This window comes from Magnolia sinica, chromosome 13 (assembly GCF_029962835.1).
Source record: "Magnolia sinica isolate HGM2019 chromosome 13, MsV1, whole genome shotgun sequence".
Classification (NCBI taxonomy): domain Eukaryota; kingdom Viridiplantae; phylum Streptophyta; class Magnoliopsida; order Magnoliales; family Magnoliaceae; genus Magnolia; species Magnolia sinica.
Window position 1 is genome coordinate 13,433,802 of NC_080585.1, and position 72,089 is coordinate 13,505,890.

The 72,089-nt window shown below is 39.7% G+C and overlaps 3 protein-coding genes and 1 long non-coding RNA gene across 6 annotated transcripts; 1 reads left to right on the forward strand and 3 right to left on the reverse strand.

Moving 5' to 3' along the window:
* Positions 1-9,253: 9,253 nt before the first annotated feature.
* On the reverse strand, positions 9,254-29,319 carry LOC131222880 (AP-4 complex subunit sigma). 2 transcript variants are annotated; one of them, XM_058218115.1, is made up of 4 exons: positions 29,072-29,315; positions 18,938-19,024; positions 10,038-10,106; positions 9,254-9,612 (listed from the first exon to the last, which is right to left on the reverse strand). In XM_058218115.1, the coding sequence occupies exons 1-4, from the start codon at positions 29,210-29,212 to the stop codon at positions 9,478-9,480; spliced, it is 432 nt and encodes a 143-aa protein (XP_058074098.1). In that variant the 5' UTR covers positions 29,213-29,315; the 3' UTR covers positions 9,254-9,477. The 2 variants fall into 2 exon arrangements, with proteins under 2 accessions (XP_058074098.1, XP_058074099.1); XM_058218116.1 differs by lacking the exon at positions 10,038-10,106 and having other exon boundaries at positions 29,072-29,319.
* LOC131222881 (uncharacterized) lies at positions 10,888-15,927 on the reverse strand. The gene is made up of 2 exons (XR_009160217.1): positions 12,652-15,927; positions 10,888-12,616 (listed from the first exon to the last, which is right to left on the reverse strand). It is a non-coding gene; the product is annotated as an uncharacterized LOC131222881 (long non-coding RNA).
* An 8,840-nt stretch (positions 29,320-38,159) lies between the features above and the next one.
* On the forward strand, positions 38,160-43,612 carry LOC131222882 (serine/threonine-protein kinase Aurora-2). The gene is made up of 10 exons (XM_058218117.1): positions 38,160-38,312; positions 38,910-39,029; positions 40,843-40,989; positions 41,106-41,201; positions 41,588-41,683; positions 41,766-41,862; positions 41,968-42,085; positions 42,907-42,979; positions 43,063-43,174; positions 43,400-43,612. The coding sequence occupies exons 1-9, from the start codon at positions 38,274-38,276 to the stop codon at positions 43,162-43,164; spliced, it is 888 nt and encodes a 295-aa protein (XP_058074100.1). The 5' UTR covers positions 38,160-38,273; the 3' UTR covers positions 43,165-43,174; positions 43,400-43,612.
* An 834-nt stretch (positions 43,613-44,446) lies between these two features.
* Positions 44,447-57,266, reverse strand: LOC131222883 (ATP-dependent 6-phosphofructokinase 3-like). Of its 2 annotated transcripts, XM_058218118.1 has the most exons (14): positions 56,915-57,260; positions 54,925-54,971; positions 54,710-54,749; positions 54,538-54,600; positions 54,322-54,459; positions 48,627-48,785; positions 48,450-48,503; positions 48,160-48,228; positions 47,901-48,030; positions 47,146-47,186; positions 46,757-46,981; positions 46,107-46,152; positions 45,859-46,013; positions 44,447-44,848 (listed from the first exon to the last, which is right to left on the reverse strand). In XM_058218118.1, the coding sequence occupies exons 1-14, from the start codon at positions 57,014-57,016 to the stop codon at positions 44,636-44,638; spliced, it is 1,482 nt and encodes a 493-aa protein (XP_058074101.1). In that variant the 5' UTR covers positions 57,017-57,260; the 3' UTR covers positions 44,447-44,635. The 2 variants fall into 2 exon arrangements, with proteins under 2 accessions (XP_058074101.1, XP_058074102.1); XM_058218119.1 differs by lacking the exons at positions 44,447-44,848; positions 46,107-46,152 and having other exon boundaries at positions 45,867-46,013; positions 56,915-57,266.
* Positions 57,267-72,089: the final 14,823 nt, after the last annotated feature.

The window sequence follows — 72,089 nt, forward strand, 5'->3', positions numbered from 1 at the left end:
GAATTGAACGTTGCTCCCTTTCGGAGGAGGATGTGATGTTCGGAAATGACTCCTGCCTAGGGCATCTACCAATTCTGGAATGTTACTTCCGTTAGGGGGAGTGAGTTGGAGTCGAAACTGGCCCCCTTCATGGCCATCCGCCAGTTCTTGTCTGTAGTTCCCATGAAGGGGAACTTATGTTGTAACCTGATTGTTGTGTTGTGCTGAGTAGAGGTGTGTGGGAGGGTTCCTCCCGATTGCTGGTTGCTGTTGATCTTGTGCTGACTCTTCTGAGAGAGGGAGCACGGGATTTGCTGGGGGTATGAGAGAAAAGGTAAAAGGGGTTTGAGGGAGTGAACTATTCTATACATTAGGCTAGGTTGCCTGTGTAATCGATGTGGCACTTGGCACTAGGCGAAGCAATAGCTCTTGTATTGTTCGAAGTAGTAGCTCTTGCGTGGTTGTGTTGACTTGATGATCTGTTGGAGCTATTAGTAAAGGTGCGGGTGTAGGTGTCGATGTTTCGGGAGCTGGCTGGGCCGCCGGCTCTTCTTCATGAGTAGCTTGAGAGGCCATGGCTGCGCGGGCTCGAGTGGTCATGGTTTGAATCTGTGTCTACGAAAGTGCAAGTTAAAGATTTTTTTTTATATATGAATGCAGTTATGATATCCCTTGGGATTAAAGTAACACACTTTTTCGACTCGGGTCTCAACTAGTGCAGTCTAGCATATCCCCAGCGGAGTCGCCATTCTATAGACACTGAAAAATCGGCGCCTATGCTGGTATGGATGTTATGGTTTTGGTGGTGGGATTAGCCTAAGTATGGATGTTGGAGTCGCCACTAGCCAATAAAACTCAGAATCCCGCAGTCGGCTAGAACCCGTGAAACATGAAAGGTTGGAGAAATTCGAAGACTCTCCTACCTTAGATTGACTCCTGGTCTGCAATCTAGGATTCCAGGTAAGGGACCTCAGTTACAAAGAGGGAAGGTATTAGGCACCCTCTCTGCCCGTACGAACGTACGGTCTCTACTTAGTGTGGTAAGATAATCTCAAGGGATGATGATAATGTTGTGGTCATGATGGGGACTAGTCACATGTGGATTTTTGATGTAGCAAGATCCAAGATTTCGGCAGGCCACAGAGCATACGTCCGACAATGTGTCTAGAAGGCGGATATGATGATACTTATGTAAAAAGGTAAAGAAAAAGTGGACTAGATCACTAGGAATTTCTGATGTGACAGGATCCGATGAACGGCAAGTCACAGAGCATATGTTCACTAGAGATCTAGAGAAGAAGGAGGGTTGAGAAGGGAGTAGATGTCATGATGAATGCTTGTAGGACGATGGATCCTTAGCTTGATTTTTAAATAGGCTAAAACATAGACTGAACCATGACTAATCTGAGCTTATGGGTTGGAAAGGTTAAGAAGAAGGCTAAGGGGTGGCTGAAAAAATCAGGATTTTGAAAGCTTGGGAGCTCCTTCCCTTTCCCTCACTCTCTTCCTCACTCTCTTTCTTTCCCACTCTCCTCCTCTCTCACTCTCTTTCTCTTGGTTGTTGGGTGGGGAAATGAGAAGAGGAGAGGGCTATTTATAGCCTTCTCCAATGGCATTGCTGCAATTACTGGATTTGAGAGGGTTAAAAGCTGAGGTAGCAAGTGGTGGTTGGTGGAGAGGAGAGAGATGCCACATGGTATACTCTCATTGGCTTGTGGGGCTGGTAAATTGGTAAATAGTGAAGGTAGAGGGGGTAATTTTGAAGGAAAGTTGACTTTTGGACGCTGGGACAGCTGTCCACACGCGGGCCACAAGTGACAGCAGTCGGAGTGCCGCAGGAGGTAGTCAGACTACCGCCCGGGCCTGGTTCGGGCCGGATTCGCACATGTGGGCTTCGTGTGGCGCTCTGGTTCGTCCGGTGGTCTCCGTTTTGAGTTTCTGAGATTCAAAGTGGTGGATTTGGGTATGGATAGAGGGTTCTGGCCAGGGTATAGGCGAGGTTGTGTGTATACTGAACGGCTTGGATCACAGTTTCGGGTTGCGACTAGGGAGTTTTAGAGATTCTGGACTAGGGTTTGTGGTTAAGGTTTGAGTTAGGATTGGGATTAGGGTTAGGTCTAGGATCATGGTCCCTGTGTTATCTTAGCTTTCTCAAGATACTAGCCTGGGTGGGGTGTCTACAAACACCTTTGGATCTGCCTCGTTTTTTTGCTCATGTAAGTTATCACATCTGCAATGGGAAAGATGTGGTAATTACCTAGGTAAATAATGATTACCCATTCACATGGTAATTACACTTGAGCTGGAAAATTAAATAGACCCTTAGCGTACTAAGTTACTTAGTACGCAATCCGCTTCTGATTGCGACAGAGGAGAAAGAAGTAGGTGGAGACGTGGAGTGCAAGTCACAGTTCGAAAGCGGATCGGCTGGTGGTGTATTGACGTCAGCAAGGTCCGTGGGTCAAATTATGAGGTATGTGTTATATCCAAACCGTCCATTCATTTGGAGAGCTCGTATTAAGGCTTGAGCCGAAAAATAAGACAGATATTAAGATCAATTGGACTACACTGCAAAAAACAGAAGGGGATTGAACGTGTACCACTGAAACCCTTTTGGAGATCACAAAAATTTTGGATCAATATGAAATTTGTTTTTCTTATTCATCCATGTATTTTTAACCTTATCAAAAGATTAGATGGAAAATAAGCGTTATGGTGGAGCCCTCATAACTTTGATCTCATTCGAGCCATTCGTGCAACTCGCAGCTCGAGGCGTGTAAGCGCTTGTCTTCGCGTACCACAGGGAATTGGATTGCCTCATTAATCTTTATCGTATTGACTAAACTCTGTTTGAGTCCACCTTGAATGCATGTAGTTTATCCGCACTATCCATTCGTTTTTCCATATCATTTTAGGGGTTGAACCCAAAATTGATGCATATCCACCGCGCAAGTGGACCATACCACAAGAAAAAATAAAAGTATTGATTTCCACCGTTGAAAACTTTGTAAGGCCACTGTTATGTTTATTTGTTGTCTAAGGGAAAAAATAAACATCAGCTTGCTCTAAAACTTCTTTGGCCCCAATAAATTTTCAACGATAGATGTTCAATTCACACTGTTTCCGGTGGTGTTCTCCACTTGAGGATTGGATACACTCCATTTTTGTGATAAAGCCCTAAAATTATCTGTTAAAAGACATGGACGGATCGGATTGGTCCAAATTGGCCACTGATCTGAACTGGATCCGATGTATGTTTGGATCTAAGTGGGCCTACTCGATCCGACCTGATCCTGGCCTTAGGTTCGGATCGGGTCGGATCCGTCGGATAAACCTAAGTTTATGTGCATACAGACGTGGCATGGCATCCATGCCATTCGTTAGAAGGGCCACACAAGAAATGTGCGGTTGCCCAAAAATAAGCTGCTCCACTTATCATGTGAGCTGCATGCGTAAATTCGTGTGGATTGCTACTTAACATTCTTCAATCATCCATCCTTTATGCAAAAATGTCCAACCTGAAAATTAGAGGAGCTCGAGGCTTGGTCTAGGCCCAATAACCCCACCATGAGAACTAGGATCTCATACAAGCTAGATTGCAAGTGCAAGCTTAATGTGGACCATCAATTATCTTTCTTTAACCGTCCATTTTATATCAACATGTGGTACCTGAAGAAAATACTGGCCTGAATTTTGGGCTACGGCCCATTCACCATTATACCATCCTGATGAACAGCCTGGATCTCTAGCAAAATGCCACGTCAGAAATGTGGTGCTGGTTTTGGGTGTTTGTTGGTGAAATGATACAATAGATCATTGACCTACCGAAATAGACTAGACATCCAATCAGAGAGGGGCAGGTTGTCATGACCTTCTGTATCATCTCTGTTTTTATTTATTTATTTAAGGTAGTTTGGATACTTCCAAGGTTATCAGCTTTTACGCATCTCAAATTATGATTGCCACGTCTGCAATGGTTCTACGCATTGGTCCACTTATATAGAAAATTAAATCACCTCAATAAGAAGATGATGAGAAGCATATTTACCCAGTGGCCAAGATTTTGACGGCCATTCTTCTACATCTTCTTCTTCTTCTTTAAATGTAAGCATAGGCCCTGTATCTAAGTAGCCAATACCAAGGGCCATTTGGATGCAAGCAAAGGAATGTCCGACACAAGTTATCTCGGACACGTGGTCTTGAATAGGATATCTAAGTCATAATGTCTTAGGCTAACTATTTTGTTCCCGGAAATAAATTGAAATAAGGAATAAAGACGAAACGCTGCATGTGTAAGATATTAATATAATTGATAGGACATGTAACTAGGGGTGTACACGAACCGAGCTAGCTAGTTAGCTTGACTCGACTCGAAAAAGCTCGATTTGACTCGGTTCGAACCGAGTCGAGCTGATTTTTTTTAGCTCGAAAATGAGTTCGAGCCGAGTTCGAGCTGGCCCCCAGCTCGACTCAACTCGGATCAAACCCAACTCGAATTACTTTGATATTGATGTTGCTCACCAAGTGTTTGTTGAAATGACTCGAAGAAGTGTGGCTGGTGGCAAGGAAGGTATGTATATGAAACCAACACCCTTTTTTTTTTTTCTTGATTTTTATGTTATTTAGAAGGTGTTTGATAAAATACCTGTAAACCCATTGCTGCTATCTCAAATACAATGAGATTTTGAAGGTGCAGTCTGGGTGTTTGTGAAAATGCCTCAGTGGCGAACTCGGCTTGATCTTGGCTCGAATTCGGCCCGAGCTAGTCCGAGCTGCTGACCAGTTAGGCTCAAGGACCAAGCCGAGCCGAGTTTGAGCTGAGGTCAGCTAGTGGCCGAGCCAAGTTGAGCTGAGGCCAGCTTGACTTGGTTTGACTCGATGTACACCCCTCCATGTACCAAATGTAAGAAACTTAAGATTGATGATGACACATGTGAGATGCTTAAACATGAAAGTCAAACGTATTGCACATGTGGGGTGCTTAAACATGGACGGTCACAAATATGACACATGTTGGGCACTTAAACATAAATCTCACCTCCATGTAGGGCGGTTGAACTAAATGGACACACATGTGGCACATTTGACTCGTGCAGTGTATGTGCGTGGAACATTTATTCTCACGTGAACCTAACTAAAGATAAGCTTTTCTTATCTTTAATTCACATTTTTAGTAAAATATGTATATTATCCTGCCTAGCACAAAAATTGACCTTATTTTCGTTATTCATGTGCATAAATGAATTTGACAAATCATGGACTATCTACCCATTTTGAACGGCTCATGTTTGACACAATCTACCTACCCCAGTCAATTATTTCGAACTAATTGTCCTTATTTTCCTTATTCCTGTGCATAAATAGGTTTAGTTTAACAAACTATCGACACTCATACCTACCTTAGACAGGTTGTGTTGCATATACCTTTGCTGGCACAACATTTAGTACATCCATCTTTTGGCATACCATGGATGGTCCAAAACATCAGCGGACAGATGATCCTATAGCTGTCATTGGAGGACTTGTGCCCATTTTATATCAACTATTTATGTAGCCGTGCAGTCCTACCAACAATGAGGAGAAAGAGGGGTCCTTACTCTTGCCCGGGTGGTAGACTCTCAGGAGTTTCAACTCCCGGTCAAGGGTTTGAGTACCCATAGGTGGTGAAATTTCACCAGCGTGTGTGTGGGGTGTGTGTACGTGTGTAAAAATATAAAAAAAATATAAAAAAACAACGAGGAGAAAGAGAGCTGCCACCACATTTGAATCAAGCCCATTGGTGACCTCCTGAATTGGACCCACATGGTATATTTGATTTGCTTTTCAGACTCCAAAAGTCGCCAACAAGATTGAAATCTAGGGTAAGGGCTGAGGTACACCTAATCCACTAAGATGGAGAGGCCTTTCGTTTACAAAACATGTTAACTTAAAAAAAAATAAATGAATGAAAATGGAAAAATACGAGATGGCATGCATGTTGGCAATTGACCATCGGAAACTGCTCAACAGTAGTGTTTTAGCGTTCAAAGTTGTCAATGTGCAACGTTCAATCAAAGTTCTTCTCGATTATGCACTTGAGGAGGACAGTGTAAAGACCTATGTTTGCCAATTAGGAAAAAAAAAAAACAACTTGAAAGGGGAAAAAGAAAAGACTCGATTTGATCATCACTTTGTTGACTCAGCTCTACTTTTTTTACTTCAGAAAACTCAACTCACTATGGCTCTAAATATTCATAATTTTTAAAGATCAAATGTCACCCAGCCTTGATATTAAGGAGGGGGGAAAAAAAAAAAAAAAACTCACCATAGTCACTCAAAAAGACTTTCGAGTCAACTGGATTTTCAAGTTTTAAAACTATGGTGTAGATTGATGTATGATAGAGACAAGGCCTGTTATAGGAGATGATGTTGTGGACGGTGCATGTTTGCATTAATGCATGAGGCGAAATCTGACAGCTGTGGGACCTGAAAGAGGATGCGGAGATTCTGGATCTGTTTCTATGTTGAGAGATGAGAGGACATGCTAGAACCATGGAGGTGTGGAGCTGTGATACAATGGGCAATGGAGGTGGTGTGGATGGGGTCTAGATGTAAAGTTGATTGTGGTATGCAGGGTGGGGTATAACATAAGATTTATGAGCTAACGAATGTGTTGAGATGGATTTGAGGTGAGCTTGGTCTTGACACTAGAGGAAGAATTAATGGGCTGCCCAAAGAGTAGGCCCCATTTGATGACTATGTTCTGCCGAGATTTACACTGATTATGATCATTGATCCAACAGCCGAAAATGCAATCAGCATTTGGTGTCTGTAGATTCACTCTTCAGCGGAGATTGCACAGCAATCAGACATCAAAATTGGACAACTAAATTTTATGAGTGGGAAAAGTTTGATATGAACACGAGGACAGACAAAGCCCTTCCATCTCACGCCTTATTAAAAAGGCATGGAGGTGAGAACAGAGACGTCTAGACTTCATGGCCTTTCAAGGATCCATCTATTGATGAAAATAAAGAGAATGGGATCTCTAAGCAGTGAAAGTCATAGGCTCAAGGAGCTGGTGGAAACTAAACGTTAATGGAAGCTCTTTCTGCAACCCAAGGCAGCCAGGCATTGGTTGGGTGGTTCGGGACAAAAATGGGGATGTTAAGTTGGTTTTCTCAGGTTCAATTGGCGAAGGAGATCACATCAAACTGTTAGCTATTTGTATGGGTATTAAGCTGGTGAGGGAAGCTTTCATGGATCATATCATTGCGTTGGGGGATTTGTGACCACATGGGCTTCCATGTCGTACATGACCTCTTGAAGAGAATATCTATTGTAAATGAGATTTAAGGCCGCGGCTTCTGCTGGGCAAACTTTTTTTAGAGTGGTTTTTAATAACTGACAGCTATCCATTACCTTCTTGTACAGTTGGTCTTTCTTTTCTTTTCTAATTTCTTATAATATCGTTCGTGTTCTGTCAAAAAAGAAGAAGAATCGGATCACTACGTTGTTCTAGCTGAAGACCCCATTTGTTATCATAGCTGGATGCACAAAGATGATTAATTTTGTTGAGTTTGTTATCATAGTTGGATGCACAAAGATGATTAATTTTGTCAAGTTTGTGATCATAGTTGGATGCACGAAGATGATTAAGCTTTTAGTTTTCACAATTTCCTACGTTGTTGATGACAGGAAAAATCACCCTAGGCAAACACTTATAACACTGGGATTCAAAGGACATATTGCTTGGGCTGTTAGTCATGGAAGAGAGAAGGCACGATACTGGCACTTGAATCTGTTGTCCAATTCAAAGAGAGGGAAAAGGCAATTCCCAAATCCATGTAGAAAATTCCCTAACTGAGGAATATGTCAAAATTCATCAGTTTGGGTGCAAAATGATCAAAGGCAAGCATCTGCCTCATCATGCTAATCTACTCTCTCCGTCACCCTTATATCATAACACCACTCCCCCAAACCACCTCAATCACCCTTACATCACTCCTCCATTCCTCCATATGTCCATGCTACCTCATCACCCCTTATATCCCAACCTACTACACACTGCCTTTGCCATACCTCTTAGCTAAAAGCACATCCAAAATCTCAATAGTCTCTATATCTCATCCTTTAATCTCCTCTGAAAATTTTTTAAAAAGAAAATTTTAAAAAAAAAAAAAAAAAAGAGGAAAAAAATCCATCAATCTCCACCTTTTACACTCATACAAAAAACCACCTACTACAAATCCTCTCCTTTAAACCCTCTCTTGTCTACTGTGTAAGCAAGCAGCAGCAGGTTTCCTAACAAGAAAAGCATGTCGGTGAATTTCAAGGCTAGAATACTAGTGGGTGATTTCTAACAGACGATAGGTAATATGTTTGCCATCTCACATCCTCCCCCCCTTTTATTCTTTTATTTGTTTTTTACCTGTGGGTGATTTCTAACAGACAATATGCAATATGTTTGCCATCTCACATCCTATTTCCCCCCTTTTATTTTTTTATTTGTTTTTTAAGTCCACATCCTCACCAGTCGTGGGACTGGTTTTTGTTTTCTGTTGCTTTTTCTAGGTCTGTCTTGTTTTGTTAGTTTCTGTTTTTCTCCTTTCTTATTTTCTTTTCTTCTTGTTTTCCTTTTTGTTTGTGTTCCTTGTAGTTTTTTTCCAGCAATAAATTATCATCTTTCAAAAAAAATTGGAGATTGATCTGCGTAGATGAATGGGTTCTTAACATCTTCCTAATTCGTGACAAGGACTTCACCTGGGATCATTGTTCTGTCGACCACTTTTGGAGTCTGACAAGCAAATTGGGTATACAAAGTTGATCCAGATCAAAAGGTGGCCTTGATTCAAATGCAGTGGCCACTCCTATCTTTACCTTGCTTCAAATATGGTGGCAACTCCCACCTTGGTCTCATTGCTAGTAGGATTGGAGCTATATTTGGTTGCAAAATCTCCAACCATTCATGCGTAATCAAGTCCTCTAATAATTAGTGCTAGGATCATCCAATCGCTGTGATTTTTTGGGTACAGCCGACCAAAGATTGGGCACAATAGATGAACAGCTAGATCTCAAATGTGTACAATGTATACAGATGTATTGCTTGAAAACTTACAAGTGATGGCACTGGACAATTTCCCAAATACATGTGGAGCATTAACAATTTTATAGAAAGAACCCCAAGAAAGGAAGCATGACAACCACTGATCCTGTACTAACAAGATGCGAATAGGAGATACTCTCACATAAACATCAACATAGCAATTATTCCATCAAAACTCAAGAAAAGAAATACATGAAAAAATCCACATGGAATATGATGAGATTTTATTTTATTTTTGCATACCCATGTGTTGCAGTATATAATAAACCTACAATTGCATCACATAAGACAAGCGACATGGTATACCATGAGAATATTGCAGACCAATCTAGCTGACATTGATTATCTTTACTAATTAATACAAAAGCCTTAAAACCAACTGTACCTTGACTTGAAGAAACAAGTTATTGAGTTTATGAGGCCTTGTCCATGAGCTGTATTGGTGACAAAATGTTTGATTTGCTTGTCTCGACAATGCATCCATTCATGACCATCTCCTCCAGCATGAAGTGTGCCTTCTCAAGGTGGAACATGATATCAAGTTCACACTGAAGAAAAAGAAAAAGGAAAACTAAAAAATAAGAATTGCTCAAATTCTTTATTTAGGATGCATTTCGTTGCACCAAATATAATGAGATTTGGTGTGACCAAACACACCCTTGACAAACAAGGAAAGAAAATACAAGCTGATTCTGTTCTAACTAAGATGGTTTAGGCCCGTTTGGAAGCAGCTCCTCAAAAAACGGTTTCTGAAAATGGGTGTTCCAAGCCTGCTTTTCAGTCAACTTAGAAAGAACCACTCAGGCATTTCGCACATATTTTGTTGATCAGTAGGGCAGAAGGGGTTCCCAAAGTGCATTCAAACACACAACAGCAACTGCTTTTTGGACAAAACAGCATTTAGGCCTCAAACACCGTTTTGGAGGGTGCGTTCAGACGGGCCCTTCATCAGACATGTTTTTGATAGACATACCACATTTCCGAAATGGCGGTCCATGGTCTCGACCAACAGATGTATGAATTCTAGAATAGCTAGCTCATTCTGCCAAATAAAAGGGGAAAAAAAAAAGAAGGAATGGAACATTCATGCAGTTAGACAGGGTGCTACCCAACAAGAAATGGTTCTTATATCATGATTACTCATTACTATTTTCAAAAGGGAAACGACATATAAACCATATGCTCTTGATGGATGCATCCTTTTTTTATGGTATCAGACCAGTAGAAAAGAGGCTGCATATACCCAAAAGTGTAAGGTGTAGATAGCAGTTCCCTCTCCAAAATCACATTGTTAGCATTAAGAAAAACCTGCTTTTCTACTTTTGGTATCAGTGAGGCAGAGAGTAGTGCTAAAAGTGTACAATTCTGATACCCTATTAGAAAAATGGGTGTATATACCAAAAACATAGGGTGTAAACAGCAGTTCCCTTTCCAAAATGCCAAGGTTAGCATTAAGATAAAACTGTTTTTCTACTTCCGGTGTTAGACTAATACTAAAAGCATGATGTTCTAATGTCCAAGTAGAAAAACAGGTTAATGTATCAAAACCATAGGGTATGGACAGCAGTTCCTTTCTAACTCCTAAGTTAGCACTTAGCACTAAGAACGAAAAAATTCTCCTAGTCGAGCAAAGGGCATGCTAGCGCAACAGCCTACAGACAAACTGTCATATAAAACAACTGCATTATGGGCAAAAAAGGACAGAGAAGGCTTGCAGTTATAAATTTACACATCCTTTGCAGTCGATGAAAAAACTTATGAAAAATATGTGATTGTTTTTTTTTTGTTTTTTTTTATTTTTTTATTTTTTATTTTTTTTATAAATGTTTGAAGACTAAAGGTTTTTCTCGATGTCCTTCCAAACTTATTGTAACACAACTCATCCAAGTTGTTTATGTTGATTCTTCTGACTTTTTGAAAGAAATCTTTGGCTGTGATGGGTTGTGTAATGCAGGCCCAGGGGCATTTTCACACCAAGCTCAAGTGGGGTGGCCTGTGTGAAGTGGGGGCACACTCAGGATGTGCGGCCTGTGTGAGGCGAGACCCGTGTGAAGTGGGGCCCATGAGGGGGGTTCAGCCCCATGTGAAGTAGGGCCCATGAGGAGGGTTCGGCCAAGGGACCGAACACGTGTGAAGTGGGGCCTGGGCTTATGAGATAAAGGGATTGATTCGCCATGCTCTATCAGTTCGAGCTTTTAGAGCAAGTGGTTAGTTGTCCTGCATCAAAGTGGTATCAGAGCAGGAGGTTTGTTTTTGGGAGGCCTCTCAAGGTTTTGTGAGGTCACGAAAGTTTCTGAAGAAGCTTACAAAGTGGGTGCGGGACTTGCTAGTTTCTTTCATTATAACTTTTGAGATGGTCATTCTGTTTCAAATGCCCAAAATCCAAGTCTTCCAAATCAGTGCTGCAGACCCTTGCTATCGACAGCCCAAACCCTTGATCAATCAACAGTTTTCCATTATTACCCCCTTCTTCATAGTCAATGTTCTTCATGATCAGTTCTGGATGTGAACGATAAGAAACCATCAAGTTCTGTACCCAAAATTACTGGTTCCACTAGATGCCCCCACTGTGTACCAGATTAGTATCCATCTAAAGTTACTTCTGTATTTACCAAATCAAACAAGGTGAACAATAGGTCCAGCTGAGATTGAGACATTCCGCTAGAGTTTTCAGCTGTGGCAAGTCGTGATCTGGATTAATGCAAGTTGATATGGGCTCACGACCCATGGGCCAGGCAAAAGCCCAACAATCAGCCTATCAATAAGGAGGCTCAAGCCTCCTATTTAGGTAACTAGCTTATTTAGGTAATTAGCTAGCAAAACCAATCAGGTAGCTATAAATAATCTATTAGTCAAATATTTTAAATACATTATTATCTCTTTTATTTCTATTTCCATATTTCTTACAAGTCATTGGTTATCAATGACATTATAAGTTTTCCTTATTTATACGTTTCTAGAGCTTATATAAGGGCCTAGGATGAGTAGTATCAAGGTACCTTAGAATTGAATAAAAATTCTAGATTGTTTATTTCTACTTTGTGTGATTCTTGTGCTTAACTTGGAGGTGCCTACACTTGGGCGGATCCTCCCCATCAGCCCGCTGTGCCAGTTTTGTATCAGAGTGGGTCCCAACAGCTAGGTTGAAATTTTAGATCAACAACAATCTCAATATTATTGTTTTCAAGTTCTTTAATTATAAAATTATGTTTCTTTTTCTTTATTTTCTTCATTGCATCCATCCCTTCTACCCCCCACTCACACTTTTTCTTTTCTTTTACAAAGCCCAAAAGTCCAATTGACAAGGGGAGATTGTCGAAATTTTGGCAACCATCTACCTCCATAATCCGGCCCATTAATCCCAAAATCAGCCCCATTCCAGCCCATTAAAAACCCAAAAATCAGCCACATTCCAGCCCATTCAAACCCCCCAAAATCAGCCATATTCCAGCCCATTAAAATCCCCAAAATCAGCCCCATTCCACTCCATTAAAATCCCAAAATCAGCTCATTAAAAGTCCCCAAAATCAGTCATATTCCAACCCATTAAAACTCCCAAAATCATTCATATTCCAACCCATTAAAACCCAAAAAAAATCAACCTATTCTAGATGACTACACTGAGAAGTACAGTGAGTTTTCTTGTTATTGTAAGCTTGCATAGACGAATCACATAACAACTAACCGCGATCGGGCAAGATTACGCCAAGAGATACATCATGAGATAGTCATGTATGATTTCGAGTCAGTTTATGATGTTCATCAGAAGGCTCGACAAGTTGAACAGTAGTTGTGACAGCATACTCTCCAATCAGGGAACCATCTGTGAGAAAGGGTTCGGATCTGCATCTCAATCGGACTTCGCCACAAGGCTACCTATCACCTCCCTACCCTTTTCAGTCATGTCCACAAATGCAGACTCCTCTTATGAGGCAACCCCAACCTTTACAATGCCCTCCGCCACAAATTCACATAAAAAGCAACCAGCGGTGCAAGGACATGACACCAATGGCCGAGGTCTTAAATCCTAATCCTTCATTTAAGAGAGAACGGCTGGGTGTTGACTGTTACCATTGCAGACAGATAAGGCAATTTTCTAATGAGTGTTCGCAAGCTAGGAGCGTCCATTACTGTGATAATGAGGACCCCTACTATCTGGACAATCATGAGTATTACGATGAGTACATCGAGATGGAATAACCTTATGTAGAACCTACATCACAGCCAGAGGACCCTCCTGCTAAAATTGCAGTTGATATTGAGGTTGAAGGCCCTACTCTTATCATAGACCGCCTCCTTATCACCACTGAGGAAGATGAAGACTGGAGACGGACCAATGTTTTCCGTACATGGATAAAAATGTCAGGTAGGTTATGCACGATCATTAATGGAAGCAACGCAATGAACATTATATATCAAGATGTGATTGATAAGCTCAAGTTGCTAACCGAATGGCATCTAAAACCATATAAGGTTGTGTGGGTCAACGACACTGCCATTCCTGTGACTTGAAGGTGTTTGGTATCATTTAAAATCGCCATATATGAGGATAATATTTGGTATGACATAATTCTAATGAATGTCACACACATCCTTCTCAGTCGGCCTTGGCTTTTTGACTGAAAGGTACAAAGCAACGGTGAAGCTAGCACGTATACTTTCCTATGGTGAGGTCATCATATCCTTCTTTACCCATTGCAGCTTACGCCACCTCCTACATCTACGCCTTCATCATTGGCATCAGCTGCTCTTTCGAACTCACGTGTTCTTACCATGTGGAAATTCGAGGAAGAGAGTAAGGAGGAAAGGCGTAATGTTCGCTCTAGTCACAATACAAGTGCAGGAGCCTGTTACTGACCAGGCTGAGCTTATTTCTGATGAAGTCGAATCTATATTGCATGAATATCAGGATTTGGTCCTCGATGATCAGCCTAAGGAGTTGCCTCCGCCGCGGGATATTAAACATGTTATAGATTTTGTTCCTAGAGGATCTTTACCTAACTTACCAGCATACCAAATGAGTCCTGCCGAGCACGCTGAGTTGAAGCGTCAAGTTGATGAGTTCTTTAAAAAGGGCTCCATCCGAAAGAGCCTAAGCCCATGTGTGGTGCTAACCCTCCTTACTCCCAAGAGGGATAGAAGTTGGTGTATGTGTGTAGCACTGTTTCAAATAGCGCCCGTAGCGTACACTACATAGCGTAGCATGGTTGTAGTGCTACGTAGCGTCCCAAATAGCGTAAATCCCCAATAGCATACACTACAGGGGTCATAGTATACACTACAGCTACATAGTGTGCAGTGTCCGTAGCGTAAGCTACAATGTATTTTTTTACTATTTTATTAAGTTATTATTCTTTTCATGTTTTCTTTGTTTCTAATGTTGAGGAATGTGACACTTGTATTGTACTTGATACTTTTAACCTATGGGATTTTTATTTCTTTTCATAATTGTGACTTGTGGTTTCTATTAGACATTATTAATTAAAGTGGTTTGCTTAGAAAGTTGTTGATGTGATAATTATTTGATTTGGCTTATATATGTGGATTGGCTTTTGATAAATGATAACTAATAACTTTTTGAACATGCTTATAATTGATAAAATGAATCATCTTTTAGGCATTTTTATTTTTATTTTTTCCTTTTTTTCACTATTTATTATATTTGTCCTATTTTTAAATTAAAAAATAGAAGTATCGTGTAACTTATGCTACATATTTACGTAACATGCTATAGAGGGTTGACCGCTACGCATCACGCTACCACTATTTAAAACACTGGTGTGTAGACAGCCAAGCTATTAATAAAATCACAGTGAAGTGCTGCTTTCCAATTCCTCAGCTTAATGTTATGATGGACTCAATGCCAAATGTTATTGTCTTCTTTAAGACTAATCTTCGCAATGTATACCACCAGATTCGTATTCGACTTGGTGACGAATGGAAGATAGCATTTAAGACGAAGGATGGTCTCTAAGAGTGGCTAGTTATGCCATTCAGTCTCACAAACGTGCCTAGCACTTTCATCCGCGTCATGACCTAGTTGTTACACCCTTTTCTTGGTAAGTTTGTTGTTATTTGTTTTGACGACTTCTTATCTACATTAATTCAAGGAAGGAACACCTCAATCACCTAAGTCTTATCTTCAGAGTCCTTCGTCGCGAGTGCTTTTACCAACTTAAAAAAGTGTACCTTCATGAGTACATCACTGGTCTTCTTAGGGTACATTGTCTCATCGCAAGGTGTAGAGGTGGACTTCGCCAAGGTGAAACCGTGAAAGCCACTGTTGATTGGCTGACACCTACCACTATCTCTGAAGTTCACAGTTTCCATGACCTCGCTACATTTTACAGATGTTTTGCGCAAAACTTCAGCAGCATCATGGCCCCTATCACTAATTGTATGAAACAAAAGAAGTTTCAATGAAAGTGCAGCAACATGAGCGTTTGATAGGATCAAACATAAGATGACCAAAGCTCCGGTTTTGCGCTTTCCGCACTTTGAGAAGGTATTTGAGGTCTTCTAACATTAGCGTTGGTGGAGTTCTCAATCAGGAAGGGCATCCAATAGTTTTCTTTGGCGAGAAGTTCTCTAATGCGAAGCAGCGATACTCTACTTATGACTTGGAGTTTTATGCCCTCGTTCAAACTTTACGGGATTGGCATCACTATTTGGTTAGCAAGGAGTTTGTCATATATTCTGATCATGAAGCACTCAAATACCTAAACTCTCAGCAGGAGATGAGTGCCCGTAGTGTCAAGTGGAGTCTTACCTTCTAGAGTTTTCTTATATCACTTATTACAAGGCTGGCAAGAACAATCAGGTTGTTGATGCATTAAGTTGCCACACGCATCTATTGTCATCGATGGTGAGATTCGAAGAGATACGGCGTGAGTATGCTAATGACAAGGATTTCTGACGTATTTATATAGGCATTCTTAGTGAGAGAAACACCCACATTTAAGCAATCATAATGGCTACTTGTTCTGAGGAACGCAACTTTGTTTACCCAATACATCCATCCACGAGTACGTTATGAGGGAGTTACATGCTGGTAGGTGTAGTGGTCACTTAAGCCGCGATAAGACCCTAACCCTTGTTGGAGATAGATACTTTTGACCTCGTCTAAAATCAAATGTCACAAAGATTTGCCAGTTGTGTAGAGTTTGCCAACTTACTAAGGGTCGAAAGAAAAACAGTAAATTGTATCAACCATTGCCGATCCCACATGCTCCGTGGGAAGATCTCAGCATGGACTTCATCCTGGGTTTGCCAAAGACCGCTCGAAAAGTGATTCAGTATTTTGTGGTGGTTGATCGATCTTCAAAGATGGATCATTTCATACCATGCTCGAATACGGTATATGCTTTGCTCAATAATTCTTTTGAGAAGTTGTTCGTCTTCATGGGCTTTTAAAGACAATTATGTTCGACTGTGATACCAAGTTCATGAGTTATTTCTGGAAAACTATTTGGGCATCAACGAAAACCAAGCTTCAGTTCTCCAGTGCATACCACCCTTAGACTGATGGTCAAACGGAAGTAGTCAACCGTAGCTTAGGCAAGTTACTACAGTGTTCTGTCCGCGATCAAATAGCTACATGGGACCTAGTAATTCCCATGGCTGAATTTGCTTATAATAACTCAGTCAACAAGTCCATAGAGATGTCACCTTTTGAATTAGTAACTGGTATACAACCGTGTATTCCAGTCAATTTGGTTCCTGCATCTATAGAGTCGAGACCAAGCACAGAAGATGATGACTTCATCTGCCATATGCAGCAAGTGCATGAAGAAGTTCGACACAATATCACCGCAAGTAATGAAAGTTATAAGCAACGTGCAAATATAAGATGTCACTTTGTTAAATTTGCAGAAGGTGACATGGTTATGGGCCGTATTCATCCTGAACAATTTTTCTACAACACCTCAAAAAAGCTCCATCTTTGCAATGCGAGACCATTCAAAATCATAAACAAGATTAGTGTCAATGCTTATGTTTTAGACCTTTCACTAGATTTACCTATGAATCCTACTTTCAATGTGGAAGATCTTTCAATTTATCATGAGCACCATACTGACGATGATATCAAAGAACAAGCCATCACACTTTCGACCGTTTTGCCACCTACAGGCATGGTTGTTGATGTTCTCGATAACTAGATTGTCTCCATGCACCAAGGTGGTTATCAAAAGTTTATTGTCTTTTGGCAAGGACGGCCTCTCTCCGATGCTACATGGATCACAGCCACAAACTTCCAGCATTTGAATCCTAACCTCTATGGGCAAGATTAGGTCATTAACTCACTGGAGTCGAGTTCTTTCAAGCAGGGGAGAACCGATGTAGGCTGATTTGAGCCCACGACCCATGGGCTAGGGCCAGGCCTATTAAGCCCAAGCCCAACAACCAGCCCATCAATAAGGAGGCCCAAGCTTCCTATTTAGGTAGCTAGCTTATTTGGGTAACTAGCTAGCAAAATCAATCAACTAGCTATAAATAATCAATTAGTTAAATATTTTAAATACATTCTTATCTCTTTTATTTCTTTTTTCATATTTGTAGCAAGTCATTGGTTGTTAATGACATTATGAGTTTTCCTTATTTGTACGTTTCAAGAGCTTTTATAAGGTCCTGTGATGAGTAGTACCAAGGCATCTTAGAATTGAATAAAAATTTCAGATTATTTCTTTATACTTTGTATGATTCTTGTGCTTAGCTTGGAGGTGCCTACGCTTGGGCAGATCGTCCCCATCAGCCGGTTGTGCCATGGACCCCAATGTGAGTGGAGCATTCCACGAAAATCTACTGAATGGTGCAAGACTTACTTTTTATCATTCACTTACAAATATATATTTGGAAAGAGAAACAAAGCAATGTCCACATTTAACAAGTACCAAAATTAGTGGCTAGGATCTTCCAATCTGAGAGAGTTTTAGCTCATGTTTTTTAAATATATGTGCCAACCCCACCCCTGTGCAGGGAGCTCTACCAATATTTAAAACAATGACTGAGCCATGGACCCTACTTGGCAAAGCTGAAAATCTGAGCATGCTATGCAAAGCCTTGGGTCATGAATCAATAAGTAGGAATTTAAGAGTCACATCCTTGTCTAGACCTAGAAATCAAAGTTAATGCAATTACCATCATCACCAACTAAGCCTTATCCCAATTAATGCTTAGATAATGATGATTGCATTAACTTTGATTTCTAGGTCAACAAGGATGAGACTCTTAAATTCCTACTTATTGATTCCCGACCCCGAGCTTTACATAGTAGGCTCAGATTTACATAAACCTAGAAATCAAAGTTAATGCAGTGTGCATCTTAAATAAAATCCACCAATTTTAAAAGATAGTAACTACATGGCTTCTTAATCTAAGGACTTGTTTGGGTAGAGTGCAAACTCAGAAAAGGTAATGCAAAGCAAACTTGTAACATAAGCAGAATGCATAGTAACATCAGTACTAGGGGAAGCAAACTATTTGCACCTGTTTGTTTTGCTAAAAAAAGTCCTGGAAAATGCTTTGCCTCTGCAGTTGCAACTGTTTGGATTGCAATCCCACCAAGGGAAACCCTTTCCCTCCAAAATTACCATTTAAAATGCCGCATCAGAGACCACTTCTTTCCCCCTATTTGACTTTTTGTGTATTAAAAAAAAAAAAAGGTTGTACTCCCTTGTTGAGGGGAAAGCAAATGCAAACGCTTTGTTGCAGCATCTGTTGTTTTCCAAGTGTTCCATTTATCAGTTTGCATTCCATCAAAACAGACCCTACGTGGGTTGCATGAATCAACAAGACATGCTTCATATGACCAGCTTCAGCAATCATGAGAGTCATCTTTATAAAACATCACACGAAGAGAATAAGATGACGCACCTCATCGTTGTCCACCCCTACTAAGAAAAAAAGTGATGCATACCGCCTGTAAATAACCTTGTAATTCCGATGCTCAACGAATGAACACTGCACTAAATGGCAAAGTTGGACATCAATAGCAACAAAAGAAACAGTGAATATATTGATTGTCATGTTGAATAACATCCATCCATCATAGTAAACAGCATTTCCATGTACAGATGACAATTCCAATCGCATCAAAGAAGTAAATGTCAAATAGCGCAGCAAGCTACGTTAGAGAAGACAGTCATGGTAAAAATTTAATAGCCTTCAAGGGGTCCTATTAGTCCTTCTGAAACCAAGGTCTCTAAAAATGGAAGCAGTTGAGAAGTAATAAAACAATCAATAGGTAATGACTTTATGGTAAGAAATGAAAATGACAGTTGTGCTACTTTGATTAAATTTTCATTATTTTCAATTTGCTATCCTGTGAAGAAGTGTTCCAAAAGTAATGTAGTCCATGGAAGAGCAGACGGACCAAACAAGGAAAAGAACTAGCAAATCGATGGACCATCCAGGGAGCACATATCAACTTAAGTGAATTAGGTCTGTAAGGCAGAGATAAATGTAGGTAGAAATCAAAAGGAACATAGGGTAGTTCCTCCTCCCTCTTTCACCATGGTCCATGAATAACTGTAACTTGTTCTTGTGGGGTTTGAGTTGAGTGGAATTATATATCCTCAGCCCAAGGATGTGTGCAATATCCTTGGACTTGAGTTCGTACGAGTGAGAAACACAGAGTTTAGGGATCTAGGCCACTGATGTGATGTGCCTCACATATGCCAATGTGCACATGCACCATATGTGCCAAGCTCGACTCGGTTTGGCTCGGTGTCTAGCTCTACCAGCTAATGTTGGCGTCTCCGCTTGACTTCCTGCCCTAGCCATTTCTCTCACCGGAGCAGGAATCCTTACTGTGGCGTGCAATGTTTTGCCGCTCCCAATTGATGTCTTTGGTCGAGCCTCTTTCACTGGATAATAGAAGTGATGAACAAAGGAGTTTTGACCAAGAGCAATAGAACAAGGTAAGAAAGCAGTGAAAGTATGACGATCATAAAGGAACATACCTAGCAAGCTAATCAAAGAAGATGTGGGTGTGCTCATATACCCACCAGTGAATGTCACCTTAGGGCCGAGCTTTGCCCCAGGACGAAGGTAAAAAATGGGTTCGGCCAATGCAAAATTAGCTTTAGGGAATAGTGGCAACTCTTCATTATATGGGGGAAAGTATATGGCCTTACGCCTCTCGGCTTCCCAATTGTCGAGAGGAATTATGTACTTTTCCCACCTTCTTTCACAATTTTTATTTTTATTTTAATTGGAAATCCTTACAATGCCAAAAACTTTTTGCATTTCCGGCCAATATGCGGTAAAAGGTATCCTAGGGTCGAACTTCATGTTAAAAAATTGTTCAAATTCTTGAATGACTGAGATTGGTTCAAGGATACCTGGTTTGGTTGGGCTGGGGTGATACGTTTCTGCTCTTTCCTTCTTGTTTGTCCTGCGGCTGAGGTGTCTGAGATTCACTAGCCAATTGAGCAGACCTGTTGGTCCAAGATCTAGCTCTTTTCTTTCAGGCCGGGGGGTTAGACGATGATGGCTAGGTTGTTTGGACCTTGGGAGATTGATGAGGCGGCAAAATTTTATCAATAACCGATTGAATTGACGGAGTCCATCTATGACCATAATAAGTAGAGCACTAGGATTTGAAGGAATCTGTCGAGAAAGGATGGATAGGTAGAGAGATCAGGGTGAACATTTTGTATATTTTGGCATGATTCAAGAGAGCAGTCATAATCTCTTCGGTGGATTTGATGTGACGACGCTCGTAGGGAGGTTGGTTAAGAGAAAGTTGGCATGAAGGAAATGGAATGGATTGGTCGTAGCCAAATTGATGAGCAAGAAGGTTGGGAGAGTACAGCTCTACGCCGTTCTTGGTGCTTTTCCCTAAATTTTATATCAGCACCACCAACGGGTATGTGTCGAGCCAACAAATAACTGGCCCATATATCACGGCGATTTGTAACCATGGTTGGGTTGGTCAAATCAAAATTTTGGTTGGTAAACCAATATGGACCGATATGTCTCCCCGAAAATGGACAAAATAAGCGAATATGTCAATCAAGTGGGAGAGAAGAAATGGTTCAAGCTACTGCTGAAATCCATGTGTTTGACCAACATGGAAACACATTGCTTGGCATATGAAGAAAATTGATTGATTGGTTTACTGATTTCATTATCAAGTTCGAGAAAATATTCACAGAGCCAAAATTGGGGTAACCAAAAAGAGCCTCCTAAATGAGGACATTCGGTCGAAAGGTCATAGAGACCTTTATATAGATGAGCAAGAACGAAAGGAGCCAGCGCTATCTTTTTGCCGCCAACTAGAGCTTCGACCAAACCAGAATACACTTTGGTCAGCTTTAACGCAACAAAGAAAGCGGCAAATCCACATAAAGAGGAATGCAATGTTCTTGATGGGTTACCTCACCCTCGGTCTTGGCTTCCTTCACCATACAAGAACTGTATGATATACAGGTGGAGATGTCGAAAGTAGGTTTGTCGGTCTTACCGGAGTAGTACCCGGGGTAAAACTTAAACCCAATGGGTAGAAGGCTTGTTAAGGCACAAACGTCTAAGACAGTTGGACTCATTGGACCACACCTAAAATGAAAGGAGTTGGTCAAACGACTCCAGAAACAAGCCACCACGATAAGAAGGGAAGGAGTATGTTTGATTCTACGGGTAGACAAATGGATGCATTCCGCAATGCCGAGTTCCGTCCATATTGAATGGTACTTGGCTTTAACCCGTTTGTACCAGTTGACCAGTTATCAAGAGGAGTGGGCCATAGTCGGCAGAGAAATGCAAAGATATATCGGAGAGATTCAGAGTAGAAAAAGGAAGAAATGCAGGGCCTAAGAAGAGAGTACAATTAGAAGTGTCAGACTCATATGTGAAGATTACCTCTGAGCAGGAAGAAAATCGGAGTGGCTCCAACGGAGAAAGAAGAGGAGATGCTGAAGTAGAGGACGAAGCAGAAGATTTCTTAAGAGCCATGACGATTGGTAAAGAAAGAGAGAGTTAGGGTTTGAGAGGATTTAGATTGTGAAAGAGGAATAAGGAAGACGAGTAGGTGTTTATAGGCTTGCCACACACGCAACATTAATTACCGAATGATGATAGGGGGATTTTCGAAGCAAAAGTTGTAACAGAGATGCGACAGTATCCTCTCTGAAGGACACGTGGTCGAATTTGAAAGGGAATGAAGCGACAGAAACACTGTTTGGTAAATAGACAAATGGGGATCGTGCCACATGGCTTTGCAATAAATGCTCACAAATCATTTTACGTTTCTCTCCATTCAGCCGAAAAGAGAGAAACATGGGGGGCAGTGTTTGGACAAGACCTAGTAGTCCCAGATGAACGGTGTAGATATGGGCCATGGCCACATGGCACGTGTGATATCCTCAAGTGATGAGCTAAATATACGGAAGACAACTCATTGCTAAGCAAATCTATGAAGAGGCGTGCTTAGCATCTAACTTAGAGATAAGGACTTGTAACCGTTAAGGCTGTCAACATGAAAATGTGCGGAAGGTTATTGACAAGATAAGAATGCATTCGGCAAAGGGCAAACATGATCAAATGAAGGTAACTGCTACTTTACAATTGGTAGCATAGGAAATTGCGACTTAGGCAACGATTATTCGCACAAATGCATCAAGAATTCTATAAATAGCAGAAGAAGGCACAAAGAGAAGAATCTACAATCAATCGACCAAACCCAAACACAAACAAATAAGTTAGCGCGATGCTGCTTATCCAGTCCTCTGGGACACTTACCTTAGTCATTAAGAGTGGTCCAGTCTATCCTTGCGATCACGCCAGACCAACTTAGTAGTAGCCAGTAGTTGTAATTCCCTTCCATCTGCACTGCATGCCAGATCTAAAGGAAGACCGTAGCTCTAGGAATCACCTGCCTACGCTCATACGTTGGTTCGGTAGTAGGTTATAATTTCGGCATTGCTTAGTTCTCGCTCATCAACTCGTTGCTTTGCAAAGCACCCCACTGCTCTCAACCAAGTTGGTGATCCCAACTTAGTGATAAGTCCTCGCTTTTTCGCATCCATCTCTGATTTATTTCCGCTCAGTCACACAATTGTTACACCTTCCGAAATCCTTGATTCCCAAGGCAAAAAGAACTCATTGGAGGAATATCTCCGACCTTCGCAAATCGCTTGGTAGTGCACTTAACAGTTGGCCGAATGGACGGCCAGTCATGCTCTCAACCAAACACTGCTCTATCTCGACACCAAGGGTCGGTGGTTTCGGTTTGAATTAGACCCAATCGGTTCTGACACGCCCACAAATCTCACACGTGTACCACGTGGCCAAATTCCAGACCAACACATTTCTCCACATTTCCTAGAAAATGTTCAAGTTTTATTTCCTTGCCCATAGCTAAGGACTCATTTGGGAGCTTCTATTTGGAATGCATTTGAATCAAAATCAAGGTGATTTCCAATCCTCGGTTGTATTTGACAACTTGTAATCGGAATGCACTAGGATCCATAAAATAGGAATGCGTTGAAATTATGTAGTATATTTATAAGAATTTGATTATAAAATCAACTTTAATATCCCAAATTAATATACATATGTGATATTTGATAAAATGATTATAATAAGCCCATCGAAATATATACGTTGGCAAAAAATGATGATATTCTGAGCCTCGAGTGGGCCACAAGCATAAGGATCACAAACGAGCGACTCGCTAATGTTTTTTAATCGTCTGTTTACATGGCCAATGTTTGGACAGTTCGGATCATTCTATTGATGTGATTTTAGTGATGCAACCGATAATTGGATTGTTTTGGGGTATAATAATTAGATCGTTTTGGGGTATCATCAGCGTGCCTTGTATACAATGGATTAAAAGCTTAGCAACACCTTTGTTACACGTGCGACTCTCCTGTCTTTAAAAATGAGCAAAAAAAAAAAAGGCATTTCACTCCAATTACACTAGAATCACAGTGAAATGATGAGATTTCAAAGCACACCAAAGCTGTGTATTTCATTTACGTTCGATTCCATTTACTCCAAAATCCAGCTGCCAAACAACTTTTGGAATTTGAATGCACTCAAATACACCCAAACTGGTGTTGTCAAACAACCCCAAGGAACATTATTCCCAAGAAATTGAGGAAAATGAGAGAAAACAATACATCCTTGTACGAAGTGCACTGCATGTTAGCTACACCCATCTTTAAGTGCCTCACTTGTGTCATCGTCCATCTTTTAAGTGCCCCACATGTGTCACATGTTCCACCATCAATCTTAATACACCACATATGTGCCATTGTGCCACATGTAAAACACCTCTGCTCTTGTCCGCCTTCAAGTGCCCCACCAGTTAGTGTGCCACATTTGCAACATGTGGCACCATCATCTTCAGTTGCCCTACTTATGCCATCATGCCGCATGTGCCATCGTCCATCTTCAATTGTTCCACATGATCTATATATGCATCATGTGCCATCAACCATCTTCAAGTGGTCCTTATGTGCCACCATTCATCTCCAAGCACCGCACCCTACATGTGCAACATGTGCCACTATTCATCTTCAAATGCTCCATATGTGTCAATGCCGCACATGTGACATTCTGACACTTGTGCCATACTAAATCTTTAACGCCACACATGTGCTACCTTTCATCTTCAAGTAAGTTGTCGCTGAAAAATTCTATTTTTCCAAAAAACGAATATGGAAATGGAGGATTATTTTTTTTTCAAGAAAATCTTGATGAAAACAATAAGGGAAAACAACCCAAACAGACCTTGAAAGGAAATGGATGGTTCATTAATACAAAGACACCTTTGGTTACTACTAAAGTTGTGCATACCCAAATGATCTCACTTAACAAATTTCTCAATAAGCGAACGCTTTGGCCAAATAGCATGTTCAGCCTTCTGTCTTTGCTTTAGTATGTTGTCCCCACTTTAACGAGAGACAACCCTTAAGAGAATGTCGCGTCTTATGCAAGCACTAAAGTAGTGGCATTCCACATGCAGGCAGTTTTGTCATGCAGGATGATTAACTGTTCCCACCATGTCCACGTCTTCATAACTGTCAATAGTGAACAAGTGGCGTGCCAACTTCAGGTGAGCTCATGAGCTTATAAATACCTACCTTCTTTAGCTGATATCAAAGTCTGTGCAGCTCTTTCCTTTTGTTTCTTTTCTTTGCTCGAGTGCAATTATCATGTCTTCTTTGCAAGGTCGCTCTTCTGACTTCGATCGGGCCTCAAATGGTCCATCTGAAATCATGTAGGCTCATGCCCTCTTGACTACCTTGTTGGTGATGGACTTAAGCGCCATCAGCACTTCCGCTGATGTTTTCGATATCCTTCCTTTAATCAATCATGTAACAAATTTTGCTTTTACTAACCCTAAATTGCGGGATATCTTGGATACCTTAGAACGGACTTATGAATTGTCCCAAGAATATGACCTTGCTTTCAGGGATTTCAAATATTTCGGCCATTTCTTGTCCGATTACAGCATTGCACCAAATGGAGGCAAATCAACTATCGGAGGAATATGAGCAAGCTTGTGCCTGCGCCAAGCTTGACCATTCTTGGTCGTTTTATGATGTAATCCTCGGGAGCATCACTCCGTGTGAAGCCTCACGAATTCCTCCGTGGGTTAGCGGCTTGGTAATTTTGAATTGTGCTAATGCCATGCACATTCAATTGTTTCCACAATGCATAATAAACTCGCGTAGAGTCCCTTCGTTGCGCATCTTTATAACACCGTTAACATAGTCGGTCTTCGATAACGACCATCTTATTTTTCTGACTCTTTTTCTTGATTATCTTTTCTTTAAATTTCGACCTCCCACCGGTTTCCTTTAGCCGACGTAAGTGCAGCCACTCGACAATTGTTACCAAGTCGAACTTTTTCCTAAGAGTGGTCATCGTTTTCAAATTTGCAGAAACCATATTAATTCCGATTGAAGACGGGAAAATGATCTATATCCACTAACATGGCTTCTTTTTCTTTCTCCGAGAATTTTAGCGTCCCTGAATCAATGTTGCCTTCAATAACATTCCTAAAAACAACACAATTTCTGGTCGAATGAGAACAAGAGCCATAAGACTTGCAACATTCAATTTTCTTTAATTCATCAGCCATGGGTATTCTCTGTCTCGGCAATAACTTGATAACTTTTCCGACCAGAGAAATGACTGCCACGCTCTAAAAATTCTTTGGCAGCATTTGAACTTTGAGCAGAATATTTATCATCAATTTTTGTTAAGGCCGTGCAAATAAAAGGTCTCTTAAAGTTTATATCTGCCATCACAATTTCATAATTCGGGTCACGATAATACGTTCCAGGAGATGATTTCCTCAGTTGGCTCTCTTCATGTAAAAGTCATTTGTATCTGGTCGCTCTGGTGGATAGGTGAACTAGATCTTTGAAATCCATTCCTTCAAATTTCTTGCAAAATTCAATATCTAAACCTTCCATGCCCAGTTTAACAAACTGTACCTCTGGCATGAAAAGTCTACATATGTTTCTTGATCTATTGAATTGAGCAATATAACTTTCAGCCGATTCGTCAAGTAACTGTCTTAGACGAGATAAGTAGGCCAAAGATTGTTCGGGTTCTGTTCGAAAGAACTAAGAGTGAAACATTTCTTCCATGTTTTGCCAAGTGTGTACTGAATTTGGCAATAAACCGATATATCATGAGAAAGAAATATCAGTCAATGCATTTGGAAACCAGTTCAATTTTACATATTCATTAGTTGAAAACTCACCGCACTGCATAGTAAAATGGCCAATGTGTTATACAATAAATTAGCATGTTTCTCCAGAACTCAAAGTAAAAAAATCCGGCATTTTATAGCCTCTTAATACCTCAGTGAGTCGATCGACCCAATCCGGGTAGGACTTACAATATGTTGGCCAATTAGTTCGGCGACCACGTCGTTAGTCGATAACTAATTATATCAAATTAATCAGTTCTTCTAGGCTTATTTGTGCAGGCAAAACAATTCCCATGTGTTCTTGGGGTCCTTGATTAACTATCTAAGGTGGTTGCACAAAAGGACCCTGCCCCCCAAATGCTTCATTGTTCAACATGAATTGTCTCGCAAGGGGTACGCTAGTATTTCCTTCATATTCATTTTGACCGTTTGGTCGGCCATTTCTCCTAGCATCGGCCTGGGGCGGTATGTTTCAGGTGACTTGGCCTTGATCCAACCAAACATTTCATGGAGGTGGAATCGGTGGTTCCTATGGAATGTTTCCAAAAAGGGGTACCTCCGTGTTGTACTGACATACTTCAGGAAACCTCTCATTGAGAAATCTCAAAATCTAATTGAAAGATTCGACCCAAGCTCTGGACTGCTTGGTTAATTATTGCAAACTTGCATGCATATTGCCTACGTCACTTGTTCCAGGGAGTTAGCTTGCGATGATGAACCTACCTCCAAGATAGCCGAAGGCACTGGTTCTGAAACTCCAGGATCGGCTTGCATTTGGAATGCTTCGAGGCCCTGATGAAGTTCTCGTTTGTCAACGTTATCACTATTTATTGTGGATCGACTGCTCATTTTATCAAATCGTTCAACTGACAACTGCACACCTGTCTCACCGAGCGTGTCAAAAAATGGTGTTGGTCTGAATTTCGACCATGTGGTACACGTATGAGATTTGCGGGCGTGTCAAAACCAATTGGGTCTAATTCAAACTGAAACCACCAACCCTTGGCGTTGAGATAGAGGGGAGCTAGGTTGGGAGCGCGATCAGTCGTCTATTCAGCCAATTGTCAAGTGCACTATTAGCCGATTTGCGAAGGTTGGAAATATTCCTCCAATGAGTTCTTTTTTGCCTTAAGAATCAAGAGCTTCCGAAGGTGTAGCAATTATGTGACTAAGTGAAAATAGGTCGGAGATGGATGCGGAAAAGCGATAACTTACCACTAAGTCAAGATCACCAATCTGGCTGAGAGCAACGGGGTGCTTTGTAGAGCAATGCACTGATGAGCGAGGATTGAGCAATGCCAAGATTACAACCTACTGCTGACCCAGTGTATGAGCATAAGTGGGCGATTCCTAGAGCTACTGCGGTCTTCCTTCATATCTGATATGCAGGCATAAATGGAAGGGAATTACATCTGCTAGCTACCACTAAGTCGGTCTGCCATAATCGTAGGGACGGATGGGACTACTCCTAATGACTAAGCTAGGTGTCCCAGATGATTGGATAAGCAACGTCACACTGACTAATTTGTTTGTGTTTGGGTTTAGTTGATTGATCATGGATCATTCTCTTTGTGCCTTCTTTTACTATTTATATAATTCTTGATGCAGTCGTGAGAATAACCATTGCCTACGTAGTAATTTTTTATTCTGTCAACTGTAAAGTAGCGGTTACCTTCATTTAATCATGCTTGCCCTTGTCGAATGTGTTCTTATCTCGTCAACAACCTTCTGCACATTCTCATGTTAATGTAGCCTTAACGGATATAAGCCCTTATCTCTAAATCACATGCTCGGCATGCCTCGTAAGAGATTTGCTCATAAAGAGCTGTCTTCAGTTCTGTTTATTCAGCCCATCACACAAAGATATCACACATGCCACATGGCCATATCTACACCATTCTTCTGGGACTGCCAGGTCTTGTCCAAACAAAATGGTAATGTCAAAAACAGAACATGGAAATGATGTTTCCATGGAAACAGTGTCTCCTCAGTTTCCATTTTAGCAAATACAAATAGAACCCTACAAAGGGGGGGCGGCCCTCCATTGCATTGATGATCTATGTATCCTCTTTTGCGGGTTTTTATTAAAATTTGCCGGTATCCATAAACTTAAATTAAAAAAATCAAGAGACAAGCAATGTAAAACGGGAAAAAAGGGGAATTGTTGAATTCATTTGGAAGTTCAATTGCAAATTGAGATCTCTAAAATATATCACAGGATCTGATCAGAAATCTAAGGGAAATCGACAATCAAGGGCCGAGAAGAGAGTTGGAAATTATAGGGTTGTTAAGAGAAATGCAAGAGAGGAGGAGGATAGAAGGGGAAGGAAGACCTGGTGTTCCGTACGGGTGAGACATTTACGGACGATTTCCCCTTCGAGAGCCCTCCTCTCTTCCAGCGTCAGGTATTCGTAGTATTGAGCGAGCCTCGTCTGCCCTTGCTTGTTCACCAGCAATATGAATCTGATCCCCATCTCTCTCTCTCTCTCTCTCTCTCTCGATCTTCTATCAGGGAGGCGACGGAATCTCCAGGCACTGCGTGACTCGCGTTGGTACGCGGCGTGCCCACCGAAAACTTGAGGGACGCAGTTTGGGGGTTGGCTACTCCCCCTGCCACCAGCCAATGGCTGGTAGTCGGTGCTCTGTGCTCTGTGGGCCCCATCATGATGTATATATTTCATCCACTCCGTCCATCTATTCTTTCAGATCATTTTAGTAAATGAAACCAAAAATTATCTATATCCCAATATCAAGTGGACCACATTACAGGAAACAGTGTTGAATGAGTGTAGACCATTAAAAACTTTTCGGGGGGCACAAAAGTTTTGGATCAAGCTGATATTTGTTTTTTCCCTTCATCTGGGCCTTTATGAGCCAATCAACATATTCGATGTCAAATAAAAAGTACAGTGGGCCTTAGGAGAATTTTAATGGTGGATATCCATTCACTATTATTTTCCTGTGGTGTGGTCCAACGGAGATTTATATCCATATCATTTTTGGGTTTAAAACTAAAATTATATGTAAAAATGTATGAACGTAATGGATGAAACACATACAGCATGGTGGGACCCACAGAGCACCAACCATCAGCCACCGGGCTGGTGGCAGGGGGAGTAGCCAATCCGTTCCCGCAGTTTGGCTGGTGACTAAGCTCTGTGAGCACAACATGATGTATGTGTTTTATCCACGCCGTCCATCCATTTTTCCAGCTCATTTTAGATCTTGATACCAAAAACGAGGCATATCCAAAGTTCAAGTGGACTATACCACATATAACTCACTAAACGGTGGGGATTGAACGCCTACCGTTGAGAACTTCCGAGACCACAGAAGTTATGGATCAAGTTGATATTTGTGGTTTCCCTTCATCCAGGGTTACGTGTCTTTATGGACATGTTAGATGGTAAATAGACATTGCAGTGGGCCCCAGAAGTTTTCAACAGTAAGCATTCAATCCACAATCTTTCCTATGGTGTGGTCCACTTGAGCTTTGGATCTAAGTTGTTTTTTTTTCTCATTGCCTAATTTGAGCTGAAAAAATGGATGGACGGCGTGGATAAAATACATAAATAATGGCGAGGCCCATAGAGCTTTTGACACCTGCTAGCTGGCTGGTGTCAGGTCACCCACCAAACCACGTCCAAATTTGAGGAGGAACGGCTTCACGTGATGAGATCCACACCGTCCATCGGGTGTGCCACCTTGTGTTTGGATCGATCTCTAAAATCAGGCTGTTCTAAAACTCCAGGTGAACCACACCACAAGGAAACGTGAATCATGCCTAAAAGCCTATGAACAAACGCGGCGTGGCCCACCGGAGATTTGCGGTACCGTTACTTTTGGGTGTCCCTTCGTCTTGTGAGGCGCGTCAGATGGTTGGAATGGATGGCTTATAAACACACGATGGGCCCCACACACAAGTAATGGCAGCCGTTGCCATCCCAACTGCTCCCTATGGTGCAGCATATATAGTGAACATGAGTCAGTGCAGCTGATGGACGGGATAAATCTCATGCGTGTCTCCGGCGTTGAGCTCCGGGATTTGAGCGGTCGGGATTGCAGTAAAAACCATGCCGTATTGCGGTTGAAGCAATACATTTTCTGGTTATGCTCCATCGACCACCAGGCCTATACTTTGAACCGTCCAGATTAGAGTGCATGTATGACACGTTTCCCGGATTTTAGCCAAGGTAGATGGAATTAGCTACTGAACCCGACAATAGCAAGTCGGCTACTGAAGTGACGTCACCATATTTTTGGGCCCCACCATGATGTATGTGTTGTATCCACACCATCCATCCACTTGGAGAGATCATTTTAGGGCATTATACAAAGAATGAGGCAGATACCAAGTTCAAGTGGACCCCACCACAGAAAATAGTGGGAGAATGACGCCCACCATTGAAACCTTCCTATGGCCCAACATGATGTTTATTTGAGATCCAACATGTTTAGAAATTAAAAAAGACATCGATTAAGGGAAAACAAAAATATCAGCTTGATCGAAAACTTTTGTGGCCCAAAGAAGTTTTTAATGGTAGCCATTCAATCCCCATTTTTTCTGTGGTGGGGTCTACTTGAGCATTGGATCTGCCTAGTTCTATGAAGCATACCCTAAAATGATATCTCCAAATGTATGGACGGTGTCGATACAACACATACTTAATTGTGGATCCCACAGAACGTGGTGAGGTCACTTCAGTAGCCAGACTCGCTACTGTCAAGTTCAGTAGGTAATCCGCGTGGGCTGGACTAATGTAGTTCACCACAGTACAAGTCGGAGACATCTGATAATCGGGACCATTGTTCTGATAGACCACCACGTAGATAGGTCATATTCCAATTTCAAGGGTATTACGCCGAGGTAGCCATTAGGTAAGTGGCCCGCAAAAGGAACGGTGTCCGACTATATCAAATTACTAGCATATTAGAATTTTTGCTTTGAGTGAACACGGTCCGTTTGATAGGTGTGGTCCATGCGTCCATAATGGAGGCCATTGGTCAGCTGCTCCTACCTTGATGTGTGATCCTAACCTTAATTACCATATCAAATAACCACTGCCATATCAATGTATATCAAGGGATTTTACAGGTCTTCCCTGCCAGAAAACTTAGATAGCCTATCCCGTATTTAATCTATCTTCACCGATAAAAAAATAAAAAGAAAAAAAAAAAACTTTCATACTTGAGCATGGTGTGACAGATGATAGACCTGCAAAACAATTAATTCAAATTATGATTCCAGATAATGTGTTTAACGATCTAATTATGTTTTTTTCTGTTGTGACTATCAACTTAATTCTTCCACATTAAAAGTGGGCCCATGTGATGGATGGCCCACATCCAAGGTGGGCCACGTGATGGATGACCCATGTCTAAAGTAAGCCTTGCAAGATGGATGGTCCACATTGATGGTAGGCCCCACATGATAGATGGTTCACATTGAAGAGGGAACCAAGGTGGGCTCTATATGATGAACAATTCACATCAAGTGTTGAGTGGAAATGAATGGACAGTGAATATTATATATGGACTGAACAAATTTAAGGGATAAGTATTTATATGATGTTGAAAGCCAAGCATACAGTTATACTTTTTCGCTAATCAACAAGTTAAGATTGGATAGTAATTACTTGAGATAAGTTACTAATGCCTTAAGTAACTTATCTTGATTTCTAGTTATTAAAGTGATCAAGTTTCCTTTGGATACCACCAATGACTAAATAAGTTATTATTATTTTTATTTACAACAGTATATAGGTAATTTATTTGAAATAAGTTTGGTTTAGGATTAATTATAAGTAACTTTTTAACTTAATGGCACTTAATCACTTCTCTTAATAAGTAGAAACTAAGGTAAGCTATTGGAGATATAAGTAGCTTATCTTAAAGGTCCTTACCCTTGCCCACGTGGTAGACTCTCAGGAGTTTCAACTCCCCGTCAAGGGTTTGAGTACTCATAGGTGGTGAAATTCCACCAGTGTGAGTGTGCGTAAAATTATTTATTTATTTTTATTTTTTTTATTTTAAAGTAGCTTATCTTAAGTAACTTACAATCCAAACAACTCCTAAGTAACGTTTAAAAATTAAAAAAAACACTACTTATAATTAATCAAAAGGCAAACTTATCCCAAATAAATTGCCTGTTTATCTATTGTAGTAAGTAGAAAAAAGTAACATATTTGGTGGTATTCAAACAGATTACTTGCTTGTTGAATAAGTGAAAACCAAGATAAGCTACTTAAAACACAAGTAATTGATAATCCAAATGGTTCTTATTAAATAGTTGAAAGAAAAAAAAAAAAAAACTCATGGTCTTTTGCAACAAACAAGTGACCACCAACAAAGGCCAAAATTTGGGACTGAGACTTAATGGCAGTAGGTTCCACAACTTAGTCTATTGGATTTGAGTTAGGGATGCCATGGTCCAGATTGGTTTGACCCGAGACTGGATTGAGTCAAATGGACCTGATCAGTGGACCTGGAAAACCAGCTGGGCCCTGGTTAGCATTGCAACTTAGACTTGGTTTCCCAGGTCTACTTAGTACTGGTTGCGTGCTAACACTGGTCTGGGTTTTTTTGAAAAAAGGAACATTCCTTTTCCTTTTTATCTTCTCTCATCGACAGTTTTTTTTATCTAACATTTCCTCTCTTGAAAAAGAAGATTCAAGATGCAAGCTTTCTTCTTCCTTATTTTTCAAAACAAAAGTTTGTAGCTTTTTTATTTCTTTTTCAAAAGAAATCTGCTCTTGCTTCTTTTTTGTTTTTTACTAAATCTATTTATGAAAAAATATGACTTGAAAAAGAAAAGGAAAGCTACACCAATCCATAGCTTAAGAGATAGACTAGTTCATTGAGGTCTTGGTATCGATTCTCAAGTGGGTTGTGTGTACTAATTAAAAGATCCTAATCCTTCATTCAGTGACCTGCAAATGTATGATTGTGATTTCATAAGAATGTCCCATAGTTACAGACTTGGAGCTTTCAATTTCTAATTTTGTATAAGTGGAGCCACAATTTAAAGATCCACGACTCGATGACTGACTGAGTCCCAAGCAGAGTCCTGGTTTGCAAACTAGGACACTCAGGTCGCTGCTATGTATAGCAGTCCATCCTTATGCCGCATGGGACGATCATGGCTTGTGATCAAGACTGATGATTTTAATGGGCTACTTTGGGGCTGGATCATAGGACCAAAGTTGAAGAGATCAGACAAATCTGACCGTAGGGGGTAGGCTTCTTGGGAGTTTTAGGGCATGTTTGGATTACTACTTACAATAGTAATGTAAAAGAGTCATGATTATGATTTTACTGTGTTGGATTACTCATACAATTCAGTGGACAAATACAAGTGCCATACAAGATAGGTAATGAAATTTATAACAGTTACTTGTTTACATTTGATTGGAGGGGAAATCTCCTATCCAAACACACTATTTTTGTTATTGATTCGACAATGAAGTAAAAGTATCATTGTTATAAGTATATTACATCTACTTGTACTGAGGAATTAGTAGTCAAATATCTTGATATCTATGACGGGTAATTTATAATTATTACATTTTTACGTTACTTTGTCGTTGTAATTGGTAATCTGAGCGCGCCATACTTGGATAGGTTGAAAGAGGCTTTCTTCATTGGGATGATTATACAGGTTTGAAAATGCAAATCACCAAGTAAATGTGTTTCTCTTTCCTCTTATGAAAATGTTACTTTCTCTAACACAAGGGAAACGACATAACATGCATAAAATCAACCATCGTTTGCTAGACATATTGTTTGGCCTTAATCCCAAAAATTAGACCGGTTCAACAATCAAGTGGGCGATAAATTTACAACCAAAATCTATTAATTTGTGCAGTAAGTGGTTGGGTTTGAGACGAATTTAACCAAAATCAGACCCGCCTATTTCCTTAAATGAGTTTGGATCCAAAATTTAGACCTAGGCAATTTTACTAAATGGGTGGGGCTGGGTCAAATCTAAGTCAACCCCATACCCATTTATGAGTGGGCTTAGGTCTGAGTTTAACAGATGGAGATTCACCCAAACCCATTTATAAATGGGTCAAGTCTAATGAGTCTGTTTGAGGGATATCTAAACCCTAAATCAGACCTGCTTATAAACAGGTCTAACAGGTCTGGTTTGGTCTAATGGATCTAATGGGATGTCCTTTACTTTGTTTTTGGACATGGCCTATCCACATGGTGGCCCACCAGAATGACACTTCTGATCGTTAGAATTGCTCTCCATTCGTACCCTAAGGAGGGACTTACATAGAACTTTTATGTAACAAGGACCTGCGTATTAGCAGAGACATAGCACGTATGCAGATATAAGCCATCCATCAATCAACGACATTAATCGTGTGCTATAGCCCAAGAATTAGGCTATGCTGCTCATCATCTTGCATGCTTATGGACTGAAAAATGAAAAAGGAGCATTGGCCAAAGCTTTTACCAACCATCCATTGGGCTCATTTGGTAGCTTTGTATTTGGTATGAAGTACGCTCTAAATTAAATTACTATGAAATTAATATACCTTGGAACCCTTAGTGGTGGTTGGAATTTTGAGATTTAAAATTTGTATTTGGTGCTTATAATAAAATGCATTAGAATTCTATAATATATTCATTACAAATTAAATTCAATTAAAGTAAATCAGTTTTAATACTTTAAAATATATATATATATATATATATATAAAATATTCGATATAATAATCATAATAGGCTATACTTTGGCTAAATTTGAGGAAATTTCAAATTTCATGTGGGTCACAAAAGTAAGCCCACTATTTATAGAGACAAATAATTTGATTTTCAAAATTAGTGTTTTTTTTTTTTTTTTCCAAACATTACAAATTCTCACACAGGCCCACTATAATGTTCAGGTGAAATCTACTTTGACCAACACAATCACCTCCAAGTTAGACCTAAGACTAAAATTCAACCCCATCAATAATTCAAGTAGACCACATGGTTGGAAATATTGTATAGGACAACATTCACCCCTTTGTGTGACCTACCTAAATCACAATTGAGCTTGATTTTATGTCCCTGAATGTAAATGTTAGTTTAACATCTACTGATTCAAGTGTATTTCATTTAATCATTATGGTGGGCCTCAAAAAATCAAGGGTAGCTGTCTCCCTTCTAATTAAGGTCGACCTAATTTATTTGCTTTGGTCGTAAGTTGGTGACACATCTAATGGTCAAATTAAAGTGGATTTCACATAAACATTAGAGGCCTATACAAAAATCAAAAGTGAGTATCCCTCTCTCAATTATTTCTTTTTGCATAACTCACCCTAATTATGAAATGAGTTGATATTTTTATACCATGAGCCTAACATAAGGTGAAGCACTTGGTGGTCATGGTGGATAAGCCACATACATCATGGTGAGCCTCACATTTATTTTGTAAAATTCTCAATTTAAGTGTTAAAAAAGAAAGCCGTCACATTTGCATTGAGAAAGAAACAATAATTACCTAGGTAAATATTCATCACCCATTTAGAAGGTAATTACAATTGAGCCTAAAATTCAAACATGCCCTTAAACATCACGGTAGGGCCCATCCAAGCTTGGGCTACTTCTGCATTACCGATGTAAAGGTAATTTTAAAAACCCTCACATCCAGCAGTCAAATTTTGAACCGTAGGTAAAATATGTGGTAAGGAAGAGAGATTTCAAAAACATCAATTCATAATTGAATTTACTCACACTAATCGAAAACTCCTGGATGACTTAAAAAATTTACAATTCACATCAAAACACACCTACTAAGTCACTCCTCTTTTTTCTTTTTTCTTTTTCTTTTTTTAATAAAAAATGAAAAACAAAAAATTCTTAGAGCTGGAATTCAAACATATGGTGATATGGGTTCGTGTCCAAATCATTGATACAATGGGCCTACTTAGAACGGGGATACCCTAAGCATCTCCTACATTGATAGGAGGCCTTCAACTTGGCTTGGCTATTTTATAGGAGGATTGGACTGTTGCTTTATTGTTTTCCATTTTTTTTAAAAAAAATAAAATCATGAATGTTTTCACCTACATGAAATCTATTCCGTACATAAGGTAAACCACCTCTAATTTGGGCGTTGATCCCAAAAATCAGGCTGTTTCAACACCCACCCAATTAAAATTTATAAATTAACATCTAAATTTACCACGGTAGTGTGGCCCACTTGAGCTTTTCAATGGTGGCGGCAATCCTATCAGATGAATGGATTGCATGGCTTATAAATAACACGGTGGGCCATAGACAAAAGTAACGTTGGACGTCCCATCCCACCTGTTTCCTATGGACTGGCCCACACTTTTGGATTATCATGATTTTTAGGTTCCCGGGTCAAACCAATAGAATGTGCTAATGGACGGTGGCTCACGGTTACCGTTACTTGCCTACGCAAGATTCCCATCGCTGTTCCCGTCCACCATACACACCTTCACACGTCTCATCGTCGCATACGTGTAGAACTTCCAAGCCGTCCATCAGGTAGATTCCACGGCCTCTATGCCCTCGTCGAAGAATCAACGTGACGGACGTGATGGATACACCCATCCGTGAATGGCTCAGATGTTTCACTCGCGTGACACCTTAGCACATGGATAAGCTTGTAAGCCTTGTATTGCATATGTGCAAACCTACCGAGAGGATGGGATCTTCGATAATATTCTCGGGAATCTCCATTCCCCAAAAGATCAACGTTCTGGATGTTACGATTATTGATGCCATGTCCAAATACCTCCACGTGTCATTTGTCGGCTCTGTTTTTGCATCGTGATTCTTTCCTTGGAGGGGCCCACCGTCCGAATGGTTTTAATTAGCGTAAACGGGCCATATCTAGAGTGTGGATCAGATGGGCCCCACTGTGCACATTTTCAACGAGGTGGGAGACGGCTCACACATTCCCCAATGCTCACCCCCGCTCCTCGCCGAGAAATTAAAACGAGAAAAACTTTGATACTCTGGCTAAGGTGTTAATACGCAGGCACTACTTGTCGAAGCTCTAAGTTAAACTAAACTGTCCAGATCGTATGTCGTAGTTTAGATGATTAAAGACACAAAATTTGTAATTATTTGATTTCATAACTTACCGATTTATAGAAATTTAATGGACGGTTAAAATGAAAATTAGCCAACAGTATGACTACTACCAATATATTCTCATTAATCATAGATTTTATTTTTTTTAAATATAAAATTCAAACAATGATCTATCTACTATGAGATCCAAATTTTGGACGGTTTAATTTGATAGAATATATGGAACGTGTTAAATTTCTCAGTGCCTGTGCATGAACTATCGAACTCTGCCAGAGTATGAAATAGCTCCCCATTTCAAAATCCCCACTCTCTCTATCACCAAATCCGACGTGGAAACTAGATTGGACCTCGTGAAATCCGTACAGAATCCGACCGTTGTAAGAGGCTTTCAAACGGCATTTCCCCCCTCCGTTCTCCACCCTTCCATCAGATCAGTCAGACACAAACGCGCACGCACTCTCTCTCTTTCTCTCTCCAATGGCGATCGCTGCGGAAACTCCCCAAGAAGAGAAGAAGGTAAGAAAATACATGCTAGAAATCCTCAGAAATTTCTAGGGTTTCTTGTGATAGCATTTGGGATCAGAAATTTAGGGTTTTTTTTTTTGTGTGTCCCTTTTCTTTAGGGTTTTGGATGGATTCTGGACGAATGTATTGGGACTTATTTTTTATCTAGATTTCCTGATGTTATTTGGGGAGAATCTAGGTTTTTTGTTTCCTTTTCAATCACCTATTGGATGTGAAAATCTTGGTATTTTCTAATTCGGGTTTCTTGCCGGTTCCATCAGGTAAAAATCTAGGGTTCTCTCACCTAAATGTAGGATTTCTTCTGTTGGAATTTGAAAATGTTGGAATCTGATTTTTTTCCCTGGTTGTCGCAATTTTGGAGAATAGAGGATTTCATTTTCACTGGTTGATTGAAATCTGGGGTTTGTGATTTTCTTATTTGGGATTTTCCTTTTCTTTGATGATCAGGAGCCCTTTTGGATTAAATACTTTTTTTAAGAATTAATTAATTTTTAGGTTTCTTATGGAATTCTTGGGCCTTTGATACTGTTATTATTGGAATTTTGAGTGTTTCTTTTTACCTGATTTGGGTGTTTTCCCCTCCTACAGTCATCGTCCGAGGTTGTTCCAGCAGCGGAGAAGAGGAGGTGGACTCTCAATGATTTTGACATCGGAAAGCCTCTTGGAAGAGGCAAGTTTGGTCATGTTTACCTGGCAAGAGAGAAGAAGGTTTGTTGTTCACCATTGGTTTCTTGCTGTTTATGAGGATTTTTTTTTTCTTTGAAATTCTTCTTTCTCATTGTATTTTCTCTTTAGATCTGATGATTTGTTGGGGAACGACACCTATATGTTGTAAATTTCGACTTAAGTCGGTTTCTAATGACCTGATGATAGGGTTTTGCTTATATGTCATTACCAGCTATTTTAGAATATTTTTAGATCGTTTTCAAAAGGGGTTCTCATGTTTTTTTTTTTAATTTTATTTTTTTGTTTTTTTTTTTCGTTTATATATATATATATATATATATATATATATATATATATATATATTAAGGGCCTGTTTGATTTTCCAAATTCAGTGTAAATGCCCCGTAAATAGCTAATTATTACAATTTCACCTATTTGAAATTATGGTGGTATTCTTGCTTGGAAAAAGGGTCTAAAATGACACACGTAAATTTGTGGGCCCCATCGTCATGTATACGACATATCCGCGTCATCCATCCATTTCACCAAAACATTTTGATGCATGACCCGAAGAATGAGGCAAATCTAACATTCAAGTGGCCCACACCAAAGTAAACAGTGGGCCCAAGAAGTTTTTAACGGTGAGTGCTCGAATCCGTTTTTACTATGGTGTGGTCCACTTGAACTTTGAATCTACCTCATTTTTTAGCTCATACTCTAAATTCATTAGGCATGATGGATGAACGGTATGGATAATCTACATACATCATGGTGGCCCCACATATATTTGGCAACATCCTCGGTTTTAGCATTAGAAAAAGTAAGAGTCAACTAAACCATAGGGAATGGTGCGGTAATTATATAGGGAAATAATTATTGCCCATTTCCCATGCATTTACCTTTACTAAGGGCATGTTTGATTTTTTGGAGTAAAGGTAAATGCATGGGAAATGGGCAATAATTATTTCCCTGTGTAATTACCGCACCATTCCGTATGGTTGATTTGACTCTTACTTTTTCTAACGCTAAACCCGAGGATGCTGCCAAATATATGTGGGGCCCACCGTGATGTATGTAGATTATCCACACCGTTCGCCTAATGAATTTAGGGCATGAGCCAAAAATGAGGTATATTCAAAGTTCAAGTGGACCACACCATAGTAAAAATGGATTCGAGCACTCACCGTTAAAAACTTCTTGGGCCCACTGTTTACTTTGGTGTGGGCCACTTGAATGTTAGATTTGCCTCATTCTTTGGCTCATGGGTTAAAATGTTTTGGTGAAATGGATGAACGACGCAGATATGTCGTATACATGACGATGGGGCCCACAAATTTATGTCAGTCATTTTGGACCGTTTTTTGAAGCAAAAATACCATCATAATTTCAAACAGGTGAAATTGTAATAATTAGCTATTTCCAGGGCATTTACACGGAACTTGGAAAATCAAACAGGCCCTAAAAAATCAAACATGCCCTAAAGGCATTACAAGATAGTGAAATTAATAATTGAGTTCGAAATCATAGCCATGAATAAATGATACATGGTTTATGCTGTAACGAAAAGTCATTGCCATGTATAAAATTAGATTCAGAATCTAAACCTATGAAATTCTCATACTCCATTAGATTATGAAACATACATTCGTATAAATGTTCTTTTTGCTTCTTTTTCTTGTGAGTGTTATCGCATTCTGCAAACAAGATTTGGATACAGGGTTTATTTTATCAATGTTAGTTAGTTTGTCTTATAGATGATTTGTTAGACTTATTGAAGAAAGTTAGATTATTTTCCTAAAAATTTTCTGGTAGACTGAGAATGAGGTTTTTTTTTTTGTTCGCCCCCCTGAAACAGAGCAATCATATTGTGGCACTCAAGGTTCTCTTTAAGAGCCAGCTGAAGCAGTCTCAGGTTGAGCATCAGCTGCGCAGGGAAGTCGAAATTCAGAGTCATCTTCGCCACCCAAACATATTACGTCTTTATGGGTACTTCTACGATCAGGTGGACCTATTTTTTTTCCATCACCTCTTCATATATATTTCCAGCAGTCGAGTCACAACACTAGGAGAGAATTGTAATTTATTGATACAAATGTCCTTTTGTTTGTTTTATTGCAGACTCGAGTTTATTTGATATTAGAATATGCAGCGAAAGGTGAACTATACAAGGAACTGCAGAAATGCAAATATTTCAGCGAAAAACGTGCTGCTACTGTGAGTATTCTTTTCTCTTTACGAGTTATACGGGCGTTGATATTATCTCTTTTCTCGCCTTACATATTTTATGAAGGGAACTAATCAGTTGTTTATATATATGGTATTCCTGCAATACTTTAGACTTACACTGGTCTGCACCTTTTTCTTTTTCTTTTTTATTATTATTAAAAATATTTGAGCACTAATCACCTAATACCACAAAAAATATCTTGAGCGGTTTGATAAAAATGTTTGAGCATTATTATGCCTTCTGAACTTTTGATTCCACTTTTTCCCTTGAAATCGCTGATATAATCAAGGGAAAAATGCGGATATGACATTTCCTGGTTTTCCCCATTTGTGCCCAAATCCCAAATAATATCGTTTTATGTTATATGCAACAGTACATTGCTTCGTTAGCACGGGCATTAATATATTGCCATGGTAAACATGTCATACATAGAGACATCAAACCAGAGAATCTTCTAATCGGCGTACAGGTAACCTGATTGGGTTGTTGCATCCTCTCTTTTATTAATTAAGTGAAATTCATGCTGTAATTTAGTTGCATTTTCTCGACAGGGTGAACTGAAAATTGCAGATTTTGGGTGGTCTGTGCACACGTTCAACCGCAGGCGGACAATGTGTGGTACTCTGGATTATCTTCCACCCGAGATGGGTAAGTTCAAAGCCGTCCCTGTCTGTAGGTCCTTAAAAGAATATAATGCTGCTGGATTGATTATCCATTTAGACCTGAACTCTGTTATATGTGACCTTGTTACAGTGGAAAGTGTAGAGCATGACTCTGGAGTAGACATTTGGAGCTTGGGAGTATTGTGCTATGAATTTCTGTATGGGGTGCCACCATTCGAAGCAAAGGAACACTCAGATACATATAGAAGGTGTAGTCTGGATTTCAGTTTTGTCCTTAGTTTGGTTGGATTCTTTGAAGTAAATGAAATGGATCTGGAGGAAAAAAAAAAAAAAAAAGTGAAAAGTAATGATGCGTGGTTTTCAGTAAATGAACCAGATTGATTTAAGCTGTTGCATTTGGATGCATTACTGTACTGAATAGTGATAACCAGTTAAAAATAAAGTGGACAGACTAAATTGTAAATATTTTAGAAATATATGAAACCTTTATCCCTAGAAAATACACGAAAAGTAATGATGCGTAGTTTTCAGTAAGTGAACCAGATTGCTTTAATCTGTTGCATGATGCGTGGTTTTCAGTAAATGAACCAGATTGATTTAAGCTGTTGCATTTGGATGCATTACTGAACTGAATAGTGATAACCTGTTAAAAATAAAGTGGACAGACTAAATTGTAAATATTTTAGAAATAAATGAAACCTATATCTCTAGAAAATACACGAAAAGTAATGATGCGTAGTTTTCAGTAAGTGAACCAGATTGCTTTAAGCTGTTGCATTTGGATGCATTACTGTACTGAATAGTGATAACCAGTTTAAAAATAAAGTGTACAGTTTAAATATTTTAGATATATATGAAAACTATATGCCTAGAAAATACATGAAAATTGTGTGGACTGATGGAAAAAATCTCGTTAATAAGTTTTCCTTCTTTGTTATTTATTTATTTATGGTTAACTCTGATAAAAAAAATTTGGAATACAAATCACATATACATCTTGCAGTTTTTCATTGTTTCTCAATGATTGTCAGAAGATTAATAATCTGACATGTTCCTTATAAACTGCCAGGATTATAAAGGTCGATCTGAAGTTTCCCCCGAAACCAGTTGTTTCTTCCTCCGCGAAAGACCTCATTAGTCAGGTGAGTTTTCACATCTATATTTTTCTGGCATACACTATTGAGTGAATACTGTAAGATGAGAGACTAATTTATCTTTTGAGCAGATGCTGGTCAAAGATTCCTCGCAGCGTCTCCCACTACACAAGCTTCTTGAGCATCCATGGATAATCCAAAATGCAGATCCCTCAGGCGTCTACAGGGGGTGATTTCATGAAGGGGGTTCTGTCTCCACGGGGGATAGTCAGGTGACTTTTCACATCTATATTTTACTAGCATACACTATTGAGTGAATCATGTAAGATGAGAGACTAATCTATCTTTTGGGCAGATGTTGGTCAAAGATTCCTTGCAGCATCTCCCACTACACAAGCTTCTCGAGCATCCATAAATAATCCAAGATGCAGATCCCTCAGGCATCCTATAGGGAGTGATTTCATGAACGGGGTTCTGTCTCTTCGGGGGATTTTTTTTTTTTTTTCCATGTCAGCATTGATGGAAGACTCATGCACATGTGAATGTTGTGTTAATTTGTATGGTATCACCATTGATGGATTGCATTGTAGCTTTTTACAATGGTAACGGCTGTCATAACTGTATGCGGATTTAAGAAGATTCTTTCTTTTTTAAATCACAAAGGATTTTTTTCCTGTTTCATCTGTGAATGATTTACTATCTGCAGGCGGTGATACCCACGTGTGATCCCCGATTCCCTGCATTTCCAACCCAAAGATTGTAACGTTGTGGATATTGATTTGGGCAGAAAGCAGCATCCTGTCCACCAAATGTTTTTCAGGACATAAAACAGTCTTACCTGAAAGAAGGCAGCTAGCAGTTTTTCTTCTGCCTTGCAGTCTGCATTTGGTTGTGTATGTTTATATATGATAGAATCTGGATGGACTAGAATTTTTCCAATACAAAAAGCATCCTGTCCAATGAATGTTTTTCAGGACATCAAACGCCAAACACGTTTTTTCGGTTATTTGATGCTGGAACTTGAAAGATGTAGCCAGCAGTTCTTGCAAGTTGCATAAACAGCTTTGTAGTTTTCATTAATATTTATCTGATCGAATCTGGCTGCACTGACAATTACACTGACAAATTAGCTCATTAATATTTATCTGAAAGAATTTATATGATACATGGCTCGCATGTATATGCACGGTATACATGGGTTTCCATTTTTGACCAAATGAGCCTCATCGTTGATTCCCGGATCTCAACAGACCAGTCCTCCGAATTTCCAAACCATGGGCCCCACTTGCCAGACATCACCATACCAAGATGCAGACCTTGTGTAATATGCCATCCTCTCTCTTCTTCTTCTTCTTCTTCTTGGTTTTTTTTTTTTTTTTTTTTCGTTTTTTTTTGTTTTTTGTTTTCTTTCCTCTCTCTCTCTCTCTCTCTCTCTCTCTCTCCTGAGCAGCTCTAGTGAGTTAAACTCTAGTAAATTCATGTCAAGTTCCAAACCCAAAATCAAAGCTTTCTAGGTGTCTCATATTTTGTATTTTATTGAATAAACTACTTCCCGCATTATACATACAATGGAATGCACTTCTAACATAATATTCCAACAGCCTGTGGAGATACATGAAAAAACATTACAAGCAGTCAAACCAGCATCTCTATATGATTACATGGCTCAGTCTCTTATTTGCTTTTCTAATGAGAAGTGTCAACTCACTTGGAGTTGCATTTGCTAATTTCGTCAGCAACCACCTTATCATCACCATCATACATGCAATGCGCTCCATCTAACAATTGGGTTGGTTCTTCCGGCTTCTCTTCCAAGATGTCTTTAGAGCTCAAGAAGCTTGGCTGGTGGGTTGAAGACAGCAACCTCGCCCACATCCTATCGGTTATTACTACCTCGTTCCGTTTCTCATTCACTCTCTGCACATCAACAGTTTCAAACCAGTGGCTGCACGTGAGTGATGATCCCACATGCAAATTATTCATCTACCCAAGGTAACCATCAATAATTAACCCACATATCCATCAATCTGGACTATCCAATAACTGGATCATCTCCTGGCTGGGACAAAAATTGCAGCAATTCCATCCAACCAAATGGCATGCTTTTGGACCATGGCAACGGTCCCCCTGAAAGGTCCATTTGTCAGAGGGTTAAGGGTCTTTATCAGTGTGACATTTGGGCAATGGCCCATCATCAGAGAGTCTAGATTGATGATAAGTTCCAGTTAACACTTCAAGCTCTCCTTTTGGGCAATGACCCATCATCAGAGGGTCTTTATCAGTGTGACTTCAGTGCATGTAATAATCAAAATTAGTGGGGAATGGAATTTCTTGTGTAAGATGGGCCACACATATTATACACATGCACACACACGGAGAGAGAGAGAGAGAGAGAGAGAGAGAGAGAGAGAGAGAGAGTTGTGTTTGAAATCTTTTTGAGCCAAAAAATTAATGACAAATATCAGAAAAAGGAAAGAATCTATCTTCTATCATATTGAAATACAACAAAAAGAAAATAAAACACAAAAAAAAAAGGGTTAATCTTTTATCCATTTTTTTCCAAAATGGTTCATTCTGCTTGGATTCTTTGAATCCCACTCAAATCTTTTGTTTTGACCCTCAAAATAAGCCTAAATCTACAATGACTTTCTAAGCTTTCTCTTTGGTTGAAATGAAAAAAGAAGAAGAAAAATGAGAGAAAATTTGGAAAAGAAAAATCAAATTTGGGCCTTTATGGCTGTATCGGCCTATAACAACGCGAATATGCCTGTACAGCCAATATAGCCTGATACAGCCCAGTTTTTCACTGGGACCTATACGAAATGGAAACAACTGTGTTAATCCACATTGTTCACTATGGATATTTCAATCCATGTTGTTCACTGATCAAAACCTGAAATGGAAACAACTGTGTTAATGGAACTTACATGGAAAGGTATATAAGTATGTCTGCCATTAACAAGTCCCACAGTGAAGCCTGTGTATCCAGCCATTGCACCATGAACAGCACTCTGAGCAAGGAGCGTGCAGCATACATTATCTGATGCATTGCTTGGAATAGCCCGGATCATATATGTTGGATCTGCGAAACCATCACATAATTAAATCAGCTCACTTATCATAATTTTTGTTAAATATCCCAGGAGAAAGAAACTAATTCTTTTTTGCTACAGACCTATATATTTGAGATTCACTGTCTTCTGCCTTTTTGAGAAATAATCCTACAGATTACAAGCAAAAAGCCATGAAATTAATTGACGTAAGACACAAGAGTCCATTTTTCAGCTGAGTCTTCTAATCAACATCCATATAAAAGATTTTATACACCTGATAAATTCATGCTTACAGAATTTTTTGTGGACCATTGCTTCAAAAAAATTGGGCTTGGAAGATAAAGATTAAGAGATGGTACCCAATGCTGAACTAAGTTAGCTATCAAGAACTCAAATCTTGGTACGCATTGAACACATACAGCATCTGGACTGTTCACATCTTATATTCTCCAGCGGATAGGCCATATGCCAAAAACACATCAGTCAGATGATCCTAGCCACTGGTTGGAGGTTTCTTTGCCCACTGAATGTCAGCTGTCAGTAGGACTTTTTGTAGCTGCTAATTTGTAATCCTCAGGGGTCCTCCAACACTGGCTAGGATCACCTGTCTGGTTCAATTTTCGACGCATGCCCTACAGATACTGAATGCTGTACAACTAACTTAGATGATGTAGACAGAACAGGCTAACATGCTTATGCATACACTCCCATGTTATACAGTCAGACCTATGACATTGATACTATAATTTGGAACTTTGGATTCAGAATCTACCTTAATCTTCTGTGATATCCATAGCCCAACATCAAGCAGTAGCTTGTTTCCTGAAGCATCCTCTAGGTCCATTGATCGGATGCTTTCGGCAACAAGCTCCTGTCCCGCACCTTCAGCTACAACAAGAACCATGTGTCCATTCTCTTTGAGTTTTTTTTCCACGTACTCGAAAAGCCCACCTGGTCCTTCCAGATAAAAGGGTGACTCTGGAATCAAGCAACAGTCCTAAGGAAAATGGCAATGACAATTTTCCTTAGCATGTTAAAATACAAATAATGAAGATCTAAACCACGAGTTGAAAACTTTCGGTTATGCAATTTAAAATGAAATGGCACCATGGCAGAAAAAAGAAGATAGGATAATGCAGGATGACCAATGATAATACATACCACATCTCGACTGGCAAGAGTAGCATACATTGCAATGAACCCTGCCACCAGTAAATCCTATTAGGTTACAGGTAAAAGCTAGCAAAGGAATCATGAGTCATAAAATGGCATGGATGAAAGCCTATCCAAGCCAACAGTGTCCTCACAGACCATCAAAAGCAAAACATCACAGATAGCCTACTCATGACAGAATTTTTGTTGTATCCCAGTGGGCCCTAAGAGTTTTAAGCTCATTCCACAAGGCTAACAGGATGAAATTAGAGAATGATGTGGAAGAGAAAAAGAACATTAAGATCAAACCAAACACAATTTTGCAAGAGAAATAATCAATTTTATAAAACCCATACATCATCATCATCATCTAAGCCTTATCCCAATTAATTAGGGTCAGCTAAATGAACCCTGTTCTGCCATTCCACTCTATCAAGGGCCATACCTTCAGAACGCCCTAGCATGGGTTTGGGATGTCATATTGTTTAGATTCATGATGAAAGTGATGGCATAAGTTCGATGCCAGTTGCCGAACTGGCGCAACCCTCCTTTATCTGGGCTGGGGACTGGCAATGAGAGCACAAAACTCCCATAGGTGCAATGCAATAGACTATTACATAGGTTGATTAGAATCAAGCAGTATCTAATAGTCCATTACATAAGTCGATTACAATCAATGAGTTAATTTTTCCTCCCATACAACTTCAAAATATTACATGAAAATTTATAAGCTGAAAAGGGTATATAAGAGAAGTGAAACCGACCACTGTAACGGCCCATAAGCTTCACAACACCCAAACCATTCTCGATACTTTCAGCTTCAACATGTGCTGCATTAATGGCCCGCTGAGCCTCTTCCACAGCAGTGTCAAAACCAAAGGACTTGTCAATTACCTAAATCAACAAGGGAAGACGACAGAAAATATCATGGGGATAGATCCAAAGTAACATAATCAATGGAGGAAGTAAAGAAAAATGCATAAAATAAGCCACAGATGTCAAGAATATGGTCAGAGAAATTACCGCAATGTCATTATCAATGGTCTTAGGGATTCCAGCAACTACAACTTTAAGACCACGCCTTTCAATTTCCTGCATGACAGAAGATTAGAAGCTCTTTAAGAATAACACAATTCAAAAGCCATTAACCTTCTGTTCTTCAACCTAGGACATGTAAGCAAATTCAAAGCAGTGTAACCAAATGATTTCCAAATTGGGAAATATACAACAAACTAATCTCTTCATATGCAGCATCTCTCGAGCTAATAATAGAAACAGAAGAATGGAAATGTTTATTGGTTTCATTTAGTCACCTCATATATTGCAGATGCCCCCTTCTGGGTTCCATCTCCTCCAATAATGTAGACCTGGAAGAGAGAATGGTACGAATCATGTGAAGTCTAGCAATAAAACTGACAATAAGCACTTATTCCCTGCAAATCATGTGCAAGTTAAAATTAGACAGAACTACTGTCTTGTGCTGCATATACCTGATTAATCCCCCTGTCCTGAATGCTATCAACTATCTTTGAAGTATCGTGGCCTCCTCGTGATGTTCCGAGGATGGTTCCTCCACGTTTGTGGATATCATTGACAAATTTGGGTGTTAAAGAAATAGTGTTGCGAGAATAGAAACCCCTGAATCCTCCCTACAGGCCACAACCCTCATCAGTTGCAATATTAGCTATTGCAAAATTCCTAAATCTGCAGTGAATTACATGAACAAATACCACATGCCTATCCTTTGATGCAAGGAATTCTGTTCAACTAGCAATGCTAGGTTAAGGGTAAAGAAGTTTTGATATTTGTTTGAAATCATATATTATAGTTTCATGAAGCATGAAGAGCAGCAGCAATAGATTCGCTTGTGGCAGCAGGAAAGCATCAATTCAAATGTTGACATGTATATGTTGTCAGATGCCTTTAATCTGGGCTTGACCGGTTGAGCGTCTGGCTCGACTGGTCGAGTGAGCCGCTCGACTCAAAGTCCAGCGTGCTATTATTTTTGGTGTTCAGGCTGCTCGACCGGTCGAGGGGGTTCCTCGACCAGTCGAGGCCTCGGCTCGACCAGTCAAGGTTACGCAGATCCTACGCGGACTGCATAAATTTGAGGCAGTTTCCGGACTTTTCCGGACTAGGTGCGTAAGTGGAGTTTCCTAAACTATAAATAGGGGTCCCTAGGGCTATTCTAAGGTATTCTAAAGCTTTCTAAAAGTTTTCCGAGGGTTCCTAAAGGGTTCTAGGGTTATCAAAGGGTGCAACAAGGGTGAGATTCGAGGTTGTTCGAATCGGGTAAGTCATCTCTCTTGTAATTGATGTTTTCATAGTGGATTTCTGTCGCTTTGTGCTGTGGTTTTTTCTCGTAAGGGTTTTCCACGTTAAAACTTTATGTTCTCTTGTGATTGCTTGATGTTATTGGACTACTATCCTAGATCTAGATCTGTGTGATTCCGCAGTACAAAACCCCAACAAGTGGTATCAGAGCAATCGTTGGGGCACAGATCTGAATCTGCAGGATTAGTAATAATGGGAAACGACAAGTTTGATATTGAGAAATACTAAGTCAAAAATATTTTTGAGTTATGGAAGGTTAAGATGATTACCCTGTTAACCAAGCAAGGCGAGATTAAGGCTCTTGAGGAGCAAAAATCTAACATGAAAGATGATGAATGAGAAAACCTTGATAGTAATGCTTTAGCCTTTATCCGTTTATGTCTCACGGATGAGGTTCTCTATAATGTTTTGAGGGAGAAAACTGCGGCTAGTTTCTGGGCGAAATTAGAGAACATCTATGCAAAGAAGTCCTCTGAAAATCGCCTACACTTGAAGCTACAGTGTTATACCTTCAAGATGGCAGAGGGTGGAGATCTAGAAGCCCATATCAGCAACTATAATAAATTGATGTGCAAATTGCTGGATATAAAGGAAATGGTCAAAGATGAGTAACAGACATGTATATTGTTGAATTCTCTTCCTACATCATATGAGTCTTTCAAGGACACGATGTGCACCACAAATAAAACCCTAACTGTTGACACCGTTATCTCATCCCTTCAAGGGAAGGCTATGAAAAAGCTAAACGGCGACATGGGGGCATCTTCTGATGCACTGATTACGAGGGGTAGATATTCTGAGCGAGGTACAGGATCCTCAAGGCATAGATCCAAATCCAAGGGCAAAGGCAAAGGAAAATTAAAGTGTTGGAATTGTGGGTTGTCTAGACACATGAAGAAAGATTGTAAAAATCCTAAAGTGAAGAAAGAAAATTTAGCGGCTTCTTCTAACGAGGCCAATATTGTCACATCTGATGAAGAGACAAGTGGTGGTGAAGTTCTGTCTATATCCATGATCGGACATGTTCACGACAATCATGTAAATGAGTGGATCCTAGACACAGGAGCGTCATATCACATGACTCCTCATCGGAGTTGGTTCGCCAGTTATAAGGAATGCGATGGTGGACAGGTTTTTATGGGCAATGACAATGCCTATAATGTTGTGGCTATTGGCACGATAAGCATCAAGATGTTTGATGAGATGGAGCGTACCTTAATTGACGTCAGGCACGTTCCTGATATGAAGAAAAGTTTGATTTCTCTCAGTGCACTCGAGGCTATAAGGTACAAGTTCATCGGTATTGATGGTGTCCTTAAAGTTTCAAAAGGGGCACTTGTGGTTATGAGAGCGCAGAGGCACGGAAACCTTTATAGGTTGATTGGGAGCACTTCAGTAGGTGGAGCGGCAACAGCTACTGCAGATGTCATGTCTCTACGTATGTGGCATGCCCGTCTAGGCCACATGAGCGAGCGAGGTATGAAGGTACTCTCTGATCAATGTTTGATTCCAACTTTTAAAAATTCTGATTTAGATATATGCGAGTATTATATATATGGTAAAAAATCTAGATTGTCTTTTAAATTTGGAAAACATGTTTGTAAGGGAGTACTTGATTATGTGTACTCTGACGTATGGGGGCCATCGCCAAAAGTTTCCATTGGGGGGTCATTATGGTTTGTTTCATTCATTGACAACTACTCCAGGAAAGTTTGGGTTTACTTCATGAAGCGTAAATCCGAAATTTTCACCACATTCAAACAATGGAAGGTAATGGTGGAAAAACAATCAGGGCGAAAAATAAAGGTTTTAAGAATTGACAATGATGGAGAATTTACTTCCACTGAGTTTAATGATTATTGCAAGGATGAAGGGATCATCAGGCACCACACAGTGCACCACACGCTCGAGCAAAACGGTGTGGCTGAGCGAATGAATCGGACTCTCCTGAAGAGGACCAGATGCATGTTAAGTAGTGTTGCATTGGGCAAAGACCTATGGATTGAGGCCGTTAACACGGCTTGTTATTTGGTGAACCGCTCTCCTTCAACAGCAATTGAATGTAAAATCCTAGAGGAAGTATAGAGTGGTTAGAAAATCGACTACTCAAATCTACGCATATTTGGTTGTGAGGCTTACTCTCATGTACCGTCAGTTAAAAGAGATAAGCTAGACCATAGGGCAAAAAAGTATATCTTTGTTGGCTATGGAATTGGTGTGAAAGGTTACAGGTTATTTGACAAGGTCACACGCAAGGTCATCACTAGCTGTGACGTCAGATTCAATGAAAGATCTCTATTTTGCAAGAATGATCAAAAGGAGCAAAAGGAACCAGAAAAGGTGATCATAGACATCCAGATTGACACAGATAATACTCAGGCAGAGACAGATGTGAAGACAGAAGTACATGATCAGGTGGAGCAGCCACCTGTGAGAAGGAATCCACCGTGTGATCGCAGGTTACCGGCAAGATATAGGGACGACTCTAATATTGCATATGCCCTCATTACAGATAAGGAGGACCCATCTACTATTGAGGAGGCTCTTGATGAGCTTAATGTAGAAAAGTGGAAGGCGGCTATGGACGATGAGATGGACTCGTTGCACAAAAATCACACGTGGGAGCTGGTGGAGCTTCCTGTGGACCGAAAAGCGATCGGATGCAAGTGGTTATTCAAAAGGAAATAGGATAGATACAAAACTAGATTGGTAGGGAAGGGTTACGCTCAAAGAGAAGGAATCGACTTCACAGAAATATTCGCACCGGTGGTTAAGCAGGTGTCTATCAGATTCGTGTTGGCACTGGTTGCCCAATACGATCTCGAGTTGGAACAGATGGATGTCAAGACTGCATTCTTGCACAGAGAGTTGGAAGAGGAGATCTACATGAAGCAACCAGATGGCTACAAAGTTAAAGAGGCAGAGAAAAAAGTTTGCGGGTTAATGAGGTCGTTGTATGGCCTGAAACAATCGCCTAGGCAGTGGTATAAAAAATTTAATTCTTTCATGGTGAGTCAGAAATTTACTCAGAGTGAATACGATCATTGTGTCTATTATAAGACACTGAGTTCAAGGAGCTACACAGTTGAAGATTGAAGGCATGTTGGAGATTGTTGTCAGATGCCTTTAATCTGGGCTCGACCGGTCGAGTGAGCCGCTCGACTAGTCGAGCACTGCTCGACTCAAAGTCCAGCGTGCTATTATTTTTGGTGTTCGGGCTGCTCGACCAGTTAAGGGGATGGCTCGACCGGTCAAGGGGGTTCCTCGACCAGTCAAGGTTACGCAGATCCTGCGTAGACTACGTAAATTTGAGGCGGTTTCTGGACTTTTTCGGACTAGGTGCGTAAGTGGAGTTTCCTAAACTATAATAGGGGTCCCTAGGGCTATTCTAAGGTATTCTAAAGCTTTCTAAAAGTTTTCCAAGGGTTCCTAAAGGGTTCTAGGGTTATCAAAGGGTGTAGCAAGTGTGAGATTCGAGGTTGTTCGAATCGGGTAAGTCCTCTCTCTTGTAATTTCTATTTCATAGTGGATTTTTGTCGCTTTGTGCCGTGGTTTTTTCCCGTAAGGGTTTTCCACGTTAAAACTTTGTGTTCTCTTGTGATTGCTTGACGTTATTGGACTACTATCCTAGATCTAGATCTGTGTGATTCCGCAGTACAAAACCCCAACAATATAAACAACTAGGAGGCGGAAGCCGGAGAGGAAACATGTTCATAAATCGCAATTCAAAGCAGGAGTAGCACCCGGGTAAGCTATAAACAAATGACGAAGAAACTTTGAATAATTATAGAGGTAACTACTGTATTACTTTAAATATATATATATATATATATATATATATAATTAAGGTACTAATTAGTAAATTTTTAAGCAAATTAACATCAGTTGAAAGGACGTTATTATCTACAGTGGGTTCCTAACTGTAGCAAACATAAACATATTACCAACTAAAAAAAGAGAAACAGTAATTTTCACATCTAGGTGACTTCAACTCTAAACATCAAATAGTGATTCAAGGACATGTCAAAGGAGGGAATGACACAGAAAACTGCATATTTGCAAATCTCACAAATGTGGTGTTTCTGCAACAACTAAAATATGCTGCCATCAATTGATTTTTCTTTTCTTTTCTTCCTTTTTTTTGGATACTGCCATCAATTGACTAGGACCACAGTAATAGTTAAACTATTCAAGTTCAGTGACATGGGCTAACATTTGTAACCCTGCTGATCCAAATCAAATATTCTTGACAAGAATACTACCCTCATCATTCCATTTTCAAGTTCCAATCTAATGTTCCTACTGCTTCCATCAGTTGACTCATGCAAATGTATGCACAGTGTCTATTGTACCGATGAAGTTGTGAATACGGAGTACCTGCTATATCAGGACAATTCAGTATGGCATTCTTGTCATGCATAAGGTGTAAACTTCATGTCCTATGCATGCGTGGCCAAAAGATGACAATTTTTTTTTTTTCAACTATCATTTTATAATTACTATGTTTTCTAGGCATACAGAGAGGCTTTCCATAAGCATACAGATATGACAACTGTATCTTACAAAATGATAATCTAATTGTATCTGGATGTGGCATGCCAAATTTATGCCTATGCAGTGTTCGTGTCCAAATTAAATACATTCCAACCCATCGTGTTCTTTAGTGTTCAAATATTGTTTTTTTAATAATATTTATTGCATGAGAAATATCATCATTGCCAACTCAGCTATTTCAATTCCCTCCTAGAGGAACTACAAACAGAAACAAGAAAGACAAGCCCAAAAGTAACGACTGGTCAAAGTAAAACTACAAGAAGAAAGTTTGCATAGTCTAACAATGTAAAACCTCACCTCTATTCCAAGGATTTTGCTGACTCCGTACATGTGGTGCAAACCGCATACTATTTCCCTAATCACCGTGTTAAGCCCGGGGCACAGGCCCCCACATGTTACAATGCATGCATGGACTTCATCCGACTCGAAATACACCTGAATAACATCCAAGGACATGTCAGTAATGTTCACATGATTTTCACCATTCCCAACTGCATGTGTCTGAGTGATCACCTTCTGACGGGGACCTGCACGTCGAAAGTGTATCCCTCTCGGGCTATTTTTATGAACAACAATCTAGAAAACAAGGAAACAAGATAAATAAGCATCAATTCTGGAAGCTAACCATGATGACGTCTTCAAGTGATATATATCTAATCTACGAAAAATAAACCTTTTAAAGTACCTTTTGAGGGACAGTATCGTCAACATGAACAAAATACTGCCTGTAAACAAAAAGTTATTTCAATAAATCATCCATCAGTTTAAATGACTGAGAAGAAATGTTGTAGCTGTTGGTAATTATTATTTAAAAGAGAGAGAGAGAGAGAGAGAGAGAGAGAGAGAGAGAGAGAGAGAGAGAAGGAAATCAGCTTGAGTAGAAAAGCTAAATTAACTTACTTAACAACTGAATATGCTGCATTATCTTGCAAAGGATTTGGATAAGTCTGCAAAAGACAAATGTGCCAAAGCCCATTAGATAGACTTCTTTCAAACGTTAATAGGAAATATATAGATTCATTGTACAGTTCAAAGATCCAACCAAATGGAAAATTAAATCTTCCTGACATAATAATCCATAAAACAGAAATCGTGAAATTTGACAAAGAAGAACCAGCTCATCAATCTCAGTTTCAACTTCTATGGCTACGTGCTGTGCCTTAACCTTTTAATTCACCAAAAACCTTTTAATTCACCAAAAAAAGAAACACTCGAAATACCAATTTACCAATAATCCCCAGGGCCAATTTTGGCTTGAGGAAATATACTGAAGCCCACTGAGAAAAATGGCATGTTCAGCCTTTACAGCAACCATTTAACTGGGATCTATATTTCTGTGATCTTAGATTGTTTATCAGTGGACCCATCATGGACGGATCATGCTGCCAAAACCTTTCCCACTGGCTGATCCTAACATGTGATTGGAGAATTTTCCCAGTTCAATTGTTCACTATTTCTTTCAACAGTCAATTTTGCAGGCCACAAGCTGGCTCCAAATAGCTGTGACAAGGCTCTGATGATTATAATGGAGATGACTTGAAGGCCACAAATTGGACAGTTGGAATAATCTGAAAGGGGAAATGTTTTGCACAATGGACCATCCATATCGGCAGCACCAGATGAACGGTCCACATTGCCAAAAGGTAGCCCCACCTATGCAGTTAATTGGCTGAGCAAAAACATAAATACGCTCCACTGAGCATAATATAAATTGTCTTTTTCACATGGTTTCACCTAAAAACCACAACAAAGACGAAGCATACCAAACTAACACACCTAGCTTACCAAAAAGTAAAACAGAAAATTAAAAAAATAAAATAAAATAAATCCTGTTTTCAACTACTGCAATTTTGAGGGTTCGAATAACAGGATGTTCTAAGATAAATCTCAGAGGCAGCAGTCCTGTAACCTTCCAAGGGAAAACATAGATAAGCAAAGCTTGACATATAATGAGCCAGAGATAGGGAAAGAATCAAGTTTTAGGTGCTAATGTCTAAGTCAGAACTGATTGTGAAATCAACCTCAGTGCGTGTGGCACACATGTAGAGCATTTGGACCATTCCCTTGTTGGACCTTCCTGTGGATGGGCATTTGCCAGAACTCACACTAGTCAGATGACTGTTGAATGTTGACGAATGGTTGTACTTCTCTCTGGTTGCCCATTAGTAATCCTCAAAAGTCATCCAGCCAGTGGCTACGGCTGCTTGACTGGTGTGATTTTTGGGCTATGCCCCATAAATGTTAGGGCTTAACAGATGAATGGCCTGATATCGTATGTGTGCCACATGTACAGAGATTGAGTGTCTGATGACTAACATAGATATTAGAATTAAGCACAAGATACTTAAAATTCAATTATATAAGATAATCCTTTCCTACAACCTAAAAAAGGAATAAAAGGAACACAATCAGATAAAAACGAATTTAAGAGAAAACCAACAATAGAAAGAAAGAGACAGCTCAGACTATTATCAACCAAATGAGAATCCAAGAAATTCGAGTACTGCATCTTAGATCATTCTCAATCCAAGATCATAATCTAACATTCACAAAGACTTTGATTTTCAACAAGATTGAAGAAGATAATACATAATTAACTTAAAAAATATCATTATATGAAATTTTAGAAAAAAGGACAATAGAAACTTCAACATCACTACTTTTGAAAATCCAAGCCAAAGAAAGTCATCTTAAAAAATGTTCAAGCATCCAAGTGATAGAAAACGAACTTAAAAGCAACTCTGGTGTATAATCAGATATATTAAACAAACAGAACAAAGTGAATTCCAAAATTCCACTACTTCAAAACCTCCATTTCACTTCAAATCAGGCAAAAAAACCACAAGAACAATCGAAATTCGACAAAGACATCGATCCAGAAGGAACATACAGGAAGATCGGGAATATAATCAGTCAGGTGCGGGACATCTTCAAGAACATATCCAGCGTTTCCGAGAATGATCTTCGGCGGAGATCTTTTGGCAGATCCCATGGATTTCGAAGATCGGAGCTTGAGATCGGCGGTTTTTGCAGCGATCGGAGCGCTGGCGAGAGGATGAAAGCTGCTGGGATTGAGGAAGTAGTTGGAATTCGAAGAATCAAATAGAGAGTTTTGGAGAGATAAAAAGCAGAGAGATGGATTTCATTCAAGAAGGAGAAGAAAAGAAGAGACGAAGGTTGGAGGAGAAAAGCAGGAGTATATATAGGAGAGGGAAGACAGGAAGATTCCCTTGGTTTCAAACTGTTTCCAATCAAGGAGTCTTGACCTTTCTAACGATGGAAAGCGAGAGAGTTGGCGGTTTAAGAACGAGGGGGCGGGTTTTCAACTCTCAGCTTTGGTACGATAGATCTCTACGTACAACTATTTGTACTCGTGGCTGTAGATATTATATCTGGGGTCATTTTGAAATGATCTAATCCGTTCATAATATGGACCTCATGGAATGAAATAAAATTTATATTTTTATATTATTTAAAAAAATATTATTTAACTCATTCATTTTGAACATTGTCCACTCTATCCAATTATCGTTTTTTCTCTTGAAAAGATATTTTAATCTTAAATCACTTAAAAATTTACCCATATCCAACAGGAAGGGCCCCAATGTAGAGAATCACAATGGGTCGGGATGTATTGTAGGAAACCGCGGTCCGCTTTTCCAAAATGTGGGAGGTTTCGTTGTTTTTATCTGCCCTTGTTTTTGACTGGAAATGCTGAATAGTGGGTGGGGGTCCTGGGGAGACTGATACGGTACGGTTGATCCGCTCGACACGGGAATGGGTGGCCCATCTCCCCAAAGTGCACGTGGCAGGTCCATAATCGATCTGGACGGTTCGTCTGATCTGTGTATGTTGGGGACCATGTGACAACTACAGTAGGGAAACGAGATGCGCATTTGAGAATGATAACCATGCTTGTATAGCCTCGGTACCTAGACCCAGGTGGTCTACCACGAGTGCCACGTGGAACTGATCCATCCATTAGCAGGGCCCCACTACTAGATATCCTGGGTTGAGAATGAGACGGGCCATTCAATTGGCAGAGGGTAAAAGGACGGTTAGAATTGGCCTGATTCTTGTGCCAGAGCAACTGCATGTTAGCTCTCACCTAATTGGACAGGTTGGGTCTCACACGATTCTGCCAAGTTGGCCCGTGTATGGGGTTGAGCTTTACTCGCGCGTGGGAATTAGAAACCTCGAGGAAAGGAGCACTGGACCACGCCCTTTTCATTGGATTTACGTTTTGCCACTGCGTCGTGGCGCGCAGCTGCTTGGTGGGCGCGGATTGGGTACTACCTCGACCTGGACCTATGTAGAGACGGACACTCCTTTCAGGTGATCTATACCTATACGGCCCATCATAATGTATATGTTTTATCCACGCCGTCCATCCATTTTTACAGATCATTTTAGGCATTGAGCCTAAAAAGAAGGCTCAATTGAAACACACCACATGAAGCAGCGGGATTTGAAAGATTACGGTTGAAAACTTCCTAAGCCCACCGTCATGTTTATTTGCCATCTAACTTTTTAATAAAGTCACATGGACCTGTACCATCATGATCCAAAACTTCTACGTCCCACAATAAGTTTTCAACGGAAAACTTTCAATCCCCGCTACTTCATGTGTTGTGGTCCACTTGAGCTCCTTATAAGGATCATTGGTAAAATAGTCTTTCAAATTGGATGGACGGTGTGGATAAAGCATATATATCACAGTGAGCCCCACAAATTCCCATCTCACCCTAATGTATATGCTTTATCCATGCCGTACATCCATTTTGGTTATGAGCCTAAATGGGAATCAAATTGAAGGCCGGAGTAGAACACACCACATGAAGCAGTGGGGATTGAAGGATCACCGTTGAAAACTTCTCATGGGTCGTAGAAGTTTTTGATCAAGCTGAGGAGACTGAAACAAAGAGTCGAAATTTGCGGGCACTTGGCAGAGGGTGTTTTGGTCTGGTCGTTTACGGAGACTGGAGCAGGGATTCGAGATTCGCGGGTGATACAACCAAATACCGTTGGGTCCTGACGGGGTACGGTTCCTAGTCTTCTTTTTTTTAAAAATAAAAAATAAAAAAATTTAAATCCTTCTGGTAACTCTAGCTTGTTTCTTCAGCTATTATCTGTTTTAGCTCTAGAAGATGTCACTAGAAGATTTTGCATTCGTGGCGCTGGATTAGTAGGATTGGTTCGTCGCCTAAACCAATGCATGAAAGGTAATAAAATGAATCCAGACCCTCCGTATGGTGGCTAATTTTACTGAGTTTTAAAATTGAACGAAAGAGAAAGGGATAACTTATATGAATGACTTCATAATGAACGCCCAACACGAAATACGATTCAACAGAAGAAACTGACGGATAAGATCATTTGTTTAAAAGGCAAGGCTACACACCGACGAACAACGTCATTTCCTATCCAGCTCGACAGATCAAAGTCGACCTTAGCTGTCGCTTCGGTAGTGATCCCTCGAACACGGAAGTGGATTGGCTGGTGTACCACACACCACCAACCTAGCTAGTGCGGGTACGTGTCGTACCAAGACGAGCGCTCACGCTCCTCGACCTCCGAGTTGTACGAACGGTTCAAAGCAGATCAAAGTTAGGTGGGTCCCAAAATTGTGTATTTATCATATCTACACCGTTCACCCATTTGGAGAGATCATTTTAGATGTTGAATTCAAAAATGAATCATTTCCAAGCTCAAGTGGACCACACCACAAATAGAAGTGGGGACAATGATTCTCACCATTAAAACATTGGTAGGGTCCACTGTAACGTTTAATTTCCATCCAACCTGTTCATAAGGTAAAAAAGACCTGGATGAAGAGAAAAAACAAATATCATATTGATCTAAAATTTCTGTGACCCCGAAAAGGTTTCAATGGCAGGCGTTCAATCCTCCACTTTCTTTTACAGTGTGGTCTACTTGATTTTTTAATCTAATTTATTTTTAGGCTCAAGCCTTACGACGAGCTCACCAATTGGACGGACGGTTTGGATATATACCTCATTATGGGACCCACAAAATTTGGTGACGTTAACACATCAGCCACATTGGTGGGAACGGTACACCAGCCAATCAGCTTCCCTCCAACACCGACCTCTTTGTGGGCTCTGTGGTGGCCATCATGGTATGTCGGCGCGTTTGATTTCCCAAATCCTCGTTTCCTTAGCTAATTATAGCATTGTTACCGATGATTTGACGCTTATTTTTTTTTAAACTCTGAAACCAGGACACTGCCAAACATACGTGAGGCCCACCGTAATGTCTATGAATTATTTACACCGTTCCATCGGTTATGCCAGTTTAATTTAGAGATTGACAAAAAATTGAGGCTGATCCAAAACTCAAGTGGACCACATCACCAGATTTAGGAATCCAGCATATACGTTGAACACTTATAAGTGCCACAGTTTCCTTTGGTGTATGCCACTTGAGTGTTAGATGGCCTCATTTTTCAACTCATGCCTTAAAATGTCATACTAAAACAGATGGACAGCATGCATGGGGCCCACAAATTTAAACCAGTTATTTTGAACCATTTTAGAAACAAAAATACATGCGCATTTTCAAAAAGGGTGTAGGAGTAATAATTAATTATTCACCAGGCATTTACATAGAATTTGAAAAATAAAAATGGCTATAAATGTTTTATCCATTCCACCCATTCATTTTTTCAGTTCATTTTAGAACATGAGACTAAAACTGTGGCATATTTAAATTTTAGTTGGGTCACATAATAAAAACAATGGTCATTGACGTACAACATTAAAAGAAAAAAAAACTTCCCTAGTCTTATTATAAAGGTTTATTTGCCATCCAAATGTTAATAAGGTTACACACGCTTGGATGAAGAGAAACCACAAATATCAACTTCATCCAAAGAAGTTTTAATATTGGGCAACATCCAATCACCACTGTTTCTTCTAGTATGGTACATTTGAGATTTAGATCTGTCACATTTTTGGACTAATGTCCTACAATGAGCTGCAAAAATGAATGGATTGTATGGATAAAACATAAGCATTATTACAGTGCCCACAAATATTAGAGTTGTTCACAAGTCAAGCTAGCTTAAAAAGCTCACTCAACTCAACTCAGTTTAGCTCTAATTGACTTAACCCAAAATGAAGATTCAAATGAGCCGAACCCAAAATGAAGATTCAGGATGGGCCGAAGCTTGTATGACTTGGCTTGTCAAAAAACAAGTCGGGATTGAGCAACAAGTAGCTCAACTCGGCTCAGCTCGAATCTCAATTCAAATATCGCCTTGTCTCGTTCTTTATATATATATATATATATTTATATATAATACATGAAATTTTCACTATATAACAATGTATTTGATGAATACCTTTCAACTTTAGAGTAGGAAGATTTAAACGAACATACAACTGAGTTGGAATTAAACATATATTTTAAGAAGCCAATCGTAAAGACCACAAATTTTGAAGTTTTGAAATTGTGAAAAATAAGAGCTCGTAAAATAAAATACCATAAACTTTTGTTATTGTCACGTTACATTTTATCAATTTTAATTACAACGGTGGCATTAGAATCTGCATTTAGTGTAGAAAATGGAATTGTGAGCAAGTATCGAAGCTTTCTTATTTAAAAAATAATTTAAGCGATCATTTGTACACAAGATTAGTTACAACCAATTTGAGATGATAACACTTTTGACGCCGATGATGGAGAAGATGACGAGATCAAGAGTCTAGGCAAGACTGCACCTCCATCTCTTTGGAGGAGGTTAATTATATTATATTATATTATGTTGTTATTGGTAGTGTTAAATGAGTTACACTTTTCAATTACTAGTTTGACATTTGTTATATTTTATTGTATATGTTTCTAAAATATTGATGGTGTTGAATGGTTTACACTTTTGAATTTATTGCTCTTTAAATTATATGTATTGTTCCTATTTTAGTTTTGGGCTTTTAGCTATTACTAAAGATAATTTGACTTAACTCACCTTATCTCAATTTAAGCTTGATTTGGCTTGAATCATCGGATCCATCGGATCAAAGAGAGCTAGTGTATTGAGCTCAAAGGCCGAGTCAAGCTAAACTCGAGGTGAGGTTAGAGTGGGAGTTGAGCTGAGCTAAGCTTGGCACAACTTAGCTAAGCTCGACTCAGCTCAATGTACCAAATTTTGTCTACGTTTTACATTGACGTGGATTGCTTACAACCCTAATGTGGAAAGCTATAAGTGGAGCCCACCATGAATTTTGCAAGAAACGAACTCCGTCCGCCCAAAAGAAACAATGGTAAAATGTCTATGTTGAAATATCTCTGGGGCCACATAAGTTTTAGATCGAGCTAATATTTTGTGTTTTCAGTTCATATAGGTGTGAATGACCTTATGAAGGATTTGGATGGCATATAAATAGAGATGTACACGAGTCGAATTAGCTCGATCAACTTGCTTGACTTGGAAAAGCTCGACTTGCCTCGGCTTGAAATTGGATTTGACTCGAGTCAATCTGGTTTTTGGAGCTTGAAAAAAATTTAAGCCGAGTTCGAGCTTCCCTGGGCTCGACTAGATTCGAATTGAACCTCAACTCGAATCGACTTGAATCAAATCAGCTCAGTGACTCGGTTATTTTGATATTGATGCTGCTTACTAAGCGTTTGATGAAATGACTCAACAAACTGCTGTTTCAGGTGCATAAATTCTTTGCAGGATCGGATGGTGGCGATGAAGGAATGGATTTGAAACAAATCAATATGTTTCAAGTGCATACATTCTCTTAATATCTTGATTTTGATGCTGCTCGTCTAATGTTTAATGAAATACATGTAAAGTGTTGCTACTGTTTTATACCTGTGAAAAAATGAAGATACACTATATGTGTTTACGAAAATGTCACATATGCTTGAACTTGGTTTAAACGCCCGAGCTGAGTCGAGCGGCCAGTCAATCTTGAGGTCCGAACTATGTCAAGCTCGATCTGGGGTTAGCCAATGGCCGAGCCGAGCCGAATTGTGCCAAGCTCAACTCAATTCAACTCATGTACAAATGATAGAAATATAAAGGCGGAACTCCATGAAAGTTTAATAGTAAGTATTTTTCTCCTCACTTTTTCCTATCACGTGGCTCACTTGAGTTTTAGATCTTCTTCATTTTCAGGCTCATATCCTAGCATGAGCTGAAAAAACGGGTGAACGGGTGGAATTCTTATAAATATAACAGTGGACCCCACTTACCTTCCGACCACAGTAACTTCCCGCTGCAGGGGTGGCAGTCAATCCGTGTTCGGTTACTTTCTAGAATTTCAAAGGCGTCTTTTGCGGAGAATTGCATTCAAAAGAGGAAACAATCCTGCCAATTGGACTCGCACGAATAAGACGGGGAACGAGCCTCTAGGCACACGTGTAGGATACGCGGGACTTGCGTCATGTGGGTCACCACGGACATGTCTTGGCCCAAAAGTCAGGTCCGTTATAATCTTGTGGTTAGCCGCGCTTGCACGAGGAAAATGCGGGTGCTAGCAAAACACGACTCACGGTCCGTATGCAACACAACATGTCCCACCTTGCGATTTGACTGTCCCTGATTGATCCATGATACGTCATGGTTCTTTCTAGCTGATGAATGGCCCGGATCTCATATAGGTGCGACATGTGCGCACGCGTGTCGCTATGCCTATTTTGGATCACGCGGACGCAACCGCCGGAACGGAAACGGACTGGCTACTCCCCCTGCCACCAGCCAATGGCTGATGGTCGGTGCTCTGTGGGCCCACCATGATGTATGTGTTTCATCCATTCCGTCCATCTATTTTTTCAGATCATTTTATTGAATGATACCAAAAATGAGATATATAAAAATCTCAAGTGGACCACATTAAAGGAAACAGTGTTGAATGAGTGTCGACCATTAAAAACCTTTTGGGGCCATAAAAGTTTTGGATCAAGCTGATTTTTGTTTTTTCCCTTAATCTGGGCTTGTATGACCTAATCAACATATTGGATGTCAAATAAACAGTACATTGGGCCTTAGGAGGATTTTAATGGTGGATATCCAATTACTATTGTTTTCCTGTGGTGTGGTCCACCTTAGATTTATATTCCTCTCGTTTTTGGTATAAAGCCCTAAAATGATCTTTAAAAATGGATGAACGGAATGGATGGGACCCACAGAGCACCAACCACCAACCATTGGCGGGTGTAAGGGGGAGTAGCCAATCATGATGTATGTGTTTCATCCATGCCATCCATCTATTTTTACAGATCATTTTACGCTATTAGACTAAAAATGAAGTATATTCAAATCTTAAGTGGACCACATTACATGAAACAGTGTTGAATGAACGTCAACCATTTAAAAACATTTTGTGGCCATAAAAGTTTTGGATCAAGTTGGTTTTTGTTTTTTCCCTTCATCTGGGGCCTGTATGATCTAATCAAAATATTAGATATCAAATAAACAGTACAGTGGGCCTTAGGAGGATTTTAATGATCGATATCCAACCACTATTTTTTTCATGTGGTGTGGTCCACTAAGATTTATACACCTCTCATTTTTAGGATCAAGCAATAAAATGATCTGTAAAAATGGATGAACGGAATGGATGAAACAAATACATCATGTGGGCCCACAAAGCACCGACCACCAGCCCCGGGGCTGATGTCAGGGGGGAGTAGCCAATCCGTTGCCCCCCGAACCAGCCATGTGGGTGGGACCATGACCGTGGGGCCCACCTCGATGTAAGCACCGTATATCCACGCCGTCCATCCATTTTTCCAGCTTATTTTTGGCCATGATTCCAAAATGAAGCAGATGCAAATCTCAGGTGGACCACACCACAGGAAATCGTTAGCATTCGTCATGGAAGCCCTCTATGGCTTGATCCAAGTGGCAGCAGAGCACGGGGCTTCGAACGGGATTAAATCGTCTACAACAGCCATTTCACGCAGCGTGTAAAACACCCTAGCTTTATGGGGTCCTCTATGTTTTATACGCAATCCTCTCCGTCCATCACGTGGAAAACCTTATTTTAAACGTAATACGAAAAATCATCTAGAGAAGAACTCTTATGGGTGACAAATAAATGCGATCAATATAAAGTTTCTCCTAAAATAACTAAGTTCACTTGGTAGACCATATATGCTTTTTGTATAATCACTCCATGCTGCTGATTTACAACTAATTAACGGATTTGATGAAACATACACACCATGATGGACCCACACACAAACCTAACAAATTAAAGGTTGGCATCTCATCCCGTGGTCCAACTAAGTTGTACATATACATATACTACAATTTTTTTCACCGGGCCTGTAATTGAGGATAGAAACGGATGGAAGGAGTGGATTTGGCATATACAGCATGGTGGACCCCACAGCTTGGAGTTTTACCGCTGCTGGTGTTGCAGAAGATTTCATTCTCTCGAGACTCCGTCTCGTGAGCAACGTGCCACATGGGGTGTTCCACACCACATATGTTGTACAAACGTGTCACGTAAAAGGTTAAGGTTCCACCTAAAAAGAGAATATGCCACGAGTCACTTGCCATCGGAGGTCACAAGAAAGAAACGTGCGCCATGGGCGTAAGATAGGCGGTGAAGGGTTGAAAAGTAAAAGAGTTGCATGGGAACGCAGTCTTGCACATGCAGTGTATGTTAAGCAAGTGTACCAATAGCTATCAAACTTACGTTAACAGGCATCCTAGGTTCACTGGCTCTATTAGAAGTTCTAATACAGCCATTGTTTCACTCGAATGTGACACACGTGTTGAATATTCAGTCCCACCAGGACCTAACAAGAGACTGACGGTGGTGTCAGGCTCTGTGGGGCCCACACGGTTCATATATTTTGACAGATACTTTCAGGGCATGAGCCCAAAAAGAAATCAAATCAAAGGCTTAAGTAGACCACACCACATGAAACAGTGGAGATTTAAACTCGGCCATTGAAAACTTTTTACAAGCCACCCAAGTTTTGAATCAGGTTAATATTTATGTTTTCTGTTTGTATAAAATTACACAACTTTATGAACAAGTTAGATGGCAAATAAACATCGCCGTAAGCCCTGGTAAATTTTCAATGGTAAGGGTTCAATCCCCGCTACTTCATGTAGTGGTGTCCACTTGAATCTTTGATTTGCCTTTTTCTAAGTTCATATTTTAAAATGGTCTATCAAAACATATGAAATATGTGTATAAAACATATAGATCACGGTGGGTGGGTCTCACGGAGGACCCCACAGCATTCGAAATCTGTCCAATTGCTCGCGTGGGTAGAATACCTGAGCCGTGAAGATGGTTTACGCCCCCCCGCCGGCTATCACCAAATATGAAATCTGGCTAATTTTTTTTATCAAGTTTGAACAAGATAATTACTAATAATTACCGTTCAAAGACCAATTGGCTCCTTAATCATGCCTCAATAGTAGACTGACAAGAGTTTCAACGCGAGGTCACGAATTGGAGTCCCCATTGTACTGAAAATCCGCTGTTACATGAGTGCATGGTGCAGGTTCAGGTTTTAAATTTTAAAAAAAAAGAAAAGAAAAAAAAGAAAAGAAAAAAAAAACCTGTAGGCATATTGGCTGCTATGAAGGTATGCGGCCCTATATCTATTATTATGGTGTGCTGTAATAGCTGCTACCCGTTGTGGGGCTGGTAAATGCCGCCATGGTTCATCACAAGGCTAACACGAGCTTTTCAATCTCTTTTTTGGAGCCTTGCTCTTGCTTGGGTGGTAGACTTTTGGAAGTATCAACACCAGGTCAAGAGTTCGAGTATCCATAGGTGGTGAAAGCCCACTACGGCGTGAGTGTGTGAGGTGTGTGTGCATGTGTGGATAGCCAGTGTAAACACACTGAAAATAGGTAATTATTACGATTAACCGTGTTTGGAAATTCATAGATATTTGGGCCATTGAAACTAGTTTAAAGTAGATAATTTTAATTTTCAAATGGTACGATAATGTATATGATATATCCGTTCCATCCATCTATTTTATTACAATATTTTGAAGCATGAGACAAAAAATGAAGTAGATACAACACTTAGGTGGTCCACACCAAAAGAAACAGTGGCCCCATAAAGTTTTTTACGGTGAGTATTTGATTCCCTTTTTCGTATGGTGTGGTCCACTTGAGTTTTGGATATACCTCATTTTTTTGCTAATACTATAAATTCAAATGGTATAATGGATGAACGGTGTGGATAAGCAAAATGCATCATAGTGGGACCTATATATATTTTGTAATGTTTTCTGTTGATGTGTAAAAAAGTAAGTGGCCAAGTCAAGTATGTTGTAAATACACAGGAAAATAATTATTACTCTTTTACTTATATTCACCGGTGCACTGAAAAATCAAACAGGCCCTAAAGGTCATTAGCACCGTTATTGATACAGGATTTTGGTTATGATGGTCTACTAGCCGTATAAGCTATTATAATGACCATTACGGACCATCACTTTTTGAATACTAATAATAATAATTACGTACTATCACTTTTTGAATAATAATAATAATAATAATAACTGCATTGAGGCCATGTAACTAGCCGCCAACAGTTCCCACCGTTGCTGTGACTTAACAGCTGTAAGCTGTTGGTAAATACGTGGAGCCATAAACAACTCTAAAACCAATGGACGACCAAATGTATTACTCAGTACTGTGTGGTCCCACCCAATAATCATATCGCATTGATTTTACAATAAGGTTATAATAATGTACTTGACACCATTTGCATAAATTAAACATTTCAAACAAGATACATTGGCTGGAAAAGAAGGCTGTTTGAATTCTTTCAGTGCATATGATCATTTTTCTTTTCAGGCGGCCTGTCTAGCAAATAAGGTGAGGACCTGCCCCTAAACTTCATATGTTCTTTAAACCATCCATTTAAAAAATAAAACAAAGTGGGCTGACTTAACTGAATGAGAGCAGATTAGTTGTTACCCGTACTGTGGGGCTCACCTTGATGATGTGCTGTATGTCCACATTGTCCATCCGTTTTTTCAGCCCATTTTAGGAGGTGCTCCAAATAATTAAGTATATCAAAATCTCAGGTGAACCACGCTATAGGAAATAGTATTTATTGAACACCCACTGTTAAAAACCTCCCAGGGCCCACCATAAGTAGATCCGTAATGTTTATTTGCCATCCAATCCATTGATAAGACCAACCAGACCCGGATGAAGGGAAAATACAAAGATCAGATTTATCCAAAACTTTTTACAGAAAGGTTTTTTTTTATAGTCAGTCACTACTTTTTTCCAACCGTGTGGTCTACTGGATTTGGAGATTTGGAACTGCTTTTGGTATATCGTCCTTAAATGAGCTGAAAAAATGTAGGCCGCTTGGATATATAAAACATTCATCAAGGTGGGCTCCACATGGTAAGGGTAGTACCCGCTAAGATGTAGTGTTACCAGGTAAGAGCCGATCCACTCCCTAACTAGATTGAGTTATGTTGGAAATAATCTTTGAAAATAAAAAATTTGAAAATCAAAAAATAAATTATAAATTAATCAATTATAATTAGGCTGAAGTACGTGTTAGATATGTTGTTCTTAAAGCATGATTCACTCCCTCTCATATGATATTAGATATCATTGGCGGGTTGCTGGCAAATTGCTTTCATAATATGACAAGTTTATTTGATCCTATGTGGAACAGGCACAAGGTGCCACCTTGAGAACTTGGCTAAAACAATTACCATCTCTAGAAAACTCAATAAGTTTTCAAAATGAGTAACCCAATGAGCTAGAGATATAAATAAATAATACTCGGCGTCTTTATAACATGATTTGTTGATACAAGTGTCCTGAGTCCATTGGTCAGCAGATATCGTAGAAGGACGATGATGAAGACGACCGAGTCATTTTCCAGAAGCTCCAACATAAATGCGCTCTTGTTGCTTCAATGTATCCGTGAGACCCTTATTTAGAAAAGATATTAAATTTTTTTTTAAAAAAAAGGCATGAAGCCAAGAGATCGAAAAGAAGTCCCCTAACAATAAAGGCTCGCTCAATCTACTCTCTTTCTCCTCCACCGTGTGATCCATGGGAAGTTGATTGTGTCCTCCCTTCGCCTGGTCAATACTCCGTCCAGAGATTTCTGGGGTCCACTGAGATGTATGGATTTTATCCATGCCATTCATCTATTTTTCCATATCATTCTAGGAAATGAACCCAAAAATGAGGTATATCCAAGGCTAAAGTGGACCACACTGTGGGGATTGAATGTCCACCATTAAAAACTTCTTGGGAGATGCAGAAGTTTTCGATCAAGCTAATATTGGTGATGTCCCTTGATCATCTAGGTCTTATAAGACCTTATGAACCGGTTGGATGGCAAATAAACATTGTAGTGACCCATAAGAAGTTTTCAATGGTTGGTGTCATTATCACTGCTTGTGCTGTGGTCAACTTGAGCTTTGGATCTGGCTCATATTTTTTAGCTCATATCTAAAAGGATATGGAAAAATGGATGAACGACGTGTATAAAATCCATGCATCACAGTGAGCCCCACATAGCTCTTGCTTGTTTATCCTAGGCAGGAGGCAGGACACAATCACTTACACGAAGATGTACTCAACTGTTCATTAATAAATGGTTTACTTGTAAAGTCTTTGGGGGTTGTTTGGCACCGTGGATTGGAGGGGATTTGAGAGGGTTTCAAATCCCCTAGTCGTTTGGCAGCATTAAGTAGCTTGGATTTCCAATCCACAGTGAGAGCTTGGATTATACCTAAAATCATTTCAATAATTGCAGGTGTAACAAGTGTGTCACTATACACTATCATTTTATTGGGCACATGGCCCACTAATGATGATCAGCACCGTCCAAACATTGTCCATGTAAATCAGCATCATCCAAACATTGTCTAGCACCGTCCAAACATTGTCCATATAAATCAACAATTAAAAATCGTTGGCTAGTCACTCAGAAATGATATTGTGCTTGTGGCCCATCCGAGACGAATTTCATCATTTTCGGGCAAAGCATATATTTCAGCGGGCTTATCACAGCCATTGTGTCAAAAATTACATATCTCACTAATTAAATATATTAAAGTTGATTTAGTAATTAAATTCAAACTCTCATAAATATACCATTGATAGGAACTTTTGGATTAAAGTTGATTCACACTCCAGGGTGCCAAACACACTTAGAGGATTGCAAATCTAGGGAGTTTCTAATCCCGGGGGTTCCGAATCCACGGGGTTCCAAATCCATGCTCCCAAACAGGCCCCTATTCATTAATAATAGATGGCTCACATGTAAAGTTTTATTCATTAATATTTCAACATCCTTTTGGGTAACTCAAAAAAGAATGCCCCTCAAAGGCAATTTTTCAGTACCACATGACATGGTTTAGGATCAAGCTGATATTTTAGGGTCCTTACCCATGCCTTTCATAGGTGTAGACTCACAAGAGTTTCAACAAGAGCCATGGGTTCAAGTACCTATTGTGGTGCCTGTGATATGAGTGCTTGGGTATGTTTGGGTATGAGTCCCCAACGATAATCTATCCAAGGGCTATGTGGGGCCCACCATGATGTATAGGTTTTATCAGCTCTGTCTATCCATTTTGCCAGATTATTTTAGATTATGATCTTAAAAAGGAAGCAAATCCAAGGCTCAAATAGACCACATAGTGGGGATTGAACACTCACCATTAAAAACTTATTGCGAGCCGTAGAAGTTTTGGATATTTGCGTTTTCCCTTCATCCAATTCTATATAACATTTATGAATAAGTTGGATGACAAATAAATATCAAAGTGGCCCCTAAGAAGGTTTTAACGAGGACTGTCATTGCCACCACTACATCCTGTGGTATGGTCCACTTGAGCCTTAGATCTACCTCATTTTTGGGCTCATACATCTGTGAAAGAGGATGGGTGGCATGGATAAAACCCATATATCTTGGTGGGGCCCAGATAGCCCCCGCCTGGATAGATTATTGTCCAGGTAAGGGTACAACACAACCTGCTTTCTACACTTTCACCCTTATAATTAGATTTTATATAGTGTAAAACTTTGAATATTAAAATTACATTGGAAGACATTTTAAATGAAGTCATTATATTTTAAAAATAAAATAAAAAATATTATTGTTATCTACGTTTAATGTATGAAAAACCTTTTAAAGGGCTTAATATTTCAGTGAGGATTTGGCCAATTTTACCTTGCAATGGGCATTCTAAGAGACGACATAAGCTTTGTTTTTATAAGTCATTTTTTATCCTCTTTAATTTTTAATTGTATTTTTTGAGAAACTCTGCATGCCTTTTCCTCTATTTACATGTATCTCATGGAGACTTAAGTGGGTCACAACAGAGGAAATAAAAAGTAAAAATTGTGATGATAGATCATCGTAGATGTAAACCATTAGCCCTTTCACTCTTTTTCTTTCTGTAAGTATCATGCACTTACTTGTAGTCAATGCCATTTCCCTCCTCACATGCCATACTCCCTTTAAATTGTGACAAATGGAAATACCAAGACGTGGGCCCATCATAGGCAATTTGTTTGTTTCATTTCATCCCTTGATTGTTACATTTTGACTCTCTATTGGTGGTCCACCTATCAGCAAATTAAGATGTCATATAAGTGTTAATTTATGGTTTATAACCAATCTAAAGTAGGTAGAACACCTGGGTGAGGAAGGGGAAGAAGCAGCGTTCACTAGCCCCAAATTCCAGCATGTCCAGCTTCGGTCTATACCAATTCTCAGCAGAAAACAAGGACTTGTAGAAACCAACAACATGATCAACAATCTCCTCCTTATCATCCACTGACGCTAAACTAATGAAATAAGTTAAGGGCAAGCTTCAGAGTCAACTAAAGGAAGGCGAGACCTGATTCGACTTTAACGCCAGCCCACCAACATAGAGGAATCCAGCTCTAATGATACGACTCTTCCCTGCCCCCCAACATAGAGGAATCCAGTTCTAATGATATGACTCTTCCCTTCCTTTCTTCCAGTTCTTTTGCCATCTACTTTTGTCTCTTCACCTCGTTCTAAAAAGTAGATGGTTTCATTTGAGTTGCATATATGATATGTGTTTTGTTTTAA

Coding starts and splice junctions, on each gene's coding strand:
- LOC131222880 (XM_058218115.1), bottom strand. CDS start 29,212: ATGGGGATCAGATTCATATTGCTGGTGAACAAGCAAGGGCAGACGAGG. Junction 10,107..18,937: donor TAGGGGTGGACAACGATGAG/GTGCGTCATCTT, acceptor TTTATTTGGCAG/AATGAGCTAGCTATTCTAGA. Junction 9,613..10,037: donor ACCGCCATTTCGGAAATGTG/GTATGTCTATCA, acceptor CTTTTTCTTCAG/TGTGAACTTGATATCATGTT.
- LOC131222883 (XM_058218118.1), bottom strand. CDS start 57,016: ATGGGATCTGCCAAAAGATCTCCGCCGAAGATCATTCTCGGAAACGCT. Junction 48,786..54,321: donor GCAAAATCCTTGGAATAGAG/GTGAGGTTTTAC, acceptor TGTGGCCTGTAG/GGAGGATTCAGGGGTTTCTA. Junction 47,187..47,900: donor GCTTATGGGCCGTTACAGTG/GTCGGTTTCACT, acceptor TACTGGTGGCAG/GGTTCATTGCAATGTATGCT.
- LOC131222882 (XM_058218117.1), top strand. CDS start 38,274: ATGGCGATCGCTGCGGAAACTCCCCAAGAAGAGAAGAAG. Junction 40,990..41,105: donor ATGGGTACTTCTACGATCAG/GTGGACCTATTT, acceptor GTTTTATTGCAG/ACTCGAGTTTATTTGATATT. Junction 41,684..41,765: donor ATCTTCTAATCGGCGTACAG/GTAACCTGATTG, acceptor TTTTCTCGACAG/GGTGAACTGAAAATTGCAGA.